The following is a 72,089-nucleotide window of genomic DNA, read 5'->3' on the forward strand; positions in this document are numbered from 1 at the left end:
GTTTTTATTATTTATTATTAATTATTTATTAAAATTATTTATTTTTATCACAGTTTTTTTTATCAGTTTTTTTTCCGGCCAAATTTTGCGGGGGGAGGGGAGAAAGCTCCCCCGCCTCACGCCTACCTCTCCTCCTGCAAATGGCCCGGCTGGATGAGGCAGGACTGGAAGGCAGAAGCAGCAGCAGCGGTGGGGGCAGAAGCCTTCCCTCGCTATCGCTGCTGCTTCTGCCCCTGCCGCCACTGCCCCCGCCGCCGCTTCTGCCCCCCACCGCTTCTTCCCTCGCCACCGCTGCTGCTTCTGCCCCGCTGCCGCTGCCCCCGCCACCGCTTCTGCCCCTGCCGCCACTTCTACCCCGCCGCTTCTTCCCCCTGCCGCCGCTTCTTCCCCAACCGCTGCTGCTTCTGCCCCGCCGCTGCTTCTGCCCTGCCGCCACCCCGCCGCTGCTTCTTCCCCTGCGCCGCTTCTTTCCCGCCACCGCTGCTGCTTCTGCCCCGTTGCTTCTGCCCCCGCCGGGGAAGAAGCGGCGGCAGGGCAGAAGTGGCAGCGAGGAAGCAGCGGTGGCAGAGCAGCAGTGACAGCGACGGCGGGGGCAGAAGCAGCAGCATTGGCGGGGGAAGAAGCGGGCGGCGGCAGAAGCAGCAGTGGTGGCGGGGAAGAAGTGGCGGGGGCAGTGGGGCTGAGAAGCGGCGACGGGGCAGAAGCAGCAGCGGTGGCGGGGGAAGAAGCGGCGGCGGGGGCAGCAGCGGCAACGACGGTGGGGGCAGAAGCGGCGGCAGGGGCAGAAGCAGCAGCGGTGGCGGGGGAAGAAGTGGCGGCGGGGGCAGAAGCGGCGGCGGTGCCGGCAGCGGCAACAGCAGGAGGTGGCGCTCTGACGGTGCCCACCTTTTTTTTTGCTGCTTTGCCTGGCGCTCGCCTCGCCCTGCCTCGTGCCTGCCTTTCCTCCTCCTCCTCGCTGGCTCTGGCACGAAGGTTGGGGTGGGCACTGGGCCGCATTACGAGGCGACCTGGGCCGCATGCGGCCCGTGGGCCGCGGGTTGGACAAGCCTGCCCTACACCATTTCTGACAGCAGTCCAATCTCTTCTTGAAAGCCTCCAAGGATGAAGCTCCCACAACTTCCGAAGGCAACTTCTGTTCCATTGAATTATAGAATATCAGAGTTGGAAGGTATCTTGGAGGTCATCTAGTCCAACCCCCGGCCCTAGCAGGAGACCCTACACCATTTCTGACCAATGGCAGTCCAGTCTCTTCTTGAAAGTCTCAAGGGATGCCTTTGGTCACTAAACGAACTGTTGTAAGTTGAGGCCTGCCTGTGGAAGCCACGTGTTAATGGTGCCAAAGACAACTGTCCATATATTATTTTTATCCTGTCTTATAAAGTAACTCTGTGTGTGTGTGTGTGTGTGTGTGCATATCTAACTTTCTATTTATTTAGATTTATTTTTATCTATTATAGGTAGTTCTCAACTTACAACAGTCATTTAGGGACCGTTGGAAGTTACAACGGCACTGACAAAAATGACTTATGACCGTTTTTCACATTTACGACCATTGAGGCATAATATTTATTTGTGACTCATATTAATGACAGTTGCAGTGCCCTGGGGTTACATGACCCCCCTTTTGCGACCTTGCGACAAGTGACACCTACCAACTTGTGGTAATATATCCATCATATTCTGCAAGTTCTTGTACAGCTTTGTAAGATCTGGGGGTATCACAAACGCTCCTCATGAGGGCAGTAGTGTCTTTATGATGAGAGTTTGATCCTGTTATGGTCTGCTAAGCTCAGAGACCAGGAATGTGCGTGGGAGTTCACAGTACCTAGCCGAGCCATTTCCATGAGACCTTTGGTGCCCTGCTTTCTCACGGGAACTTTATCACCTTCGCTGAGGCCTAGCTAGATAATGCTGCTGAGCTAATGTTGAAGTCATTGTTTTGATTTTGTATTTGCATTTTCTTAATAAATACTGCTACCCGAGGGCTCTCGGGGCTGGCAGTTGCTCAGACGTCTTCCCTGCGTCTCCCATATTTTTTCAATTGCCAGTCCACCACACCAACTTAAAAAATTTTGGGCTCAATTGTGGCCCTAAAGTCGAGAACTACCCATATTTGGCTGCGAGAAATGAAATAAAAAAATTATGTCTGCAACTTAAGGTATAATGTGGTGGTCTGGCACTTGAAATGAGACGCAGGGAACCGTCTGAGCAAATGCCAGCCCCGAGTAAACTCAGGTAGCAGTATTTATTTAGGAAAGAAAGAAATCAAAAGTACAGAATCAATAACAAATGACCTCAACCGAATGAGAATATGCAACTGTGGAAAGTCCCATGAGAATATCCAGGCACGAAAGGTCCCATGGGAATGGCTCGGCTGTGTACTGTGAACTTTTACCTATATTCCTGGTCCCTCTAAGCGCTTGCAGATCAAAACAGGACGAAACACCCATTGCAAAGGCAAATACTGCCCCCACCAGGAGCGTTTGCAGATCCCTAGATCTATGCAATAGCTGTACGAAGGATTTACAGAAAATGATGAATAAGATATATTACCACAGTATAACACTTGTCATCTCCCCATTAAGAATTCAGATTTTACTTCCGGTGTTTTGTGTTTTTACCCCTGCCTTCCCTTTTACTGAAAGAATACTATGATAAATAAATATAAATAAATGCATATGATAAAGAAATAAATATTTATAAATATTTATTTAGAGAATTTATTAGCCCACTCCAAGTGACTATGGGCGGCCCATAAAAAAGAAAAAGCCCAATATACAAAAAAAAAAAACCCACTCTCTGGTGACAACAATCAATCAAATAATAATCTTTCCAGGTATTTTCCCCACAACAACCCTGCAAGGCAGGCAGGGAAAACATGACCCACATGGAGCAAGATTTTTTTGGGTGGGGGGAGGAGGGGTGTGGGCAAGGGTGAGACTCCCTGCTCCTGTCTCAGGGTAACAAGGCTGTGACTTGTGGGAGCCACAGAGGATGGGCTTTGTAATATAAGAAAGCGCACGTTCATTAGCCAGTGCAACAGTACTACAAAAGTCATGTTTCAAGTATCACAAAGTCCATTCCTCTTGAGAGCCAGAGGATGGGCTTTGTAATACAAGAAAGCCCATGTTTGTTAGCTAGTGCAACAGTACTACAAAAACTATGGTTCAAGTATCACAAAGTCCATCCACTTGAGAGCCACAGCAGATGGGCTTTGTAATAGTTCAAGTGTTACAACGTCCAAGTATTACAAAGTCCATTCTCTTGAGCCAGAGGATGGGCTTTGTAATACTTCAAGTGTTACGATGTCCAAGTATGGTTTCAAGTATCAAAGTCCATTCCTCTTGAGAGTCACAGCAGATGGACTTTTGTAATACTGGAAACATGGTTTTTGTAATGCTGTTGCACTGGCTAGTTAACATGGGTTTTGTTGTGCTTTAAAGTCCATCCTCTGTGGCTCTCATGGCGAGGGCTAATAGCTGCACCCCAAAAGCCCTCGTTCCCTTCCCTGCCTTGGTTTCGGTTGGTGGGCAGGGAGGACCTGGACCCCCTGCTCCAACTCCCAGCACCCTAATGCACCACTTGAAGGCCCAGTGCCGGCCAGGGAGCATGGGTTTTGTAGTCCCAACCCCTTTCAGAGGCAGAGTTGGGCCTGGAACGTTGGCGTTGCCTCATGGGTCTGCCACCAACCTTCCTGCCTAAATAAACCTAAATTTTATTTTAGAAAGATTTATGGTTTTAGGGTAGGTCCGGCGGCTCCAGGGGTGGCACCGCTTCTGGGCTCCAAAAATCCCCGTCAGGGGCTCAATAAGGGGTCCCTCGCCATGCCATAGGCCTCTGCTGGGAAGCATGGGACTTGGAGTCCAGGCCACCAGCAGATACCGAGTCGGGTAAGGAAAGGTTGGCTTAAATTATAACGGATCGGGCGTTACGGAGCCCTGCCCGTTCAAAAGGAAAACTTATTTTTCATCTCAAAAATCCTATTTTTTTTCGCTTCGGGAGCGGCGTGGAATGGAGGCTGCCACCGTCGTTGCCGTGGCAACCATGGCGGCCGCAGCCCGGGCAAGATGGCCGCCGAAGCACGCGTGCTAGGGAAAAAAACTTTGGGCGTGCCGCTCTGGGCCGCTTGCCACGCACACTCGGTGGTACGGGAAACGGGTGGGAGGGGGAGAGAGATCGGCATTGCAAAGCCGAGGCACCCATGCGCCCTCGCGGCATCCTGGACGCTGGGTGGAGAGCGTTCGCCGAGGCCGCCAAACTCGAGGCGTGCGCGGCCTAGGAGCATGCGTGATCTCAAGCAAATGGCCGCGGGGAGGGAGTGAGGGAAGGAAGACGGCCGCTCCACGCGCTTGCGCGCTGCCTCAAGCACACACACACACCCCGTCCCCGTTGTGAAAGCAGGACGTTTCCTAGTTGGGATCCTTTAAAAAACAAAAAAACACATGCGCACTGACGATTGGTGGCCGGAGTTTCTTTTTCCCCACCCCGCGCATGCGCGGGGCTTGTGTCCTCGCCTTCGGCCCTCACCGCGCACGCTCAGAACCGGCCGGGCCCCTCTCGGGCGGGGCGTCGTCGCCAGTGCGGCGGCGGCGCGCGAGCGCGAAGAGAGGGCAAGAAGGTGTGTGTGGTGAAGGGGGGAGGCGGGAGAAGGCGGTTAGTGCGCGTGCGCACTACAGGCTGGGTTGCAGCAGGCAGCGGCGGCGGCGGTTGAGTTTGCGGGCGGGTGAGTCGCTGAGGTGGGGAGGAGGAAGGGGGTCACGTGAGGGGGCGAAGCGGGCCGGTGGTGGGGAGGGCGGGAAAAAGGGGTCGCCCGCGGGCTCGAGCACGCCCCCGAGGCGTCACCGCGTGGCGGCCGCCTCGGACCGGCAGGCAGGAGAAGGAGGAAGACCCGCCGCCGCCGCCTCGTGTGGTGCGGAGCAAGGCTGGGCCTGCTCTGAGGCGGCCGCCCCCTCGACTGAGTCACAGGGAGGGCGCCCCCTCGCGCCCTGAAGGAGGGGAAGAGGAGGAGGAGTCCCTCTACGTGTGCTGGCTGATGGGCCGTGTAGTCCCTCAGGGCCTCCGGGGAGGGGGTAAAAGGAGGGGAGTCGGTGCAGCCACCACACCTGAGAGAGGGGAGGGGGGAAGGAAGGGGAGGGGTTGCCCTCGGGGATCTTGGAGGGGAGGGGCGAACTCTGGTCTTAGTGTGGGGTCGCCTAAAGGAAGCCTGTCCTAGGTTGAACCCTTGGGGGTGCCTGGATTTGTGTGTGGGGAGGGTCTGGACTGGGGCGGTCTTTGGGAGAGAGGGAGTGGAGGGGAGCCTTGATCTTCCTGGGAGGGAGATCGCCTAAAGGAACCCTTTGGGGGCTGGGGTGCCTGGATTTGTGGTTGGGAGTCTTTGGGAGGGGAAGACCTGGTCTTCCTGGGAGGGGAGGGTCATCTAAAGGGAGAGTGTCCTGGCCTGAACTCTGGGGGGTGTACCTGGATTTGGGGTGAGGGGAGGGAGGGAGCCTTGGACTTCCTGGGGGGTCACCTAAAGGGAGCCTTTCCTGGGCTGAACTGTAGCAGGTGCCTGAATTTGAGGGGGTCCCTGGGCAGGGAGTTGGGAGGAGGGCCCTGATTGGAGGCACCCCCCTCCCCTCTAAAATTCATTGGGGAAAAGCGACTCTGCGGGCAAGGAAGGGAGCTGGGGGGGGGCTCAAAGCCAACCCCTCCGCCTCCCAGACTCAAATTATTGACTGAATACACACAGGCATTTTAAACCAGCTTCTTCCCCCCCATTTCCCCCCTCTTTTTGTGGTTTGGTTGTGGCTTGTGCAAACCCCAAAATAGGCAAATTCCGTGGCCGAGCTGGTTTGTGTGACCTCAGTCTTCTTTGGGGGGGAGAGAAAAAGCACATGATTGCCCTTTAAAGGGAAGGCCCACCAAGCCCCTCCCCTGATGAGGAATGCAAGTTTTTTTTTGGAGGGCTTTGCATATTTGGGAAGGTGGCTTTTCTTTTTCTTTTGCAACTTGGGGAATCAACCCACTGGGGGGGTGACTTTTGTGAGGGAAATGGGAATGCAGAGGGTGGATGGAAACGAAACAACTTGCAATGGCTTGACTGGACAGCAGCGGAAAAAGATGGAAGAAAGAAAGGCTGGTGAAAAGACACCCCAAAAAAGGGGCAACAGTTGGATTTGAGCTTTTTATCCCTGGATGATGGGTTTTCAATCGAGGGTGGATGAGCTTGGCTACTTTTAAGACCTGTGGGATTTCAACCCCTAGAATTCCCCAGCTGACATGGTCAGCTGGGAATTCTGGGAGTTAATATCGCAGGTCTTAAAAATAACCAATTTACCCACCTGGTTTTAAATGTTGAAATTAGGCTTGTCTGCCCCTCTCCCATGGGATTCCCCCTGGATGGGGGTTTGTTCTGCGTGCAGCCTTGGCAGAGTTCTCCTTTTTGATGCCAGTTACCTAGATTGCTACCTAGAGAAGGTGAGGGGTGTGATTGAGCAACCTGAAAAGGGGGGTAGGTATCAGCTTTTGCTTCCGTGGTAGCCCACTTTCGGGGTGGTGGGTTTGGGGTTTGCTTATGTTAGTGGCTTTCCTTCCTCCCGGATAGATGGCCTTGGGGCCATTTGAGGGGGGGGGGGGAAAGCAGAGACCTCATGCTGGATTTGAACTCAGAGCAGGCTTTTAGGCATGGGAGAATCTGTTCAGATGCCAGGAGTCTTGTGGAGGGGGGAACCCCTGTGCAAAAGCCACTCTTAAGGGAGACATTTATCACCCCCTAAGAATTGGGGACGTAGCAGCTTAGATGGAAAGCGGGGGGGGGTCCCTTCCTCCTAAAAGTAGCTGCTCCCTTCCTCCTCCTCACCCCCCAAAAGCCGGTCACGTGGTGTGTGGTGTGGAGCCTGTCTCTCCGCAGTGGCAGCTTAGCTGAATCATGCTTGGGGTTGGCAAGAGCCGAGGGGAGGCTCCATGCGGGCCGGAGGGGCTACCTGATTCTTTCTCCTTCCAGTAAAGTGGGTGCAAACTTCCTGCCTCCTTTGGCCAGCTCCCTCCTCCTCCCTTCCCCTTTGGCTCCTCATGTGGTAGTGGCAGCCGCCGCCGGGCCTCACTGGTGCCCCCAACTGCTGCCACCACCTGCACTGCTTATGGGCCTTTTGAGGAGCCACTGTAAGTCTGCAATGACGGTTAATCAATGACCCGGACAGGTTTGCAGTGGGAGAGGAGACTCCCAGTTGCTCTCTTGCAAGGAGGTGGGCAGGATAATGATCAGACTTGGTGGGGGGAGGCTCCTTGGCGTGGCAGGTGAGGGGTGTGTGGAAGAAGGAGCCAGCAGCAGCTATGTCTGTAGCCACCACCACCTCATGCTGTCTGGGGCTTTGTCTTAATGCTAGGCTGCCTCCCTGGGAAGGGAAGCGGGTTTTTCCAGCTCTGATGTATGTTGGGGAGGGCTTGGAGAGCCGCCCTGCCCTTTTTGTGTGCCCCTCTTGAGAGCAGCAGCCCACTCTGGAGGGCAAGCGGATCCTGGAGATCTGCCTTGGGAGGAAGAGTAGGTCAGAGAATATGCCTGGGGTTCAGTTCTTCCTTTCCAGGTCTGCTTTTATTCACCCCAAACACATGGGAAGATTGGGTTTGGGGTGCTGAGGAATGGGCGGGGGGGCTTCTACCATCGGTGTAATATATTTAGGCCTTTAAAGCCTTAAGGGAAGATTGTTTGCTCCACGAAGGAATTATTCGATTTGCATGTTGGCAAGGTGGATTGTTTTTTCTTTTTGGGGAATGAGTGAAATGAGCTCTTTGAGGCTTAAAGTCTCAGTCTTTGCTAAACCTAAGTTAGAAGTTTATTTTTAAAAACAAACAAACAAACATAGGCTGACTCCAAAAATGAGCTTTTTCTCAAATCTGGTTGGCTTCCTCCTCCTCTTCCCTTAAAACTGCACCTTTTGGAAGAATATTTTGACTGAAGTTGCTCCTTTGGATTCATTCTGGGCCTTGAAACGTATATGATCCCCGGGCCTTGGAAGCTGTAAAGAGCAGGAGATCCCAAAATAGAGCATGGAGGATCCATGCAGCAGAAGGTGTGGTCGAAGTCGCCTGGCTTGATCTTGGCTAAATCTTGGGCTCAGGTCGGCATGGGAAGCAAACTTCTGCAGGCTTATTGCTGTGTGAATGGAGAGGCTTGCAGGCCAGAGAAAGTTAGTAGACGGAATAAATGTTGAGAGAGAGATTCTCGTTTCATCCAGGTGGTAGTTGGCTCCAAGGTGCTTTTTCAAAAGGCAGCTGCACTACGGGTAGTCCTTGACCTTACAACAAGGTACATTTAGTGACCGGTCAAAAGTTTAAGAACAGCACCGAAAAAACATGTGACTTACGACTGTTTTTCACATATAACAGCCGTCGTGGCATCCCCGTGATCAGAATTCAAGCCGCTTGGCACAACTGACTTGTATTTTTGATGGGTGCAGTGTCCTGGGGGAGGGGTCACATGGTTCCTCTTTTGTGACCTTCCGAGAGGCAAAATCTATGCCGGACTCAATGACCATGTGACTAAACTTAACCACAGTGGCAAGAAAGGTAAAATTGGGGTGAAACCTAACAAATATTTCACTTAACAGAAAGGTGGTGCTCAGTTGTGCTTGAAGATTACCTGTACTTATGTGTATATGGATGTATAAAAATTGGGAGGAAGGTTGTAAAACGGGGCAAAATTCCCTTAAATGCCTCGCTTTTAACAAATTTGGGGCTCCATTATGGTCGTAAGTCAAGGACTACCTCTGTGGCTTTTTTAGCAGATGGGTTTTTTTTTTAAGTATATGCAGTAGTAATGAGATGGCCTGGAGGCCACTGTTGAAATCCTGAAAATGATCAGTAGTGCTGGAAAAAGAAAGTTTTTAGGAGAAGACATTAGTTTTTGGGCTCTGGTTTTGCTCGACTAAAAAGATATCAAATTAGCGGTTTGTCTTGGCCACTTCCTTTGGATGGGTTAAAAATGAGAGGCAGTGCTAAAAATTTACCTTGACTCAAATTTGGGCTCTGTTTTGTCTCTTGTTTCCATAGTTCCCATTCTAAAAGCATGCTGGGACGTCTGCTTAAGACAGAGGTCTCCAAACTTGGCAATTTTAAGACTTGTGGACTTCAGCTCCCCAGAATTGCTGGCTGGGGAATTCTGAGAGTTGAAGTCCACAAGTCCTAAAGTTGCCAAGTTTGGGGACCCTGGCTTAACTCAACAGGCTCTCCCTGCCCCTTACCCCAAATAGCCCAGCATCAGCTGTGTGGGCAGGATTTCAGATGTAACAAATCAACAGAATTGGAAGGGACCTTGCAGGTCATCTAGTCCAACCCCTCCCTGCTCAAGCAGGAGACCCTACACCATTTCTGACAGATGGCAGTCCAATCTCTTCTCAAAAGCCTCCATTAATCACGCTCACACAACTTCCGAAGGCAACTTCTGTTCCTTAGAACAGAGGTGTTCAACGTTTGGCCACTTTTAAGTCCTGTGAACTTCAACTCCCAGAATCTTCCAGCCATCAGTTCTGGGGAGTTGAAGCCCACATGACTTAAAAGTGGCAAAGGTTGGACATCTCTGTCTCAGAAGATACAAGAACTTGTATGCTTTGGATTGAAAGGGTTGTAAACCAAATAGGGCTGAGCTAGGAAGTAGGTTGGCTGGTACGTTGTGAGTCTCGTGTTTTTGGCAGTGCTTAAATTTGGAAAATTGATGAGAGATTTCAATGGCCCTTGGCACAAAGCCTTTTTAAAAGACATGTGGATGTAGAACATAGAATAATAGGACTGGAAGGAACTTTGGAGGTCCTCTAGTCCAGCCCAGGCCAAGGTAGGAGACCCTATAGTATCATTCTGGCCAAACAGCTGTCTATAGTCTTTTTCTTGAAAACTTCCATTGATTGGAGCCCCCACAATATCTGGAGGGAAGCTGTTCCACTGATTTAATTGCTAGGAAATTCCTCCTTCCTTCCAGGTTGCTTCTCTTCTTGATGAGTTTCTACCGGTTGCTTCCTGTTCTGTCTTCTAGTGCTTTAGAGAATAAATTGACCCCCACCCCCCGCTTCTTTGGAGCAGCACCTCAAATACTTCAATCAGAATAGAGCTGGAAGGGACCTTGGAGGTCTTCTAGTCCAACCCTTCAGCTCAGGCAGGAGAACCTATACAATCTCAGACAAGTGACTTCTTTTATTTAAAAAAAGATGTTTTTATTTTTATAACAAAAAAAAAATCTTTCTGTTCAGTGTGTCGGTTGGGTACATATATCTTGTGCGCATAGTAACATCATACATATTTATAATGGATAATTGAGTTACAGTAAGAAAGAATATGAAATATAATTTTGAAAGACAATGTTAATGACAATACAACAATTGATAAATGTGATATAAAATACTGATTAGAATGGCTATAAATGTAAATAAGTGACTCTTAAAAACCAAAAATCTTCCAGTGATGGGGCACCCACAACTTCTGGTGGCAAGTTGTTCCCCTGGTTAAATTGTTCTTGCTGTTAGGAAATTTCTCCTTAATTCCAGGTTGCTTCTCTCCTTGATTAATTTCTACCCATCCCTTTCTCGTCCTGCTTTGGGGAATAAGGTGGACCCCCTCCTCATTGTGGCAGCCCTCAAATACTTGAACACTGCTATCCTGTCCCTCCTTTGTCCTTCTCTTCTTAGTCTAAGATGCACCCCATTCCCTCAACCATTCATGATACAGTTAAACTTGCCAAGACCCTTTAATCCAGGGGTCTACAATCTTGGCAACTTTAAGACTGGTGGATTTCAACTCCCAGAATTCCCCATTCAACCATGCCTGGTTTGGTTTTGTTTTTCCCTCCTACTCCCCAGAGTGGAGAGATTGCAGAGGAAGAGATTACATAGAGAGTAAGCAGGCAGAGTTGAAGTCTTAGCGAAGCTGGCTAGGGGAATTCTGGGAGTCGAAGTCCACCAGTCTTAAAAGTTGCCAAGGCTGGAGACCCCCCTGTTTTAATCTGTCTCAATGCATCATCCTGTCTTCCCAGTTCTGGGAGCAACAGATGTGCTTGCCATGTGCCAACCAGCGGGTGTGGAAACTTTACGTGGGCGTGTAGAGGCCTTGAGCATTGCATTCTCCCTCTGGCAGGGTTTGTTTTCCGTCTTCCAAGCTTGACCAGCCAGCCAACGTGTGCTCACACCTTCTACCTACTTCCGTCTTAACCTTTCTGTCCTCCTCTTCCCCCCCCAGCGGTTTCTACAACACCTGATCCACCATGGCTGATGACCTGGACTTCGAGACCGGCGATGCCGGTGCCTCCGCCACCTTCCCCATGCAGTGCTCCGCCCTCCGGAAGAACGGCTTCGTGGTGCTCAAGGGACGTCCTTGCAAGATTGTGGAGATGTCCACTTCGAAGACGGGCAAGCACGGCCACGCCAAAGTAAGGGGCAGGGGTGTGTGTCTCTGTCATCTGTGGCAGGAGGGAAAGGAGGATATCTTGGGGAAACTCCCAGTGGCGTGTGGGTTTGCGTGCGCCCGACAGGTGTCGAGCGGGGTTTTCCCCTTGCTGCTTTGTGTGTGTGTGTATGTGTGTTGTGTAGGTCCCATTGTGCAGCTCGCCAGACGGAGGAGGAGAATGACCAGCATCCTGGGTCTCTGACCGTTTTTCCTTGCAGACGTTTCATGACCCTACTAGGGAACATCACTGCTAGAGGGGGAGAGGAGGACGACAACTGTGAGGTCCTTGGTGCTCTCTGAGCTGGGCTGGTTTTCTTGCAGACATCTCATGACCCAACTAGGGAACATCATCAGTGTTAGGAGGGAGTGGGGTTTGCAGAGAGGAGGAGAAAAAAGGAGGAGGATTGTCGGGTCCTTGGGGCTTTCTACACATTTCTTGTAGACATTTCATGACCCAAGTAGGTAACATCATCCATGATGATAGTGGAATTTGCAGACAAGAAGAGGAAGAATTATTACCTCCTTTATTCATTAAACATGAAACTCAGTCAACTGAACATTTTAAAATGTATCACAAATATTGACTGGCGCTAGTGGTTGATACGGGTTGCTGCCAGCATCCTAGCTATCAACCAAGTATCTTCTTAAAATTATTACTAAATAATTATTTTTTATTCATTAAAATGAAACTCAGTCAACTGACCATTTTAAAATGTATCACAAATATTCACTGGTGCTGTTGGTTGATACGGGTTGCTGCCAGGTATCAAGATTATTTATTTCCTTGGATCCTTCTATACATTTCCTGTAGACGTTTCATGACCCAACTAGGGAACATCATCATTGCTAGAACAGGAAGGGGGGTTAACCAGCATGGTTGATGTTCCCTAGCTGGGTCATGAAATGCCTGCAAGCAAACCACCAAGCTCAGTGAGACCACTAAGGAGCCCCTGCTCCCAGCAGTTCAACCCTGAGCTACAAATATTCCCTTGATGCCATTTTTCTGCTTGGCATAGGAGATGCCCCTCTGGTTTTTTTTTCTACCTGCCCACAATGTCCGATGCCACTTAGGAGGCCTGGATATTTCACACACACACACACACACACATACCCCGCAATCTTTGTCGGTCTTTTTGACTACAATTGTCGCTCCTTTCTGAGCCGAGCCTTCCTTCGCTTTACGGAGCTGGCTAGGAAGGCTCAGGTCAATGTGCAGTTAGCAAAAATACAAATTAAAATTGCTGTATTCTGCAAGGGAAATTAAAAAAATAAAATCTTCCCCAGCCCCCATTAAGTTCTGACAATGGGATGTTGGGTACAAGAGTTTGGTACCCCAGAATGGATCAGAATGGAGCCATTCAAAGTTACCTGTCTCTTCATTAATCTTCCTGGCCTGGATGATCCATGATAGTCCTGGGCAATTCTTTCCAAGTTACAGGGGGGGAAAGCGTGACTTACGACCGTTTGGTCACATTTAATGCCCGTCGCAGTGTCTCCACAGTCGGATCAATAATTCGGACGCTTGGCACAGCCGACTCGAATTTAGGACGGTTGCAGCATCCTGGGGTCGCGTGATCCTCTCTTGCGACCGTCTGACAAGCCAAGCCAATGGGGAAAGCAGGGTTCACTTAACAACCATGTGACTCATTTAACAACGGCAGGAATTCGTGTTAACTGTGGCAAGGAAAGGCATTGAAATGGGGCCAAATTCAACTCTCTTTGCACAGCCTCAGAAAGGTTGGGCTGAATATGTGGTTGTAAGGTGAGAACTACCTGTAATCCACTGAACAACTAATTGGGTAGGGGGGTTTCTTGTGACTACAATGGTCATTAACTGTGAAAAAACGGTCGTAAGTCAGTTTTGCTAGAGGCGGAGTCACTAAAGGAGTCGAGGATTATTCCAATAAAGAGTCTCTCCAGAGACCAGAAGCCAAATTTTAATTTCTTACCCCCAGAACACCCAAGCACGTCTGGCCCACCTTCAATGCTAGAGATATCCAGGTAGTCCTTGACTTATAACCGTTCGTTTAGCAACGGTTCAAAGTTAACGACGGCACTGAAAAAAGCAACTTGGGACCGCTTGTTCACACTTAACGACCGTTGCAGTGTTCCCCATGGGAAGATGATTTACCTTCAGGTGCTTGACCACTGGTTCGCCTTTAGGACGGTCGCAGTGTCCCAGCAACCTTCTGATGGAGAAAGCCAGATCGGCTTAATGACCGTGCTATTAATTTAGCAACTGCAGCGACTACCGTGTTTCTCAGAAAATAAGGCCGGGCCTTATTTTCTTTTGACCCCTGATTTAACAGCTAGGCTGTCTTTTCGGGGGTGACTTAATTTCTCCCCCACCCTCTCCTAGAGCGCCCTGTGGGCAGCCACGCCTCGCCACCAGCCGCTCCTAACGGCCGATCATGGAGCGTTGAGAGCTCCTTACCCCTGCCAAGCGCCTTTGCTGCAGACCTGGGTATGGTGCTGGGCGCAGACCAGGTCAGCGGGTGGGTAGCGGTGGCATGGATGTCGGCCTCGGTGGCGGTGGGGCACTTTGCATCGTGCCTGATGCTGTTGCTTTCCCTTCTGCCCGTGCGCTGCCGCGTTTGGAGTGCGGCAACGTTTCAGCTGCTTCTCGGGCGGGGAAGCCATAGCTTCCATGGTTCCCGCCGGTGCTGGCGCCTCTCTCACCAGTGCTGACTCCAACAACAGGAGCAGCGGTGAGACAGACCCCGCTGCCAATGAGAACCGCCTGCCCTCCCGCAGGGGCATCGATTTGATTGACGGCAGCTGTGTCGACAAGGTCCTGCAAGTTGGTGAGTCTTTCGGGGTTGGGTAGGTGGAAGTGGCGGAGGGAGGGTGATGCGATCATTTCTTCCCCCCCCCCATGCCTCGCTTTGCTTCCCACCCAAGAGCTTCAGGTCATGGTCTCGTCCCTTGTATGGTCGGGCGCTCTCCTCTTGCTCCAGCCACCCAAAACTCCCCTGTGGACCTTTCCCCCCTCTTTAAGATTTCTTTACTCTCATTCCCTCCATCAGTTCCCTAAGAATACAGACTAGCCGGGCAGCTTCCTCCCCACCCCTCCCAGTAGTTTTAAAAAGGGAACCATCTATCCACTTTGCCCTTCGAGCAGAGGCAAACCTTCCAATCCAAACAGAAGAGAAAGGGAATCATCCTACAGATCCTTAGCACCAAGCTTCCCAGAGGATTCTCCCAAAGGATCCACCCCAAAGGAGGATTCAGCCCCTTAAATGCACTCCCCTCCTTTGGGGGGAATCCTCTGATGAATCCTCCTTTGGGGTGAATCCTCTGAGGCGTGGCTGCCCGTGGGGTGCTCCTAATGGCAAGTTCCCCCCGCCCCCCCAATTTCACATGTTTTAAACTAGGCCTAAATTTGGGGGGAGGGGCTTAATTTCACCTTATGCCTAGAAATGCTGGGTCTTCCTATGGGGGGGCGTATTGTTGGAGAAACACAGTAGCTTAACAAAAACGGGTCAGGAAAGGGTGCAAAAACGGGACGCAAAACTTCCCTGAACAAATTCCTCGCTGAGCCAACATAAATGCTGAGCTCAGTTGGGGTCGTAAAGTCAAAGACTAGCTCTTATCAAAGAAAGCCAGAATGTATTAAGGCTGTTTAACAGCTCCAGTTGGACCCGTCACAATAATCATGCAGAATGAATATTGCTTTTGTTCCAACCCAACCCAGAAATCCCCCGTGCATTTTAAAAATTAAAAGCCCCATTTTTTAAAAACATACGCCAGGAGCCTTGAGAGTCCTTTCCACTTTATCCTGCCTGACATACAGACTATCCTGTTTCCCAGAAAATATGACCTACTGTGTAAGTAAGTCCTAGCTTGATTTATTACACGTGAGCCCAATATAAGCCCTACCCCCAAAATAAACCCTAATTAAGATTCCCGCCCACTCCAGAGTGGATGGGTAAAGATTAAGTTAGGGTGCGGATTGGGTATGTGTGGAGCTGCCCTACCACTTACCTTTGGACAGTTGTCGCCAGGCCTCGCACACCCCAACACCTGCCTTGCTGGCCCATTTCTTCTGCAGCTTGCAAGGCTGGCTAGGCTTTCCTGAAGGCCTCTGGAGCTGAGAACAAAGTTCTGGATTGGTCCGGAGTTATTGGTGGTTATCAGCTGCCGAGGCCTTCAGGAAAGCCTTGCTGGCTGCAGAAGAAGGACTTCTGGAAGGAGGCTGGGGGCAACGGACACAAGTGAGATTAGTCCATGGAGGACGTCCCCTGAAAACAAGACCTGGTGCCTTTTTTTGGTGGCCACAATATATACATACATACATACATGTGTGTGTGTGTGTGTGTGTCTTTAAAAGCACAACTATAATGACGTGGGAAAATACTCGAACAAAGCTGAATACCAGACATGTAAGTACCCGCGAAAACTTAAGAAAACGTGTGTGTGTGTATATGTATGTATGTATATATATATATGTATATGTTATATGTATTTATGTATGTCTAGGTGTGTTCGGGTCTTTTCCCGTGTAAGATTAAGAGTATCTTGGCGATGTTTCGGCAAGGTCCCACTCGCCATCCTCAGGCTGGGGGGGGGGGCGCTGGTGTGCTGGGCTGGTTGGCTGTGCTGCTGCCTCTTAATTGGTTGATGGAGTTGATGTTGGTATAATGGGCTAATCAGAAATGAACTCCACAAGAAAAGATTCCTACTAGACCAAACCAACAGAGATCTACTCACACTCCATCTCAAACTCAGCAACAAAATTCACTCAGCACTGTGGGACAAATCCAAACAACTAGCTTTCTGGAGAGCTGAAACAGAAACCTCCCACAAGACAGACACACACACCAAGAAACTCCACAGACTAGAGAAACGCCAGAAACCCAACCCTTCCCCACAACAACACATGAAACAAACAGTACACAACATATCAGACAGAACCCTCACCATAGCAGAAACCAATGTCTTTTCCAAAGGATTCAACTTTGCAGTTGCCCCCAAATGCATCCCCACTGAAAACATATGCGGAGTTGAAGCTAGCCTAACCAAAATCAGCCCAGATGCAGTGAACAAAATCAGACTTGAAGTCACCAACGTCCTCTGCTCCAGCAACCCACCCAGAAGCAACTTACACAGAGAAGAACAAAAAGCACTCACCAACCTGAGGAAAGACAGCAACATAGTCATTCTCCCAGCAGACAAAGGCAACACCACAGTCGTAATGAACACATCTGTCAGCCTTCAAGATCATCTACTACTGCTTTGCATCTTTCGGCTGCCATAAGTAACGGGGGAGGAGGGGGGACAAGTATGGGAAGCGAGCTGGAGGTGGTAAAACTTAGCATTGTATAAACTGAGGAGAGGGGAGAGTGCATTCTTGCTTAGGTTTCTATTTCTTGCTTAGCTTTCTTTTCTCTGCGCAGCTGCAAACCTTTATCAAAGTATGCCAAGGTCAGGACAGAAACTTCATCACCACCTGAAGATGTCCACATGATGATATTCACAACTTTTAATTGGAAGAACCATTTGAACTATTGGGGGTGGGAACATTTCCATCACTTTGTATATGTGATTTACGCGCCTGTTTCCTCAGATTCAGAATCTTGTTGCTACCACTTCATTTCCAGTAAAAGACATCTTTTCTCTAATTAAAAGAGTAAGTATTTATTTCTTGGATTTTGAATGGAGCACCAGCTGACAACATCGGACTACCACTGCAAACTATCCAACCTACTCCAAGACCCCGCTTACAAACCTCTAAATACCGACCCCACCACCTACCTAGAAAAAAACCACCAAATCCAAAATAAAAGTGTCTCCCATCAGTGAAGAGATCCAGCAGAGAAACATCCTCAGAGAAAAATCATCCAGATGCCCTAAGCTCTATGGCCTCCCCAAGATACACAAAGAAGGAATACCACTCAGACCCATAGTCAGCTCCATAGGCTCACCTCTACAGAATCTTGCCAGATTCCTCACCAAACAACTCCAGCCATACACAGAATCCATCACCTCACACGTACAAAACTCCTTCCACTTCATAGAAACAAACAAAACCTACAACCCAGCGACCTACTCGTGAGCTTTGATGTCGTATCCCTCTTCACCCAAGTACCCATCAAAGAAGCCTTGACAGCCATCCAAAACAAATACAACCCCCCTCAAACACATCCTAGATCTGACCAACCACTGCCTAACCAACACTTACTTCATCCACAGTGGACAAAGATACAAACAGATAGAAGGAGCACCCATGGGATCACCCCTCTCACCCATCATCGCTAACCTATACATGGAACACGTTGAAACCAACGCTCTAGACAAATCCGAACACAAACCCAAACTCTGGCTGAGATATGTAGATGACACTTTTGTAATTTGGCCACACGGGAAAGAAAAACTGGACAACTTCCTCACACATCTTAACAACCTACACCCCACAATACAATTCACCATGGAAACAAACCAACAACCAACTTCCCTTCCTCGATGTCCTAATTTACAAAAAACCCAATGCCTCCCTAGGACACACCATCTACCGGAAAAATAACACACACCAACTGCTACCTAAATGCACAATCCCATCACCACCCTGCACAGATCAACTCCATAGCCAAGACACTCATCTCCAGAACCAAACGCCTAGCTGACAAAGGCCACCTGAGAACAGAACAACACACCCTCACTTCTGTATTACTTTCCAACGGATTCCAAAGAAACACAATTACCAACCTAATCCAAAGAGAGATAACCCCCAAAAACCAAGACACAGAACAAGACAACGGTATCGCACTCCTCCCCTACATCAAAGGCACCACAGACAAAATCAGCAAAATTCTCCACAAACACAATATCAAGACAGCCTTCGGCACTGACCAAAAAATAGCCAACATCCTAAGAAATCCCAAAGACAGGAAGAAGGCGGAGCCTCCTTGCTGACAGACCGTAGATCGCAACTCTCTGCGGCTGTGGTCTGTGCTCTTTTGTTGGAGAGCCCCGGAGGGGCGGCGGGGTAAGGGGAAGCCGCAAGCCAGGTTGAGGAGAGCCACATCTCCCCTCTTGGGCTTGGTCTTTTTCCCCCGAAGACGACTGCAGCGGTGGTTTAAAATGGCCACCCCGAAGAGGAGGACTCAGCTGGATTAAGATTTGTGCAGGAGGGAAGAAAGGGGTGGATAACATCTGAACCGAGACAATTGGGCGATGCAACTAAACAAAAGGGGAAAGAAAGATATTAAGAAAGAGGGGGATATAAATTGGAATGAGTAAAGATATGGGGAAAGAGGGGAGGAGAAGCAGTAAGAAGCAGGCACATGAAATAAAGAAATACAAAAATAGTAAAATGTTGAAAAGAAATTGTTTTTTCAGAGAATGGTTGATGAATTAAAAGGGGATTCTGCAGGGTCACAAGGGGTAATAAGAATATTCTGCAATTAAAAATATTTAGAAAATAGGGTAACATAGATATTGATAACTCTTATTAAAAATTAAGGGGAAAATATGCTGCGGAATCTAAATGAAAAGATGTAATGATTATTATTGTAACTTCTTAAAAATAATGGTTTATTGGGAATCAAGATGAGGGAATAAAGGTATATTTTAACCACTGAGGTGTCACACTGAAAGCAGTAAAAGGGGGGAAACCTATACTTGTTTTTTTCTTTAGTGTTAAAATTTGTATTAATTTAGAATTTATAAAAAGAATGTGTAATGGAAAGGGAATATGACAGACTAAGCCAACTAAATAAGTCAATATAGACTATTAAAAGCAAGGAGAGACATTGGCAACCTATTATTATTATTATTAGGCAAACACATATTGTTTATATTTTCAAAATAAATATTAAAGGATTATATTTGAAATAATTGAAATGAAACAAAAAGATGTTGCGATTGAGATCAATGAAAGAGGCTAGAATTAATGTGTTTGTTTCTCTCCTTACTGAAAATTTGGAATGGAAAAGGTAATAATAGACTTAAGTATGCATATATGAATGTATAATTGTCATATTTGTATGTAAAGGTGATGACCCGGAAATATATTGTCCACTAAAGAGATTTTTGTTTTTATGTGAAAAGCAATAAAATTTGTTAAAAAAAAAAAAGAAATCCCAAAGACAAGATCCAGCTAGAAAACCAAGGAGTTTATGAAATACCATGCAACAATTGCCCAGCCACATACATTGGACAAACCAACAGGAGAATAAATGCACACATCACAGAACACAAAAACACAGTCAGAAAAGAAAAATATACTTCCTCCCACTTCCAGCACCTTAAAGCCACAGGACATGAAATTAATTTTGAAGGAACCAAATTAATATCCAACACTGAACACTCCAGCAAGAGAATAATCAGGGAAGCCATCGAAATAGAGAAACACCCCCATAACATGAATAAACGGGATGATACCTCCCGCCTACCAGACATCTGGAAACTAGCCCTCACCAACAAATGAGTCCCAGCCATGAAAACCAACACCAGACCCAAAACAACACGGGACGCCACTGCCAATCCCCCTCATCAGACCCAGGCCCAAACCCATCCTATAAACGAAGGACAGCCACCATCCAGAAACAAGACCACGGCTGCTTCGCCAGCTGTCGCACCCCCGACCCCAAAACCAAACAAGCTGACATACACCAAGAACACAGACCCAGACCCCAAACTCGAAGCCAGACCAAAACCCAGAAGGCTACATCACAGCCACCCGCTCAGGATATCACAGCAGAAAACTCAGGAAATTACACCACAAGAACTCAAGAAGTTGCAACACAGCAAACGACCCAGGAATTCATAGCACGAGACCAAGGATACCACAGCAATAAAACTCACAAGGTCACCACACAACCCATTACCCAAGCTGTAACAACACAGGAGGCTAATGGAAAAAAGATCACTACAAAACAAATGACCCAGGAGATTAAAGCACAAGATCCAGGATATCTCCACAACAAAACTCACAAGGCCATCACACAGCCCATTATACCAACATCAACTCCATCAACCAATCAAGAGGTTGGCATAGGCAACCAGCCCAGCACACCAGCCCCCCCAACCAGTATTTATAGAGAGACGGCAGCTCCGATCACACACTGCTTGCGCTGGCACAAAGCCAAAAGCACCAGCCTGAGGATGGCGAGTGGGATCTCGCCGAAACATCACCAAGATACTCTTAATCTTACACAGGAAAAGACCGGAACACACCTAGACCTACATACCTGTACACATGAAAATCTACGAAAACAAATGTATGTATATGTATGTGTGTGTGTGTGTGTGTGTGTGTGTGTATTTTATATATATATATATATATGAATATAAATATAAGTATAAATATAAATAAAAGACAGGGTCTTATTTTAGGGGAAACACAGTAATATATAAATACATAATTTGGGCATCTGGCCACACGCTGAAATTCCTTCTGCTGGTGATGCCTGGCTTCATCTGTTTGTTTTTGTGGAGTTTGGACATTTTAAGGTTTGGACAGAACCAAAATCTTCAATATCTATCCATCCATCCATCCATCTATCTATCTGTCGGAGTTGTGAGTGTACCACATGTGTGTTGCGAATGCTGCTGCTGCCAAAATGTTCCAGGAGGTTGAGGAATTATTTTTTACAAAGAGATAAGCAACCAGTCCAAAACTTGGAATATGCAGCGAGAATAAGCCTTCAAACAGCAATCTGCTGATTTGAACTCAGTTCTCTCTGTTTTAAGCCAGGCTTTCTTCTCCCCAGTGGACTACAGGCTGCTTGTCTGCCTCTTTGTGTCTGTCTGTCTGAGGACCTACACATACCCATTCTTCCAAGTCTCTTAAGATGGGGAGGGGGGGTGCTATAGAGCCCCTCCAGGGCTGAGTTGGGTGGTTAAGTTTAATAAATACTTTTTATTTATTCAATTTCTATAGCTGCCCAGCTCAATTACTCCAGGCAGCTTACAATTTTACAAATTAACAATGAAAATGCTGAAAACTTCCTAAAACATTTTTTTAAACCCCAGAAATTATTAATATTGCTCATTTTAGGGACCCCCCAAAAAAAAAATGCTGGTGCCACCAAAGCTGGGAAAATCAGCTTTGAACAAGAGGGCCAGCCTTTCAGAGCCCCCAAGAGCTACTTTGAATAACCCTTGGCTGCTTGGAAACGTTCCCTTCTTTTCAGAGATAATCTTTTATTGTTCTTTTAAGAAGTTTGAAATCCTTGGAGGAGAAGCAAGTGGGACTGGGGAAGCTGTCTGGACTCTCCGTCCCGTCCCCCCAGTCCTATTGTGGGGTGGTAGACAAGATGGCCCCAGACAAGTATTTCCCAACCTCATGAACTTTTAAGATGTGTCAACTGCTGAAATGCCTGAAATGTATATTCATTATGGAATTTATTTACTGACTTTTTATCTCCTATCCAAGGATTCTGGGGGCGGGGGGGCAGCTTATAATGCAAATACAATTTTTAAAAACCATTAAAATCATCCATTGTAAAATAACACACCATGAGAACGCAAGGTGTCAAAAGAAGGAAGCCGGATGCACGCAGGGAGGGCGGAGGTGGGATGAAGTTCCTAGGAATGGAGAGTGCCCCCGGGAGAGGGAAGCCCCGCCAACCCTTCAGGGTGGGGTGGAGAAGATTGGAGCAGGGCAGCAGAGATGGGGTGCCCTGTTGTTGGAAAGGGGCTCCCTTAAGCTGTTTTGCCAGGCAGGGCTGCTGCTTCCTCCTCCTCCTCTGCAAACCCCCCTCCCTTCTAGCACTGATGATGTTCCCTTGTTGGGTCATGAAACATCTGCAAGAAAACAACCAAGCACAGAGAGCAGCAAGGACCCAACAGTCCTTTTCCTCCTCTTCCTCCTCCTCCTCCTCCTCATCTCCAGAAACCCAGCTCCCTTCTCGCACTGATGATGATACCTAGTTGGGTCATGAAATGTCTATAAGAAATCAACCAAGTTCAGAAAGCAACAAGGACCCCTCAGTCCTGCACCGCCACCTATTCCTTCTCCTCAGTGCAAACTCCACCCTCTTATAGCACTGATGATGTTACCTAGGTGGGTCTGCAAGAAAACCACCAATTTCAGAGAAAATGAAGAACCCTGCAGTCCTCCCTCCTCTCCTTCTCTCCTCCCAATTCCCTTCTAGCACTGAAGAAGCTGCCTGGTTGGGTCATGAAACACCTGCAAGGAAAACAACCAAGCATGGAGGGCACCAAGGACCCCACAGCCCTTTTCTTCCTCTCCCCCCTCACATCATGCTAAGGCCGTTCTCTCCCTCCGCTGCACTCCTAGGTGCATCTTGTCGGCATAGACATCTTCACTGGGAAAAAATACGAAGATATCTGCCCTTCCACTCACAACATGGATGTGCCCAACATCAAGAGAAATGACTTCCAGGTAGGCCGTGTGTGTGTGTGTGTGCGCGCGCGCGTGCTTGTGGTCAGCAAGTGTCTGTTGGTTTGGTTATCAAATTTACAAAGCACGCCCGTTTCACGAACACGTCTCTGGCAGCGTAGTACAAGGGTCAAATTGTCTCCATTGTTGCATCGTCGTCGTGGGTTTGAGGCCACACTGCCCTTCCTTGGGGATGTCGTTTCTCCACAGATTGGAGAGCTGCTTATGATGTCTCCATTCTCATGGGGAAGGTAGCAGTTGGTCAGAATATCGGAATAACAGAATTGGAAGGGACCCTGGAGGTCGTCTTGTCCAACCCCCTGCTTAGGCAGGAAACCCTATATCATCTCAGACAAATAGCTGCCCAGTCTCTTCTTAACAACCTCCAGTGATGGAGCACCCACAACTTCTGGTGGCAAGGAGTTCCCCTGGTTAATTGTTCCCACTGGCAGGACATTTCTCTTTAATTCCAGGTTGCTTCTCTCCTTCCTTCGTTTCCATCCTTTGCTGCTTGTCCTGCCTTCGAATAGAATAGAAGAAGCGAAAAGAGAAAATAATAAGATTAGAATAAGAATAGAATAAGAATAGAGAATAGAAATAGAAGATAATAGAAAAGAGAATATAGAATAAGAAAAGAATTAGAAGAGAAAGTAGAATAGAATAAAAATAGAATAGAATAAACAGAGTTGGAAGGGACCTTGGAGGTCTTCTAGTTCCACTCCCTGGAGGTTTAGGCAGGAAACCCTATACCACTTCAGACAAATGGTTATCCAACATCTTAAAAAGTTCCAGTGTTGGAGCATTCACAACTTCTGGAGGGAAGCTGTTCCATGGATTAATTGTTCCTTCCCTCCTTGATTAGTTTCCACTCATTGCTTCCTGTCCTGCCTTGAGGTGCTTTGAAAAATAAGTTGACCCCCTCTTCTTTGGAGCAGCCCCTCAAATACTGGAAGGCTGCTCTCCTGTCTCCTCTGGTCCTTCTTCTCTTCCCTAGACTATCCAGGCCCAGTTCCTGCAACCGTTCATCATATGTTTTAGCCTCCGGTCTCCTCATCATCCTGGTTTCCCTGCACTCTTTCTAGAAAAAGACTGCAGAGAAGATTGGTCAGTCAAGCCAGACCACATTGGGAGGCTGTTGTAGGCCAGGCTAAAAAGCCAAACTCATCCATGCCTAATACCACCTTTCTTGTAAAGTTAACTGCAGAAGAATCTGGCACCCCTCCCTCCCTTTACTTCAATGCCAACTATGGAGGGGCCTGTCTGAGACGCTTTCTCAGATTACACCTGTAGCCCAGACTCAGGTCTTCCTGGCTACTTTTGAACCTGGCCAGGTTGGGGGCAGCTGGACCTTACAGGGCAGTGTTGCAGTGGCCAGGTGTTCCAGCAGAGAAGGGCCTCTCCTAGCCCTATCAGGTGATCCTGGGAGCCAGGTAGAAGCCATAGATTAGCTTTTTACACCATCAACCTTGGCAAGTTGACTTGGAACTCCCAGAAATTCCACAGCCAAGCAAATCTTTTTACCGATATTCAGCCTGATGGGAGAAGAAATATGTTTAGACTCCCTTCATTACGTATTTTTGATTGGGTAACTTCCTTAATAGACGGAGGGAATGTGGTCGACGTAATATATCTTGACTTCAACAAAGTGAAAAAAAAAACATGATGAATTAAAAAAACAGGTTAAATATAGACTAGATGGCATAAGAATTAAATCGGAAACTGGTACACTGGCGGGGGGGGGATTCTGGGAGTTGAAGTCCACCCATTTTAAGTTGCCAAAATTGAGAAAAGGGGTGTTTTAGATAACTGTACGACCTCCCCCCCTTGCTCCTGGCTGACAGGTGTGGCTGGTTCGAATCATGCCCAGGGGGGCGTTTTTCCCAAGAGAGAGGAGCCTTTGGAAGCTCCTTCGGGAAACCCCGGCGCAGGCGAGGTGACCTCTGTGCTCACCCTCCTCTTCCTCTTGCAGCTTATTGGGATCCAGGATGGCTACCTTTCTCTGCTCCAGGACAGCGGGGATGTCCGGGAGGATCTGCGTCTCCCTGAGGGAGACCTGGGCAAGGAGATCGAACAGAAATATGACAGCGGAGAAGAAATACTGGTAAGGGGCGGCCCTTCAGGCTGTGTTTGATTTGTTTCCTTTATTTAGTGTGTTTTGTTTTATTTACATATCTATCAGTCTATATCTATATACATACATCTATATATCTCTATCTTTATCAATATATATATGTATGTATGTATGCATATGTATATATGTTGTGGCTCGGAGGTTTGAGCCTTCTCTGTTAGAGGACGAAGACTTAGACAATGAGGAAGAGGAGGATTTGGCTTTGAGGTTTGAGCCTACTTTGTTAGTGGATGAAGACTTGGACAATGAAGAAGAGGAGGATTTGGCTCTGAGGTTTGAGCCTGCTTTGTTAGAGGATTTGGAGTTGCCTTCCTCCCCAGGACTTTCCTCTTCTGCAAGACCTTCCTCCCTGATTGTACCTCAGGTGTCGGCAGATAACCAGGAGAGCGTATCAGAGCCTCTGACTGAAGATCAAGCTGAGGAATGCTGGCTTGATGAGAGGCAACGGCGCAGGCAAAGTGTGAGCTGCAACGCAGAAAGAAAGGACGAATCAGAGACTGAGATGAGGGACTCACACGCCCCACAGGGAATAATAGTGGGTGTGTTCGCTCTGGGAACTTGTTCGGGACAACGTGTTACTTAGAGAAGCTTCAGAAGTATACTGTGTACGGTGACAGCTTGTGATTTATATTCCTGCTTTCTTGTCGGACTTGGCAGACAGCTTGTGTGAGACTGCCAAGAACTTTTATCAGCTCAAGGAATTTAACCCTGTAATTACTGGACTTGCTTGTTTGTATTCGGTTGGAAATTTGGACTTCTCACCTTGTTGGTACAGGTGAGACATAACATATATATATATATACACACACACACACTCTATGTCTATCTGTCCGTCTATATATCGATGTGTATATATATATATGCGAAATGCCCCTCACGCATCATCACAAAATCTCCACAACCGTAAAGCCGACAAACTTGGAAATTTGGCACCTATGTTCCTCACACAAGCAGAGGAGTTTCAATTTCACAGCAGCACCAAGCAGCTTTAGGACAGAACAGTTGAGCTAAACCATGTAGTGAAACATGGGGATCCAGCTTATATGTGTCAGGGTTAGGGTTAGCTATATAAAAATACACACACGCATGGGTAATCCCTGGCTTACAATAGTTTGTTTAGTGACCAAAGTTACAGCAGCACTGAAAGTCTTGACTTAAGACCATTGTGTTATGATGTGTACAGAATAACCCTTGAGTAACAAGGATATGCACATGGAAACATTTATGAGAGTAGTTATGAATAATTATTCAGCCACACACAGCTGCACTGAACTGAGTTAAAGTTTAAGAAATAGCACAGTCCAATAAATGGTCCAGGTCATATATGTTTTACAGTCCAAAGAATAACCAATTACAGTCTTCTTACCAGTTGCCTTTGTCATATCCAGTAAACAAAAATATCAAAGTATAAGCACAGCATAAATACAACAGTCTCAGAGTCAAACTGAGATAGCAACAGAATGTCAGAGAGAACAAAATGTCAGAGAGAGCAAGCCATGATCTCTAGCTCCCTCTTATGGCAATTGACAATACAATCAACCAATTGGAACATAGTACAAATCAATACAGTAACATTGTCTTAAAGCTACAAACATACATTGTTGGTATATACTGTATATTGCCAACCCAACTAATTGGTGGACAGATTCCTAACACATAGTTCACACTTAACGACTATAGCGGCGTCCCCATGGTGCTGCACATTCAGACGCTGGGAACCAACTTGCATTTATAACGGTTGCCTTGGTCACGTGAGATTTTCCCCCTTTTGCAGCCTTCCGACAAGCAGAGTCCACAAGGCAGCCGGACTCCCTTAGCGACCCCATGACTCAATGATGGCTGCGATGCCATTAAGAACGGTGGCCAGAAAGGCCATAAAATCGTCCCAGAAACTCTTCTTCCCAAGGTCTCCTCCCTTAGAAAACTGCCGATCAATAACCTTGGCAGCTGGAAGGCGGGTGGATTCCAACTCCCAGAATTCTCCCAGCCAGCCTCCAATGGGGAGAGGAGCTGGCAGCAGGCTGGGGGATTCCCATCCTCCTTCCCGCTGCCACGATTGAGCAGAAAGAGAAAATCCAGCCCTGGAAGATTTCTAACCCTCCAGGTCTCGGGGTGGGGTGGGGGTGTTAGGGAAGTCCTTGCTTTTTGGCGGGGGGCAGGAAGACCCCCCAGTTTTTCCTCCTTCCAACCTACTCTCTTCCTCCTCCCTCCCCTCCAGATCACCGTTCTGTCTGCAATGACTGAGGAAGCTGCTGTCGCCATCAAAGCCATGGCTAAATAAAGGAACCACAGGTGAGTCCAGGTACGGACGGGGAAGGGGTGGTGATGGCCTTTGGGGTCCTTTTTTTCCCCCTGGGGGCTTTTTAACACCCTTTCCCCCTCCCCTGCAGGCAACAGCCGCAGCCGCAACAAACTTGTAATGAACCAGAGAGGAATCGCAACCCACAAAAAGACTGTCAGATTGGGCTCCAAACCACTCAAAATCTTGGGTTTTTTTTCTTTGTCGTCTTCTCTTTCTCCTTCCCTTCCTTTGAAACGAAACAAACAACCCCCTTCCCTCCCCTCCCTTTGAATCCTCTCTGTTCCTCCCTTCTGAATTAAAAGAAAACCAAGCTTTTTATTTTGTGGTCTTTTAAAAAAAGGAAAAACGAACACATACCGAGGCAAGAGAAAATAAAATAAAAATCCCTCCCTTCCTTCCCCAATTCCCCCCTCCCAAGAGCTGGATGCTGATGTCATCCTCATCATATCCATCATTTTTTTCCCTTGTTTTGACCCCTTCCTCTGCCCTGCTTCGTTGCCCCCCATCCCTTCCTCCTCTTTCTCCGTGGTGCTTAGTCACACTACAACCATTTATTTTTGTGTGTGTGTGTGTTCCTGGCAAAGAGAAAATTTGCACTTAAAAAGACAAAAAAAGGAGAAATATTTAAATTGCTGGAAGGAAAGGAGAAGGAAGGAAAGGAAAGGAAAGGAAAGAAAAGATAAAACCATCGCGAGAGACTTTTTGGTTCTTCCTCTTTCTGTGTCCCCCCGCGTTGTCATTTTCATCCTCCTTTCAAGGAGAGAGGGCAGAATTAGGGGAGGGGGTGTCTGTGAAAGCTACCCCCTTTCTCATCCCTCTGCTCCCCCTCCCAGCTGAGCAAACGCCCCAGTGGGCTGCCACACCTTTCCTCCTCCAGCCCTCCATCAAAAGTCTTTGTTCCTCCATGAATGTTTCTCTTGAGGGTTGACAGCGGTATGTATGGGGGGCGGGTTTGGGGGCTGTTTTTATTTTTGTTGTCTCCCCCCCCCCCCTTCTCCACCTGTCTGCTGGGTGGTTGCAACAGGTTTTGGTCCCTTCTCTGTGCTGGGAGGTTAAGCACCGAAGTGGGGTGTTTTTTTTGGGGGGGGGGGAATTCCCACTCTGGTTGATGAGCTTGCTTAAATCCCCCCCCTCCTCCTCCTTGCTGGAGCCCCCTTTTGTCTGCAAGAATGGGACAGGAGGGGTGGGGGGCTGGAATGACAGGGACTTGCCCTCCCTCCAGCGGAGTATATAGGGGCAGGGTTACTCTGGTCCCTGTCAATCATGTTGGATTTCATTCCCTCTCCCTCTGAGACCCTCCCTCATTCTATGGGGTTAGCATCTCCCTCCTCCCCCTCGTCGCGCTGGGTAAACCACCCAAAAAGCTGTTTTCAGGTTAGGGAATCTTTGTTTGGGGGGGTGGGGATGGGAGGGAGAAAGTGGGGGGGGGGTGTAAACCATCTAGAAACCCCTTCCCTTCCTTTTGAACTGTCTCCTTCGTTCATATTTACTCTCCTTTGCTGTTCCCAGGTCAAGCTGTGGCCCCCCCACTTCTCCTCCCCTCCACCCTGTTAATCCAACCCATTTGTTAATGCACCTCAATAAAAAAAAAACCAAGTTTAATATGAAAAAGCTCTGGTTGTGTGTCATTGCGGGGTATGTGTGTGTTGTCTCTCTCACAAGCGGGGGAGAAGCCTTGCCCTGGCCAGGGGGAGGGTCTGCTCAAGAGACCCAAGGGTGGAGGAGGAGGGGGGGTGCCTCCTTCAGAAATGGGGTAAGTGGGAATTGCCAAGAGAGAAGGTCAAAGTAGCAGCTACGGGGGAGTCCTTGACTTAACGGCCACCATATATGTAGCTGTGAGCCGCCCCAGAGTTCCCTGACGGTAAGATGGAGGCAGCCGATAAATTCTATATAAATAAATTCTATAAACAACAGAGCCCCAAATCTACACTGGTAAGCAAGCCCGTTGTGAAGTGACTTTTGTCCCATTTACGACCTCTCCTGCCACAGTTGTTAACCGAATCATAGTTTTAAGTTAGTCACGCAGTCCTTAAGTGAAGCTGGCTCCCTCCCTCCCCCCATATGACTTTGCTAGTAGGAAAGTCGCAAGAGGGGAATCACACAAGCGTCGTAAATGCGAGTCACTTGCCAAACGTTTGAATTTTGATCCCGCGACTCGGGACGCTGCAGCTGTCACTAAGTGTGAAAAGGTTCATGAAGTCCCCTTTCGTTTTGGTCACTGCACAAATGGTCATAAGTCAAGAACTTGCTGGTATGGAGCATGGATAGCTTTCTATCCAGAACGCGACTTCAACATTGGTCTTTGCAATGTGTCCGAACGGATCCATGTTGGAAGAGCCACACAAAACCCATCACTGATGATGGAACATGGTGGCCCGGTTGCCGTTGGATGTCAATCACCAGGAGCCAGAACCACCAGTGGCCAAGGTTCTCCACCGGTGGCCAGTCTCTTCGGAGCACAACAGGCTTGGTCCTAGAGAGGCCCCATATCTTGGCATCTTCAGGAGGATCTACCTGTCCTGACAGGTGCATCATGGCACAACTTCTGGATAAATCCAACATCTTGCTTTGCTAAAGCAGGGTGGGCCCCCTCTGGACTTCAGCTCCCAGAATTCCCAAGGCGGCCATGTTTCAATTGTAAGGCATCCAGAAAGTATCCATAATATCAATCACTCCGAGACATTTTCTCTCCAATTGATTTATTTAGAAACAGATCTGGCATGTCAAAGGCAATTTCCCAAAGTGAAATTATTTTCGCGCATTACACAGAATCCACGTTCTCCCTTTTCTCCTCCCACTTCTATACTTCATAAATCACGAGAACCAATTAACTGCAACTGGAATTTCTTAATACGACATACAGAATAACCTTGAACTTTTCAACTCCTCCAACCCCCCTTCCATGAAATGTGACAGCTGAATTTTAAAGCTGACAGGTGTCCCCCCCTTGAAAACAACTCCTCCTAAAAGAACATTGTCCTTAACCCCCTCTCCCCCCTCCATGAGGACCCTTCGGTTTGTGGGGAAAATCCTCCTGGAATTGGTTAACCAATTGATCAGCATGAACATCCCAACTCTACCCAACTAGCATCTGAGAGCGGGTATCGTTTCCATAAGACCAAATATTGCAATCGGCCACGGTGTAATCTAGAATCAATAATTTTTGAATTTCGTAATGTGTTTCCCCTGTACCATTAATGGTTTAAGGGAGCGATTGTGGTGGTCTTATCATTGATGTAGTAGCTGGTTTTAGTAAACTACAATGGAATGCTGGATGAATTTTCCCCAATATTTGAGGAAGACTTAATTGGACAGTGACCTGATTGATTATCTTTGAAATTGGGAACAGACTCTAAGAATTTTGGACCCAGCTTCTTACTGGGCAGTTTCAAGATACTTGGTTGAAAAATATACTTTGTCCCCTACTTTAAAAGGCGGTTGAAAGGATCTATGTTTATCCACCTGTTTTTTATAATTTTTTGCAGCTTCAGTCAAAGCTTTTTTTGTATCTTCCCATCCTTTCTTCAATGAGTTCTTCCATTCTGTTAGGGACATGGATGAGGGAGGTTGTCTAGGTAACTCTGGCATCACGACAAAATCCATTCCAGTGTTGATTTGGAATGGAGTCAATCCCGTGCTGCTATGTACTGCATTATTGTAAGCAACCTCTGCAAAAGGTAATAGCTCAGCCCAATTTTCTTGTTGATAATTTACGTAGCATCTAATGTATTGTTCAATCATGGCGTTAGCTCTCTACGCTGCTCCGTTACAAGCAGGATGGAAAGCTGAGGATAACACTTGAGAGGAACCAATGGATTTCAGAAATTCCCTCCAAAATTTTGCGGTAAATTGTATCCCTCTGTCTGATATTATTCTATGAGGTACTCCATGTAGTCTAGATATGTTTCACAAACAGCTTTGCAAGTTTTTTCGCAGATGGAAGTCCTTTACAGGCTATAAAATGGGCCTTTTTAGAGAATAAGTCAATCATAGTCCAAATGATCGTATTCTCTTCACTCTTAGGTAATTCAACAATAAAGTCCATTGCGATCTCTTCCCAAGGTTGGGTTGGTTCAGCAACTTGTTGCAGGAGGCCAGGGGGTTTTCCAGTTCTGTGTTTCATTGTGGCACAAATTGAGCAACTTTTTACATAGTCCTCGACATCAGGTTTCATTTTTGTCCACCAGAACTGTCTTCTCAGTAAATGTAGGGTTTTTAGGAATCCAAAGTGGCCTCCCAGCCGGGAGTCGTGGCTTATGCTTTAGTACCAGTAGTCTTAGGGTTGTGGGTACATAAAGCTTAGTCCCTTTCCAAGCTAGTTCATCATTCATTGTCAACTCAGTTTGATGGTCCAGGAACCAAGGGTTGGTCAATAGGGCTGTTTTCAATTTTGTAGTCAGCTTATCTTCCAGGCGTTTGGGGTTGTGGTTAGTTTGGGCTCGAGTAGTCACTTGGCCTGCCGATTGAGCTTCTGAAATTAAGGCTTGTACTATTTCCTCTCGGTGGCTGTCAAACTGAGGTTTTCTGGACAGAGCGTCTGCCAGTACGTTTTTCCCTCCGGGGATATATTTAATGTTGAAATTGAATCGCTTGAAATATTGGGCCCAGTGGACTTGTTTGGGTGATAATCTCCTAGGGGTCTTTAGAGCCTCGAGGTTCTTATGATCAGTCCATACCTCAAAGGCCTCTGGTGCCCCTTCTAGAAAATGCCTCCAAGTCAACAAATCCCATCGTACGGCGAATGCTTCTTTCTCCCAGACCACCCACCTTCGCTCTGTGTCTGTCAGCTCTTTGGACACATAAGTGCAAGGCATCAGTCGGCCTTGAGAGTCTTTTTGCAGCAAAACAGCTGCCACTGCTACATCACATGCATCCGTTTGGACAATAAAAGGCTTGGTCGCATCTGGGTGCTGGAGGATGGGCTCAGCTGCAAAGAGGCGTTTTAAGGCCTCAAAAGCTTTCTGACAGTCCATAGTACAAGCCAGGGGTTGACTTGACTTTGGTTTGGTGGGCGACAGGCCCGTTTTTAATAGATCCGTCAACGGGAGGGCAACTTCAGGAAAGGACGGAATGAATTGTCTATAGAAGTTGGCAAACCCCAAGAAACTTTGAAGTTGTTTTCGGGTTCTGGGGGGTTGCCAGTCCAGCACCACTTTCACCTTTCCGGGGTCCATTTCAATCCCCAGGTTGTATATTCGGTAGCCTAAGTAGCCCAACAACTGTGGAATTCACATTTTGAGAGTTTCACATATAATTTGGCGGCTAGAAGTTTTTCTAGAACCTGACAGACCAATTGAACATGTTCTTCCATGGTTTCGCTGAAGATAAGGATGTCACCCAGGTACACGAGGACCCCCTGGTAAAGGTGTGGGTGTAGCACCTCATTGATGAGCTGCATAAACATGGCAGTAGCCCCCTGAAGTCCGAAAGGCATGACTTTGAATTGGAAGCTACCCAGAGGGCAGTTAAAAGCAGTTTTCCACTCATCTTCTTTGATGCGGACCCGGTAGTAAGCTTCCCTGAGATCTAGCTTGGTGAATATCTTGCCCTTCAACAGGTGGTCCAATAAGTCCTTCATAAGGGGGAGAGGGTACATGTTTTTGACGCATACGGCGTTCACACCTCAAGTCAACACACAATATCAACCCGCCATCATCTTGAACAACACGGGGGCAGCTAGTCTTGATTTGGCAGGCTCAATAAAACCTCGTTCTAAATTACTGTCGATGTATTTCCTTAATTCAGTCGTTTCTGCAGGCGTCATGGAATACAACTTTGGTTTTGGAAATTTCGCTCCGGGCTCTAATTCTATGGTGTAATCATTGGCTCAATGTGGAGGTAAGACATTACACTCTTCACTGAATGCTTCAGCCAAGTCTTTGTATAGGTCGGGTACCTGGGGGTTATCTGGGAGAAGATGGGATGCCATGGATGCTGGCTCAGGCTCTGGGTTCAAGTTGACCAGTGGCTTTGTAGTGGGTGGAAGACAGGGCAATGGGCCCGGTCCAATGAGGATTTTTCTGAATCCATCCTCCCATTTGATCGTCGGGGCCCATTTGTCTAGCCAAGCAAGTCCCAGTATGATTGATTCTGACATCTTGGGGGCCACTATGAAGCCTATGAGTTCACAATGGGGCCCTAATTCCATCTTGATCAATTCTGTGATTTGTATGGATGCCCCCCCCCCCCAAATAAGGTTCCATCCACTTGCTCAAATCTGATTGGGTGTTTTAGCGGGTTAGTCTTTATGCCCAATTGTTCAACGATGGGGAGTCTGATAAGGCATATAGAACACCCGGTATCAATGACAGCTTCTAACTCCCCGGCCTGTCCGGTTTTTGGTACCACTAACTTGACCTTGACTGTGAAAGGTATGATGGGATCACTCACCATTGGGTCGTTTTCGCAGGTCGGGTTCTCGGGGATGTGGTGTCGGTCTGGTAGTCCGTTGCTCCCATCTGCACAGAGGGGGCTTTCCCAGCTGAGTTTGGCAAACCCGCCCCTGCCTGGAGGACTTTCTTGATTCTTCTGACGTCTAACAGCTGGATTAGGCTTTGACTGCAGAGCTTGTAGTACAGGAGCAGGGGCCAGACAATCTGCTGCTCTATGGCTGGCTTGGCCACATCGGTAACATTTCAGTACCCTGGAACTAACATTATTTCCCAAAGTGAAATTATTTTTGCACATTAAACAAAATCCACCTTCTCTCCCTTCTCTCCTGCCACTTCTACACTACATAAATCACAAGAACCAATTAACTGCAACCAGAATTTCTTAATACGACATACAGAATAACCTTAAACTTATTAATTCCTCCACCCCGCCTTCCATGAAATGTGACAGCTGAATTTTCACGCAGACATCAATGACCTCTGGATTTCAACTCCCAGAATTCTTGAGCCAGCCATGTTTTAATGACCTCTGGATTTCAATTCCAAGAATTCCCTTGCCGGCCATGTTTCAATGACCTGTGGTCTCCAACTTCAAGAATTCCCGAGGCAGCCATGTTTTAATGACCTGTGGACTCCAACTCCCAGGATTCCTGAGGTGGTGATGTTTTAATGATCTATGGACTTCAAGTCCCAGAATTCCTTTCTAGGCCATATTTCAATAACCTCTGACTCCCAACTCCCAGAATTCCCATATCAGTCATGTTTCAATGACCTCTAGATTTCAACTCCCAAAATTCCTGAGATATGCATCATTTAATGACCTTTGAACTCCACCTCCCAGAATTCCCTTTCCGTCCATATTTCAATGACCTGTAGACTTCAACTCCCAGAATTCCTGAGACGGCAATGATTTAATGATCTTTGGACTCAAACTCCCAGGATTCCTGAGGCAGCCATGTTTTAATGACCTGTGGATTCCAACTCCCAGAATTCCCTTGCCCTCCATGTTTCAATGACCTGTGGACATCAACTCCCAGCATTCCCTTGCCGGCATGTTTCAATAACCTGTGGACTCCAACTCGCAGAATTCCCTTGCCCTCCATGTTTCAATGACCTGTGGACACCAACTCCCAGAATTACCTTGCCGGCCATGTTTCAATAAACTGTGGACTGCAATTCCCAGAATTCTTTGCCAGCCGTGTTTAAGTGACCTTTGGACTCCAACTCCCAGAATTCCTTTTCGGGCCATGTGTCAATATTGTGTGGACTCCAACTTTAAGAATTCCCTTTCCGGCCATGTTTCAATGACCTGTGGACTCCAACTCCCTGAATTCCTTTTCCGGGCATTGTTCAATGACCAGTGGACTCCAACTCCCAGAATTCCCTTGCCGGCCATGTTTCAATGAGCTGTGGACTCCAACTCCCAGAATTACCTTCCTGTCGACGTTTCAATAACCTTTGGACTCCACCTCCCAGAATTCCCTTGCTGGCAATGTTTCAATGACCCGTGGACTCCAATTCGCAGAATTCCCTTGACGACATGTTTCAATAAGCTGTGGACACCAACTCCCAGATTTCCCTTGCCGGCCATGTTTCAATAAACTGTGGACTCCAATTTCCAGAATTCCCTGGCGAACCATGTTTAAGTGACCTTTGGACTCCAAATCCCAGAATTCCCTTTCTGTCCAACTTTCATTGACCTTTGGATTCCAACTGCCAGTATTCCCTTCAGGGCCATGTTTCAATAAACTGTGGACTCCAACTCCCAGAATTCCCTTGCCGTCCATGTTTCAATAACCTTTGGTCTCCAACTCCCAGAATTCCCTTAACTGCCATGTTTCAATAAACTGTGGACTCCAATTCCCAGAATTCCCTGCTCAGCCATGTTTCAGTGACCTTTGGACTCCAACACCCAGAATTCCCTTGCTGTCCATGTTTCAATGACCTTTGGACTCCAACTCCGAGTATTCCCTTACCCATGTTTCAATGACCTTTGTTCTCAAACTCCCAGAATTCCCTTGCCGGCTATGTTTCAATGACCCCTGGACTCCAACTCCCAGAACTCCTTTTTCTGCCATGGTTCAATGAGCAGTGGGCTCCAACTCCCAAAACTCCCTTCCAGGCCATGTTTCAATGACCTTTGAATTCCAACTGTCAGAATTCCGTTGCTGGCCATGTTTCAGTGACCTTTGGACATCAAATCCCCTAACTCCCTTTCAGGCCATCTTTCAATAAACTTTAGAGGCCAACTCCCAGAATTCCCTTGCCGGCCATGTTTCAATGAGCCATGGACTTCAAATCCCAGAATTCCCCTGCCAGCCATGTTTCAATGAGCCATGGACTTCAACTCCCAGAATTCCCCTGCCGGCCATGTTTCAATGACCTGTGGACTTCAACTCCCAGAATTCCCTCTCGACCATGTTTCACTGACGTCTGGACTCCAACTCCCACAATTCCTTTTTCTGCCATGTTTCAATGACCGTTGGACTCAAACTCCCAGGATTCCTGAGGCAGCCATGTTTTAATGACCTGTGGATTCCAAGTCCCAGAATTCCCTTGCCGGCCATGTTTCAATGACCTGTGGACTACAACTCCCTAAATTCCCTTGCCGGCCATGTTTCAATGAGCTGTGGACTCCAACTTCCAGAATTACCTTCCTGTCGACGTTTCAATAACCTTTGGACTCCACCTCCCAGAATTCCCTTGCTGGCAATGTTTCAATGACCCGTGGACTCCAATTCGCGAGAATTCCCTTGCCGGCGTGTTTCAATAAGCTGTGGACACCAACTCCCAGATTTCCCTTGCCGGCCATGTTTCCATAAACTGTGGACTCCAATTTCCAGAATTCCCTGGCGAACCATGTTTAAGTGACCTTTGGACTCCAAATCCCAGAATTCCCTTTCTGTCCAACTTTCATTGACCTTCGGATTCCAACTCCCAGTATTCCCTTCAGGGCCATGTTTCAATAAACTGTGGACTCCAACTCCCAGAATTCCCTTGCCGTCCATGTTTCAATAACCTTTGGTCTCCAACTCCCAGAATTCCCTTAACCGCCATGTTTCAATAAACTGTGGACTCCAATTCCCAGAATTCCCTGCTCAGCCATGTTTCAGTGACCTTTGGACTCCAACTCCCAGAATTCCCTTGCTGTCCATGTTTCAATGACCTTTGCACTCCAACTCCGAGTATTCCCTTACCCATGTTTCAATGACCTGTGTACTCCAATTCGCAGAATTCCCTTGCCGGCATGTTTCAATAAGCTGTGGACACCAACTCCCAGATTTCCCTTGCCGGCCATGTTTCCATAAACTGTGGACTCCAATTTCCAGAATTCCCTGGCGAACCATGTTTAAGTGACCTTTGGACTCCAAATCCCAGAATTCCCTTTCTGTCCAACTTTCATTGACCTTTGGATTCCAACTCCCAGTATTCCCTTCAGGGCCATGTTTCAATAAACTGTGGACTCCAACTCCAAGAATTCCCTTGCCGGACATGTTTCAATAACCTTTGGACTCCAACTCCCAAAATTTCCTTGCCGACCATGTTTCAATGACTTGTGGACTTCTACAACCAGAATTCCCTCTTGGCCATGTTTCAATGATGTTTGGACTCCTACTCCCGTATTTCCTTTGCCAGCCATGTTTCAATGACCTGCGGACTCCAACTTCCAAAATTTCCTTGCCTGCCATGTTTCAATGACCTTTGTTCTCAAACTCCCAGAACTCCCTTGCCGGCCATGTTTTAATGACCTTTGGACTCCAACTTCCAGAATTCCGTTGCCAGCTATGCTTCAGTGACCTTTCGACTTCAACTCCCAGAATTCCTTTTCCGGCCATGGTTCAATTACCTGTGGACTCCAACTCCGAGAATGTCCTTGCCGGCCATGTTTCAATGACCTGTGCACTTCCACTCCCAGAATTCTCTCTCGGCCATGTTTCACTGACGTGTGGACTCCAACTCCCAGAATTCCTTTTTCTGCCATGTTTCAATGACCTGCGGACTCCAACTTCCAAAATTTCCTTGTCTGCCATGTTTCAATGACCTCTGGACTCCAACACCCAGAATTCCTTTTTCTGCCATGGTTCAATGATCAGGGGGCTCCAACTCCCAGAACTCCCTTCCAGGCTACGTTTCAATGACCTTTGAATTCCAATTCTCAGAATTCCGTTGCCGGCCATGTTTCAATGAGCCGTGGACTCCAACTCCCAGAATTCCCTCTCGACCATGTTTCACTGACGTCTGGACTCCACCTCCCAGAATTCCTTTGCCAGCCATGTTTCAATGACCTGCGAACTCCAACTTCCAAAATTTCCTTGCCTGCCATGTTTCAATGACCTTTGGACTCCAACTCCCAGAATTCCCTTGCCGGCCATGTTTCAATGAGCCGTGGACTCCAACTCCCAGAACTCCCTTGCTTGCCATATTTCAATGACCTTTGGACTCCAACTCCCAGAATTCCGTTGCCAGCCATGTTTCAGTGACCTTTGGAGTTCAACTCCCAGAATTCCATTTCCGGCCCGGGTTCAATGACTTGTGGACTCCAACTCCCAGAACTCCTTTTTCTGCCATGGTTCAATGAGCAGTGGGCTCCAACTCCCAAAACTCTCTTCCAGGCCATGTTTCAATGACCTTTGAATTCCAACTGTCAGAATTCCGTTGCTGGCCATGTTTCAGTGACCTTTGGACTTCAAATCCCATAACTCCCTTTCAGGCCATCTTTCAATGAACTTTAGAGGCCAACTCCCAGAATTCCCTTGCTGGCCATGTTTCAATGAGCCATGGACTTCAACTCCCAGAATTCCCCTGCCGGCCATGTTTCAATGAGCCGTGGACTTCAACTCCCAGAATTCCCCTGCCGGCCATGTTTCAATGACCTGTGGACTTCAACTCCCAGAATTCCCTCTCGACCATGTTTCACTGACGTCTGGACTCCAACTCCCAGAATTCCTTTGCCAGCCATGTTTCAATGACCTGTGGACTCAAACTCCCAAAATTTCCTTGCCGACCATGTTTCAATGACCTTTGGACTCCAACTCCCAAAATTTCCTTGCCGACCATGTTTCAATGACTTGTGGACTTCTACAACCAGAATTCCCTCTCGGCCATGTTTCAATGATGTTTGGACTCCTACTCCCGTATTTCCTTTGCCAGCCATGTTTCAATGACCTGCGGACTCCAACTTCCAAAATTTCCTTGCCTGCCATGTTTCAATGACCTTTGTTCTCAAACTCCCAGAATTCCCTTGCCGGCTATCTTTCAATGTCCTCTGGACTCCAACTTCCAGAATTCCGTTGCCAGCTATGCTTCAGTGACCTTTGGAGTTCAACTCCCAGAATTCCATTTCCGGCCATGTTTCAATGACCTGTGGAGTCCAACTCCCACAATTCCTTTTTCTGCCATCGTTCAATGACGTGTGGACTCCAACTCCCAGAACTCCCTTGCCGGCCATGTTTTAATGACCTTTGGACTCCAACTTCCAGAATTCCGTTGCCAGCTATGTTTCAATGACCTTTGAACTCCAACTCCCAGAATTCCGTTGCCAGCTATGTTTCAGTGACCTTTCGACTTCAACTCCCAAAATTTCCTTGCCGACCATGTTTCAATGACCTTTGGACTCCAACTCCCAGAATGTCCTTGCCGGCCATGTTTCAATGACCTGTGCACTTCCACTCTCAGAATTCTCTCTCGACCATGTTTCAATGACCTGCGGACTCCAACTTCCAAAATTTCCTTGTCTGCCATGTTTCAATGACCTTTGTTCTCAAACTCCCAGAATTCCCTTGCGGGCTATGGTTCAATGACCTCTGGACTCCAACTCCCAGAATTCCTTTTTCTGCCATGGTTCAATGAGCAGGGGGCTCCAACTCCCAGAACTCCCTTCCAGGCTATATTCCAATGACCTTTGAATTCCAATTCTCAGAATTCCCTTGCCGGCCATGTTTCAATGACCTGTGGACTCCAACACCCAGAATTCCGTTGCCGGCCATGTTTCAATGAGCCGTGGACTCCAACTCCCAGAATTCCCTCTCGACCATGTTTCACTGACGTCTGGACTCCAACTCCCATAATTCCTTTGCCAGCCATGTTTCAATGACCTGCGGACTCAAACTCCCAAAATTTCCTTGCCAACCATGTTTCAATGACCTTTGGACTCCAACTCCCAGAATTCCCTTGCCGGCCATGTTTCAATGAGCCGTGGACTCCAACTCCCAGAATTCCGTTGCCAGCCATGTTTCAGTGACTTTTGGAGTTCAACTCCCAGAATTCCATTTCCGGCCATGGTTCAATGACTTGTGGACTCCAAGTCCAAGAATTCCCTTGCCGGCTATGTTTCAATGAAATCTGGACTCCAACTCCCAGAACTCCTTTTTCTGCCATGGTTCAATGAGCAGTGGGCTCCAACTCCCAAAACTCTCTTCCAGGCCATGTTTCAATGACCTTTGAATTCCAACTGTCAGAATTCCGTTGCTGGCCATGTTTCAGTGACCTTTGGACTTCAAATCCCATAACTCCCTTTCAGGCCATCTTTCAATGAACTTTAGAGGCCAACTCCCAGAATTCCCTTGCCGGCCATGTTTCAATGAGCCATGGACTTCAACTCCCAGAATTCCCCTGCCGGCCAATGTTAGGGATACACCCTAGCAAGATCTGCAGGGCAGGCAGGCAGGCAGGCAAAATATGTGAGATATCGTTTTTTAGTAGCTTACACTCAGTAAAACAGAGGCACAGTGCTAATTAAATAGTTTTATTCCAGCAAGAGTTAAAGCATAGTCAAAAAAGTCCATATATCATTCACTTAGTTCAGTCCGTCCAGGGATTATTCAGTTGCAAATTCCAATGTCGAAAAAGAGAGGTCAGTACACTTACAAATATCAGTCCGGTGATATATCTCCTCACAGTAGAGAGATATGAAGAACTCAAAAACTCCTCTCTTCCTTCAGCAACTCTTCAGTAGGGGAAAGACGCAGCTAACAAACCATCAACGTAATCCAATCCAGTAATTGTCAGTAATTTCCAGCAAACCGTCAGGGAATCGTCAGCAATCAATCAGGTTGTCTTGCTCCCTCTTATGGTGGTTTCACACCACACCCAAAATTACATGCTTTGCAGTTTTAAAGTGACACACACTTAAACTAACAATCATAGCTTATATATATTATTTTACCCAAACTAGTTAGGTGACCTATGTTATACCTAACAGCCATGTTTCAATGAGCCGTGGACTTCAACTCCCAGAATTCCCCTGCCGGCCATGTTTCAATGACCTGTGGACTTCAACTCCCAGAATTCCCTCTCGACCATGTTTCACTGACGTCTGGACTCCAACTCCCAGAATTCCTTTGCCAGCCATGTTTCAATGACCTTTGGACTCCAACTCCCAAAATTTCCTTGCCGACCATGTTTCAATGACTTGTGGACTTCTACAACCAGAATTCCCTCTCGGCCATGTTTCAATGACGTTTGGACTCCTACTCCCGTATTTCCTTTGCCAGCCATGTTTCAATGACCTCATGGACTCCAACTTCCAAAATTTCCTTGCCTGCCATGTTTCAATGACCTTTGTTCTCAAACTCCCAGAATTCCCTTGCCGGCTATCTTTCAATGTCCTCTGGACTCCAACTCCCAGAATTCCATTGCCAGCCATGTTTCAATGACCTGTGGAGTCCAACTCCCACAATTCCTTTTTCTGCCATCGTTCAATGACGTGTGGACTCCAACTCCCAGAACTCCTTGTCGGCCATGTTTTAATGACCTTTGGACTCCAACTTCCAGAATTCCGTTGCCAGCTATGTTTCAATGACCTTTGAACTCCAACTCCCAGAATTCCGTTGCCAGCTATGTTTCAGTGACCTTTCGACTTCAACTCCCAAAATTTCCTTGCCGACCATGTTTCAATGACCTTTGGACTCAACTCCCAGAATTTCCTTGCCGCCATGTTTCAATGACCTGTGCACTTCCACTCTCAGAATTCTCTCTCGACCATGTTTCAATGACCTTGGACTCCAACTTCCAAAATTTCCTTGTCTGCCATGTTTCAATGACCTTTGTTCTCAAACTCCCAGAATTCCCTTGGCTATGGTTCAATGACCTCTGGACTCCAACTCCCAGAATTCCTTTTTCTGCCATGGTTCAATGAGCAGGGGCTCCAACTCCCAGAACTCCCTTCCAGGCTATATTTCAATGACCTTTGAATTCCAACTCTCAGAATTCCCTTGCGGCCATGTTTCAATGACCTGTGGACTCCAACACCCAGAATTCCGTTGCCGGCCATGTTTCAATGAGCCGTGGACTCCAACTCCCAGAATTCCCTCTCGACCATGTTTCACTGACGTCTGGACTCCAACTCCCATAATTCCTTTGCCAGCCATGTTTCAATGACCTGCGGACTCAAACTCCCAAAATTTCCTTGCCAACCATGTTTCAATGACCTTTGGACTCCAACTCCCAGAATTCCCTTGCCGGCCATGTTTCAATGAGCCGTGGACTCCAACTCCCAGAATTCCGTTGCCAGCCATGTTTCAGTGACCTTTGGAGTTCAACTCCCAGAATTCCATTTCCGGCCCGGGTTCAATGACTTGTGGACTCCAACTCCCAGAACTCCTTTTTCTGCCATGGTTCAATGAGCAGTGGGCTCCAACTCCCAAAACTCTCTTCCAGGCCATGTTTCAATGACCTTTGAATTCCAACTGTCAGAATTCCGTTGCTGGCCATGTTTCAGTGACCTTGGACTTCAAATCCCATAACTCCCTTTCAGGCCATCTTTCAATGAACTTTAGAGGCCAACTCCCAGAATTCCCTTGCCGGCCATGTTTCAATGAGCCATGGACTTCAAATCCCAGAATTCCCTGCCAGCCATGTTTCAATGAGCCATGGACTTCAACTCCCAGAATTCCTGCCGGCCAATGTTTCAGGATGACCTGTGCACTTCCACTCCAGACCCTCGCTCGGCCATGTTTCACTGACGTGTGGACCTTTACTCCCATAATTCCTTTTTCTGCCATGTTTCAATGACCTGTGGACTCCAACTTCCAAACATTGCTCACTTGTCTGCCATGTTTCAATGACCCCTGGACTCCAACACCCAGAATTCTTTCGCCATGGTTCAATGATCAGGGGGCTCCAACTCCCAGAACTCCCTTCAGGCTACTGCTTTCAATGACCTTTGAATTCTGGGACACCCTGTGAATTCCGTTGCCAGCCATGTTTCAATGAGCCGTGGACTCAACAACTTACCCAGAATTCGTTGCCGTCATGTTTCAATGAGCCGTGGACTCCAACTCCCAGAATTCCTTTCCTCTCGACCATGTTTCATCAGCGACCTGGACTCCACCTCCCAGAATTCCTTTGCCAGCCCATGTTTCAATGACCTGCGAACTCCAACTTCCAAAATTTCCTGCTCAGTGCCATGTTTCAGTCACCTTTGGACTTCAACTCCCAGAATTCCATTTCTCGCCATGGTTCAATGACTTGTGGACTCCAAGTCCCAAAATTCCTTGACGGCAATGTTTCAATGACCATGTGGACCCAAACTCCCACAATTCCTTTGCACAGGCAAGTTTCAATAATCCCTGGGGACTCCAACTTTCAAAATTTCCTTGCCTGCCATGTTTCAATGACCTTCCAGAACTCCAACTCCCAGAATTCCCTTGCCGGCCATGTTTCAATGACCTTTGAACCTCAACTCCCAGAATTCCTTCACCGGCCATGTTTCAATGACCTGTGGATTCCAACTCCCACAATTCCCTTGCAGGCTATGTTTCAGTGACCTTTGAACTCCAACTCCAAGAATTCCCTCTCGACCATGTTTCACTGACGTCTGGACTCCAACTCCCAGAATTCCTTTGCCAGCCATGTTTCAATGACCTTTGGACTCCAACTCCCAAAATTTCCTTGCCGACCATGTTTCAATGACTTGTGGACTTCTACAACCAGAATTCCCTCTCGGCCATGTTTCAATGACGTTTGGACTCCTACTCCCGTATTTCCTTTGCCAGCCATGTTTCAATGACCTGCGGACTCCAACTTCCAAAATTTCCTTGCCTGCCATGTTTCAATGACCTTTGTTCTCAAACTCCCAGAATTCCCTTGCCGGCTATCTTTCAATGTCCTCTGGACTCCAACTCCCAGAATTCCATTGCCAGCCATGTTTCAATGACCTGTGGAGTCCAACTCCCACAATTCCTTTTTCTGCCATCGTTCAATGACGTGTGGACTCCAACTCCCAGAACTCCCTTGTCGGCCATGTTTTAATGACCTTTGGACTCCAACTTCCAGAATTCCGTTGCCAGCTATGTTTCAATGACCTTTGAACTCCAACTCCCAGAATTCCGTTGCCAGCTATGTTTCAGTGACCTTTCGACTTCAACTCCCAAAATTTCCTTGCCGACCATGTTTCAATGACCTTTGGACTCCAACTCCCAGAATTTCCTTGCCGGCCATGTTTCAATGACCTGTTCACTTCCACTCTCAGAATTCTCTCTCGACCATGTTTCAATGACCTGCGGACTCCAACTTCCAAAATTTCCTTGTCTGCCATGTTTCAATGACCTTTGTTCTCAAACTCCCAGAATTCCCTTGCGGGCTATGGTTCAATGACCTCTGGACTCCAACTCCCAGAATTCCTTTTTGTGCCATGGTTTAATGAGCAGGGGCCTCCAACTCCCAGAACTCCCTTCCAGGCTATATTCCAATGACCTTTGAATTCCAACTCTCAGAATTCCCTTGCCGGCCATGTTTCAATGAGCCGTGGACTCCAACTCCCAGAATTCCCTCTCGACCATGTTTCACTGACGTCTGGACTCCAACTCCCATAATTCCTTTGCCAGCCATGTTTCAATGACCTGCGGACTCAAACTCCCAAAATTTCCTTGCCAACCATGTTTCAATGACCTTTGGACTCCAACTCCCAGAATTCCCTTGCCGGCCATGTTTCAATGAGCCGTGGACTCCAACTCCCAGAACTCCCTTGCTTGCCATATTTCAATGACCTTTGGACTCCAACTCCCAGAATTCCGTTGCCAGCCATGTTTCAGCGACCTTTGGAGTTCAACTCCCAGAATTCCATTTCCGGCCATGGTTCAATGACTTGTGGACTCCAAGTCCAAGAATTCCCTTGCCGGCTATGTTTCAATGAAATCTGGACTCCAACTCCCAGAACTCCTTTTTCTGCCATGGTTCAATGAGCAGTGGGCTCCAACTCCCAAAACTCTCTTCCAGGCCATGTTTCAATGACCTTTGAATTCCAACTGTCAGAATTCCGTTGCTGGCCATGTTTCAGTGACCTTTGGACTTCAAATCCCATAACTCCCTTTCAGGCCATCTTTCAATGAACTTTAGAGGCCAACTCCCAGAATTCCCTTGCCGGCCATGTTTCAATGAGCCATGGACTTCAACTCCCAGAATTCCCCTGCCGGCCATGAAGTTGAGAACTCCTGTTTTGTGGGTTGCTGTTATTTCTGGATAAACACCTGACATTTTTGTGAAATATTTCATTGCTTCTTTTTTAGTTCCTATTTTCCTTTGAAGTAGTCCAGACAAGAACTATGACAATGAAAATTAGCTCTATCTATATTGTAAAGTTACATTAATACAATTCTCAAAGTATTTTTCCCACCCTTCCACCTCCATCACAATGTGAGAATTGAGACTATTTTTTAAATTATGACTGTTCCGTCTATGACTTGTCCCCATCCTCCAAAGTTATTCCCACATATAATTACACCATCCCAACACATGTTGTCTGGATGTCTTTTCTCTGTGATTATTTACAAAGAAGAAACACAAGAGGCATAGAAGAGAATGCAATTCCCTCACCTGCCGCCCCTTTTTGGGCTCCGGGGCAGCTGTGGGGCTGAGCAGGTAGCCTTCAGCCAGGGCACAGCTCTCTGCCCTGCACTCCCTCAGCCAGCCCGCCAACTCTGGAAGTGGCAGCTGTAGGAGCACCAGCACTCAGCCTCAGAGCTGCAGGGGTCCTCGGGGCCACTTCCACCACCGAACTCTCTGCCACCACTCCTCACCTGAAGGGGACCCCAGGCCTTCATTCATTCTCCAGATTCATCACAGTCCCAATGGGAGAAACTCCCTCCAAGACCACCTTCAGTCATGGCAGCTTCCCCCACCCACTCGCTGTGCCCCTTTCCTGGTTTCAGGGGAGAGAATGGGGGCTCCACTCCCTCAAGGCTTCTGAGGTGGAGAAGAGCAACTGCAAATCACTCCCACCAAAATTTCCTGTGTCCTGCTGGCCTCCCAGATACTCAGTCAGAGAGTCCTGCTTGCTAGAAAGACAAAACCCTATAAGCCCCTTGGTTTATTGATTTTGGGGTGACGGCACGCATGCCCACAGAGAGGGTTCTGCGTGCCACTTCTGGCACGTGTGCCATAGGTTTGCCACAATTGATCTAGAGCAAAAAATTGTATGTTGGATCATCATGGATTATTTTTATGACAGCAATTGTAACATCAGTTCCCACATGCAAGAAATTCCTGTGCAGGAACTGTGTAACTTGAAGAAGTACATTCTATATATAGAATGATTTTTTTCAAGATACAAACTTTATCTGAAGATTGGCTAAAAAGAATTTGCATAATATCCTTCTTCTGCAACTGGAAACAGCTTTTAAAAAAAGTCTTTGAAGAAATGGCTGGAGAGAAATGGGTGATCTCAGTTCTGTTAAAGGCTTGTCTTGGTCCTACCAGTTCAAACATTCTGATAACATTGTATGTCTTAAACTAAAAGCATCCAATCATGCTAGCAACATCTTTGGTAAATTACCTTTGGGGGGCATTTATTTGCAATATTTGCAAACTTGGTCCTTTACTTATCTTTGCTATTATATAGTAGAAAAACAAGCACAGGAAGATGGTACGGGCCCATAATTTTTAGAAAGATAGTCCTTAAAAACATACTAGAACAATATTTCTATCCTTATTATGAATACAGATTCTGAAAGGCTTTTCTGCTTCTGGCAACATGGGGTTCATGGCACAACATGCACAAAAATAACTTTCCATTCTAAAAACATGGTGCAAAGAATTATTTTGTTACTGTTTCTCCATTTCTTCTTGAAGTGTGGTAGATTTGCTTTGTGACAGGTAATATGATTGACAAAAGTCAATATCAAATCAATATACTCCTCGAGTTTTGGATGATTGTGCTAGTGGTCTGATGTGAAATCCAATTATTTCTTGGTCCAGGTACCAATATGCAAGGGAGGATGGCCTTGACCTAGAGAGAAAAATCTGTTGCCAAGGCAACAAACAAATAAATATGGCTTAAGCTGATACAAAGATAGAGATTTATAAAAATCTCTAAGGCAGGTACCCCCCTAATTCAAATAAGAGAGAAGAGGGGAAGTACATTCAGATTTACAAGAAAAATAGTGTTAGGTCCATTTGGCATATGTTTCTTGATCTGTCCTACCTTGTAAAGTTGAGTATATTTCTATACTCAGGTTTCTCCTAAGATCTAGCCAAAAGACTTTCCAGGCATTAAAAACAGGTTACAACGGAAAAGGGAGTGAGTGATAGACATTACTCAAAATAATAACTACATATGATAATTCCTTTGTGTAATGGCAATATTAATTACAAAATTTAAAAGATTTTTGAGACTATTATGGCTTGTTCATGAGCGGAACTAGCCATAGAAAGTGACCATATCAGAATGAAGGAATATTTCTGATTCTGAAATTATCCAAACTGGAGTAACAATTACCTGAATAGAAATAATTTAATTCAAAAAAATTGCAGCTTTTTTTGAATTAAAGGGAAACTTTGAAAGAAATGAGAAACTCAACCACTTAAAAGGTTGGTTGAGTTACTTTAACCATCTTTTTTTAATTAATGTTTAATTCAATAAATTATTTGAATTACTTACAAGAATCTCAATGAAAATTCCTACCTTAAACTTACAATTTGATTGAGAAGAAAAGCAGCAGGGAGAATTTTTAACTGAAATCTTGAGAAGATTAAATCCTGTCATGTGTTTAATACATCTTATTTGGTCCTCAGTGTTTCCTGTATTTTACAATGTTCACTATAACATATCCCCTGGGAAATGCCTTTAGTCTTTGGATTGCTTTAGTACACTGGGCTACCTAGGAATATTTTTATATATATGATAGAATTTATCTAAATATGAAGTATTTGCTGTGACAGCTAAATGGAATCTTCATGCACAGATATCTAATGATGCAATGGTGAATGGGAATTACCTTAGAAGCTAGGAGAAAGAGCCATAAACTAAGCAACTGTCACATTAGAGACAGCTAAACCTCCAGAAGGAACTGGGAGGAAACAGCTTTCCATTGGGGATGGACCTCTACCTATGCAACTAGATTGCAGGATGCCTCATATCATCTCAGGGAGTTACTAGCCGAAGAATGAGTGTGCTTCACTCATTCTCAGTTTCCCCTGGAAATTTAGGAGGGGGAACTGAGGCTAAAGGTGAAGGTGATGGTATATGGCCGTGATGGCGAACCTATGGCACAGGTGGCATGCAGAGCCATTTGTGCCGGCATGCGAGCCACAGGCAAACTTACCTCATTGTGCACGCATGCACCTCACAGCTGATTTTCGGCCTGTTTGAGGCCTTTTTCAGCCTCCCAGAGGCCTGAGGAAAGCCTTTGCAGGATGAAAAATAGGCCCATTTCATTACTTCCTGTATTTCTGGAAATACCAGAAGTGATGAAACGGACCATTTTTTGGCCTGCAAAGGCTGCAGAAGTTTTCCTCAGGCCTCTGGGAGGCCAAAAAAGGCTTCAAATGGGCTGAAAATCAACTAGGAGGCCAGTGCAGATAAAGGGGTGGGGTGGGGATTGTGCATGCATGTGCAGGGGTCATGGGGGGCATGCACGTTACCTTCTGGGTGCTGGCACGCGAATGCGCATCCACTGAAAATAGTTCAAATACTGGGACTGATATTGTTTTTTTCTTTCTTTCTTTTTTTTTTATTAAAGGATTATTGCTATATTAGATATGGAATTTAATGAAATAAATATGGTCCCAAGTAACGGTGATCAAGTTTTTTCAATGGTCGCGTCATTGGAAAGTATCGAGTAGACAGCCAAACCCCGATCACCTACCACTAAAGGCAGAACAGTGCGACGATGTCAGTCTGCAAACTGTTTATAGTCTTCCTTGGCTCTCTCTAGTTGATCATGGACCATGTGGTGCACGGCTTTTAACTCCTGCAAGAATGTATCCACTGCCAGAACTGGGGAATCATACTGGGCTAAAGGGAAAAGTCGTGGATGAAACCCATAGTTAGCAAAGAAAGGGGACACATGGGTGGATGCATGTTGAGCATTGTTATAAGCGAATTCTGCCACTGGCAGCACTTCCACCCAATTGTCTTGTTGAGTATTGCTGAAACAGCGGAGGTACTGCTTCAAAATTTTCAAAAAAAATAAAAAAATAAAATAAATTGAATAATGAAATTACTAGGTATGTTGAAATAATATGGTGATTGGCACTAGAAGAAATATTGAAATATTGAATAATTAAGCAATGAAGGACTATAATTTAATGCAAATATGTGTATTAAGAGAAATGATTAATATTTTATCCATGTCTGTATTAAAATGTATGATGCATTGGTGCCACACTTTTTATGTATTGATGTGTATATGTAGATTACAATAAAAAAAACTTGACAAAAGAAAAAGAATGGCAGTTTCACACCAGGTATTTGACATTCTGCCTTCTTCAGAAAAAAGGAAAATCCACCTGTAAAGAAACAAAGAAAAATATAACAGTATGTTAATAAGGTTTGTTGGGGCTAGTGTGGTTGGGTGGTCATGTGACTGGGTGGGCGTGGCCAGGTGACTGGCAAACCAAATACAAGTGGTCTTCACTTAATGGCTGGTTGCTTAGCAAGTGTTCTAATTTATGATTGACCTACCCAGAGCTACTTGACTTGTTTTTGGAGTATTGACAGCCATACACACACACACACACACACACACACACACACACACACACACACACACAAACACTTATGACCAGTTACAACATCCACACAGTCATAGGACTGAGGTTTTCTATGTTTTTTGCCAGTTTTCAACATTCTGATTAAAAATACCCATTGGAGAAAATGGATTTTTTTAACAACCAGTGTTCACTTAACCACCATGGTGTTTGCCTAACCCAGGGTCTGCAACCTTAAACACTCAAAGAGCCATTTTCTTTTTAAAAGGTATCTCTCTCTTCTCTTTCTTTCTCCCCCTCTCATCTTTCTCTCATCTCTCTTTCTCCCCACTCTCTTTCTCATTTCTCTCATTTCTCTCTCTCTCATCTCTCTTTTTCTTTCTCTCCTCATCTCTTTTTTTCTCCCTCTTTCTCATCTCTCCCATTTATATCTCATCTTTTTCTTTCTTTCTCACCTCTTTCTTTTTCCCTCTCTCTCTCATCTCTCTTTCTCATCTCTTTCTCTCTCTCAACTCTCTCTGTCTCTTGTCTTTCTCTCCCTCTCTTCCTCTCTCTCTGTCCATAGGGAGGGGTGAAATGAACCTCTGAACTGGTGCTGGGTGGTGGGAATCTGAAGAGCCAGTAGTGAAGATCAGATGGCTGGCAGGGAGGTGGGGCAATCCCACAGTCTCTCCAAAAATAAAGCTTCTGGTGAGGAGGAAGAGAAGCATGGTGGGAGGAGGCTTGGCGAATGTCAGAGGGATGGCTTCATGGCTCCTGAGTGAGGTTGAGCCTCACTACTCACAACATCTTCCTGAAGCTCAGGAGGTTTCTTTCTGCAGCTGTGCTAACAGCATTCAACCTGGCTGCTTCTGTTCTCCTTCTCAACCTCATACACACAGAGCAAACATGCACACATTTCACAGTGCTGGAGGGACTCGCCCATGCACTGTCTTCTGGCACCGTGTGTGCACACTCTACCTGAGAAGGAGGAGAAGAGTTGCTGAACTTTTCTTCCTACCTTCCCTTTGCAGTGGAGCTGCTCGGAAGGCAGCTCCTGCAGCCTGGTTGTCCCTTTATGGTTCCCCCCCACCCCCACATCGAAGTACCTCTAGAAATAAGTAAAGGAATGAGGCAAGGATGCCAACTATTTACCATATACATTATTGGCAGAAGTATTGTTGATTCAGATAAGACAAAATCAGGATATTAAATGACTGACTATTAAAAAAGAGGAGTATAAACTCCAAGCCTTTGCCGATGATATGGTATTTATCATGAAGGATCTAAAAGAAACATGTTCTATACTAATAAGAGGAATAGAAGAATTTGGAATGGTGGCGGGGCTCAAAATTAATAAAGAAAAAAACCAAATAAAAACCAAAAATTGTACCAAAAGACAAAATGAAGAACTATCAAATGAATTAGGTGTGCAGATAGTCAAAAAAGTAAAATATCTTGGGATTTGGCTTATGGTGAAATGTTCGTCCATAAAAAAAGACAACTATGATAAATTAATACTTCAAATTCAAAAAGATCTAGATAACTGAGCTAAGATACAATTATCATTGCTGGGCAGAATAGTGACTGTAAAAATGAATGTTTTACCCAAATTATTATTTTTGTTCCAAACGGTGCCTGACAAGCTAGAAAGGAATTTTTTTGAGGATTTAAACAAAAAAATAGCGAAATCTATTTGGCAGAAGAAAAAAGCCTAGATAAAATATAAATTATTGCAAGATAGCAGAAGCAAGGGAGGATTTGACCTCCCAGACCTTGAACTATATTCAGGTGGCAATAGCTACATGGCTCAAAAATTGGATTAATTTGACAGATAAAATAATACTAACCATAGAGGGCTATGACCTGCAGCTTGCCTGGCCTGTGTTTCTTTGGGATGGGAAAAACCATACTTATTTCCAAAGACACTGGGTGAGAGACACTGTATTACCTGTTTGAAAGAAATTAAAAAAGAACCATTATGGGAAAATACCGTTATGGCTATTGACTATGGAAGCACTAATATACCCCAATACTGTAGACCTAAACAAAATGATAAAATACAAAGCGCTTCTAAATGAAAATGAGGAATTAAAAATGCAACATCCAAATAAAACTATAAGGAATTGAAATAGGATGGTGGCCTTACTTTCAGGTCCAAACACGTTATAAAAAAGATAAGGATCAATTTGGTTTCTGTACAACACTGCAAGAATTAGATGAAATATTACAAGGGGTTGAAAAAAAAGATTAGTAAAATATATAATTACCTATTGGATTACAGAATGGAAGAGGAAACTGTTAAAGAAAATATGATAACTTGGGCTAAAAATTTGGGCCACAGCATTGATTTGGAACAGTGGAAATGCATTTGGCAGGTAAATTATAAGCTAACATTGTTGGTCTCCTACAAAGAGAATTTATATAATATGTTCTATTGTTGGCACCTCCCCCGTAGCAAGAATAGCTAAAATGTCCCCAAATATGGCAGCCAAATGCTGGAGATATAACCATAGTCACGGAACATATTTTCACATGTGGTGGAGGTGTCCTCAAGCACAGAGATACTGGCATAAAATTAAATCCTGGTTAGAGGAGTTAACGGAACAGAGAATCAAACTCAAACCAGAAATCTTCCTGTTAGGCATGTTAGAGCTGAGTCTGAATAAAAAACACCAATATCTAATGCTCCACATTACAACTGCTGCTAGAATTTCCTCTGTCCAAAATTGCAAACAGGCTATGATCCCCTCAGAAATTGCAATAATTAATAAGATATACAAATACGCCGAGATGGACAGATTGACAAAGCTATTGAAAAATAAGGAAGAAGGAGAATACTATAAGATATGGGATATTTGGTACAAGTGAATAAAGAAAAGACACAAAGGAATCAAATTATATTATATGAGGAATCATAAAATATTAAGATTTATGTGTAAATAAAAGTATATATGTATAAAGTGCTTAAAATGGTGAAGAATGAAGAATTAAATATAGAGATGGATAATACAGTAATAGAGGATATTTACAAATGTAAACACTGCTATAGTAATGTTTCAAAATGTGGAAATTTGTTTTTAATTGTTGAAATGTTGAATAAACACATTTATTAAAAATAAAATAAAGAGGCACTGTTATGCTCCTCCTCAAGAAGTCATCATTGGACAATTGTTTTGGACAGCTTTTGTAAAGTCTGCCTCCTTCCCTTTTTAGGTAAGTTGAAAAGGTAGTGGTATTACAACTCCAAAGATCTTGGAGGAAACAGATTTTCTGGAGCCTTTTCAGTCAGGTTTTAAGTTTGGATATGGGACAGAAACAGCTCTGGTCATACTCATGGATGACATCTGCTTAGAGCAGGATAAATAGAGGTGGTATATCCAAGCTTGCTGTTGTTGACTCTTGGAGGTTTTTGATATTATCAACCATGAAATCCTTTGGGACTGATTAGGGATTTGGAGTGGGTGGCTCAGTTTTGTACTGGTTCACCTTCTTCCTCCGAGGTTAGTCCCAATTAATGTTGATAGGGATTGAAAGGTGCACTTGTGGCCCCTGCTTTGTGGGATGCTGCAAGGCTTGGTTCTCTTTCCATTCCTTTTTAACATCTATATGAAACTGTTGGGCAAAATCATTCATAATTACAAGATGAGGTATCATCAGTATGATAGTGATATTCAGTTGTATATTTCTATCCTAGGCAAAATGAATAATCTATGGGTGTTCTTTTGTGGTGCCTGGAAGCTGTGAATGCCTGGATGAGGAATAAGAGATTTCAGCTAATCTCTTGTTCCTCCACCTAGTAAGATGGAGTAATTGCATGTGGGCCCTCCTGTATCTGGTGATTTATCATCTTTGATCTTGGATAGGGTTGCAGTAGCTACTGTTTCTTCAACATAATTTCTATTGAGAGAAATGGAAATAATGCTGAATACATTTATTGTGTTGACTTATCCCATATGGAATTATCCCATTGTGAGTTGTCCCATGGCACATTGGCTGCAGCAAAATGGCCACAATGAGATGGTCATGCTGGGTTGGCTGCGACAGATGGCTGTGATAAGTTGGCCATGGCAAGTCTGCCACAGTGAGCTGGCTGAGACAAATTGTCCTATACCCACTTCCAGATTCAGTTCAAAGTGTGGATTATAACCATCAAAGCTCTACATTGTTGTATTCACAGACTGACTGTAGTCCTCAGTTCGGTCTGCACTTCTGGCGGGAGCCATGGACCGCTCCCATTGGTTGATGCCATTTGACAGCCGGCTATAAAAGGAGCTGTCAAACAGCATTAGCTGTTGCCATCAGCTGACTGCCTGTTAGCCCTGGCAACCGCGGCAACCCTCTCTGAATAAAGTTCCTTGTCTGTTAGCTCCGTGTCTGCCTCACTATTTACCGCTGCTCTACAACACTGGCGACGAGGGCAGGATACAAATAAGAGGCAGCCGGACAAGAACAGCTGAGCTCAGTCACTTCAAAAAGAGCCGAAGCCATTACGAGCTGACTGTCACAGCCGCAGACGCTCTTCGCGAGCGCGAAGTTTAAACCTCCCCAGCTGAGGAGACAGACGCCACCTGACTGACGCAGCCGCAGATACTCTTCGTGAAGCGCGAAGTTTAAACCTCCCCAGCTGAGGAGACAGACACCGCCGGCACAAGATGACTTTGAACCTTGCATTTCCACCTTTCAGGCCAACGGCCGAGACTTGGGAATCCTATAGAAATCACTTCGACTGTTTCCTGGACGCGATAGACCTCACTATGCCTCAGGTCATAGGAAGAAGTCCTATTTCTTAAGTTTTTGCGGAGCCGCGGTTTTTGACACCGCCACGGCATTGGTAGCTCTGTGTTCTGTCAGGGCTGTTCCATGGGAGGAGTTACAGGAGATCCTTTCCGGTCACTACTCCCCTAAGCCATCACAAATTGCTAGGAGACACGCTTTCAGGAGGCGAATTCAGGCTGAGGGGGAGTCTATTAGCAAATATATGGCAGCTTTATGGTCAGCTGCCTTACACTGTGGATTCAGGGACTACCTAGAGGATATGCTCCTGCACCAAATAGTCTGTGGGGTCAGGGACTTGAGGCTTCAAAGATGATTATTAGCCAAAAGGGACTTAACCCTAGCTGTAGCCATCGAAGAATCACAGGCTGCTGAGCTATCTGCGCTATCAGCAGCAGAAATCCAGGGGAACCCCATTAGACAAAGCAGCTCAGCAATCCATTTTGATAAGGTTTCCCTAGATGAGGTTTCTGAGGAATCAAACGATGTAAACCGCCTCAGACAACAGAAACCCCTACTAGAAGAATCAAGGCAAAAAACCAACTTAACCCCACGGCAGCAACCCATTTGCCTGAGCTGGAGGAAACCACCTCAGGACATTCTGCAAATTCAGGAATGCCATTTGCTTGAACTGTCAGAAAAAGGGTCACTTAGCTAGGGTCTGCCGAGCTGGGAAAACTTTTGCACAAAGACCTCAGACTACTCCCATTTTCCAAAGGCAAGTTGAGGACTGTTATACCTGTTACCACTCAGATCAGACAAACAAAGGCTCTAACAAAATAAGTATTTTTGTTTCCTTAGAAGGTAAGCCCTGCAAGATGGAAGTTGACACAGGCTCTGCACTATCCATCATTTCCTGGGAAACCCTAAAGAAACGACTTCCAAGGCTGTCAAAGAAGAAGCTCCTCGACTGCCACCTGACTCTGCGTGATTACCAAGGCAGGGCCATCCCAGTCCTCAGGAAAGGCAAGTTTTTTTATTCAATTTAAAAACTTTAAAGGCCACTTGCCTCTAGTTGTGGTAGATGGTGCCCTCCCTAGTTTGCTAGGATTAGACTGGTTCCCTGCTCTGGGTCTCAACGTAACAGGCATCCACACTGTTTCAACTACTGAAGTGGATACCATATTCAGAGACTATGCTGATGTATTCAGCGAAGGGTTGGGATGTTACTCAGGTACCCCTATTTCATTCAATGTAGATCCACAGGCAATACCCATCCATCTGAAACCTGGTAGGGTACCCTTTGCTATCCACCCCAAATTGGATATGGAGCTGGATAAATTACTCAAGCAAGGGGTATTGGAGCCAGTAGACTTTGCGAAGTGGGAGACCCCCATAGTCACCCCACTTAAGAAAGGCTGCAGCGTGAGAATCTGCGCTGATTACAAGACACCCCTGAATAGGTTTCTGCAAATCAGCGCCTATCCTGTCATCCAGCACCTTCTGCATTCTTTTGAGCCTGGGACTATTTTTGCAAAACTAGATATGTCATAGGCCTATCGATAGTTCCCTGTAGATGACCAAACTGCAGAACTACAGACCATAGTTACCCACAGGGGCACTTTTAAATGCAGACGCCTCCAGTTTGGCGTAAGTGTAGCCCCTGGGATTTTCCAATCTCTAATGGAGAGGCTTCTCCAAGGACTCCCAGGCGTAGTCCCCTATTTCGATGATATTTTAGTTTCAGCCATTGACAAACCACAACTAGTACAAAGAGTCAGAGCAGTCCTTAAATCATTTCAGGCAGCATGGCCTCAAACTTAAAAGAGACAAGTGTACCATTGCCACTAAGCAAGTGGACTTTTTAGGTTATAGAATTGAGGCCTCTGGTATACACCCAATTGAGTCCAAAGTCAGGGCTATCCACGAGGCACCCACACCTTCCAACAAGACTGATTTCCGGGCCTACTTAGGGCTTCTAAATTTCTACGCTGCATTCCTCCCACACAAAGCTTCCATCGCAGAACCTCTGCACAGACTTTTGGACAAGCAATCCCCCTGGCATTGGGGACCAAGGGAAGCCCATGCCTTCCAATCAGTCAAGTCCTTGCTCACTTCCAATGCAGTATTAATACAGTTCAATCAACAGCTACCTTTAGTCCTGGCTGCAGATGCTTCCCCCTTTGGCATAGGGGCTGTTCTGAGCCATAGGCTACCCAATGGCTCTGAGGCACCCATTGCCTTTTTCTCAAGAACCTTTTCTTCAGTCGAGCGCAACTACAGCCAAATTGACAAAGAGGCTTTGGCTGCAGTTGCTGCTGTCAAAAAATTTCATGAATTCCTCTATGGTCACCATTTTGAACTAATCACAGATCACAAGTCACTGTTAGGTCTTTTGTCTGGGGAAAAACAAACCCCTCAGGTTCTATCCCCAGGGATGACCAGATGGACTTTGTTCCTGGCTGCTTATTCATACACGCTGGTTCATCGATCTGGGAAGAACCTTTGCCACGCTGATGCCCTCAGTTGCTGCCCTCTGTCTGTTCCGGTTGAAGATCCTGCACCCATCCATGCTATTTTCGAGGTCAACGATCTCAACCTTCCCATCACTGCCCGTGACATTGCTGCTCACTCCTCAAGGGACAAGGTAATCGCCCAAGTTCTGGAATGAGTGGGAAGGGGGTGGCCAGCAATTGATTACGCCCCTGAATTCCTGCCCTTCAAGACTCGCCAGCAAGAACTGTCATCACTACAGGGTTGTTTACTGTGAGGGACAAGGGTTGTCATCCCTTCTAAGCTGCAGGGCCCGGTTTTGAAGGTCCTGCATGAAGGCCATCCGGGCATCGTCACGATGAAGGCCCTGGCCCGCAGTTACGTATGGTGGCCAGGCATGGATGCCCAGATCTCCAGCTGGGTAAGCGCTTACCAGCCATGCCAGGCTACCAGGCCAGCTCCACCCTCATCTACTCCTGCCAGGTGGGAAGACGCAGGAGCCCCTTGGTCCCAGCTGCACATTGATCTAGCCAGCCCTGTGCCCTGTGCACCTCCTGCGAGTTTGAGGTCTTTTTTCAGGCACACCCTCACAGCCCCTTTTCACCCTGCTAGTAATGGGATGATTGAAAGGGCAGTCAGGTCAGTAAAGGAGGCCCTGGAGAGGTTTGGCTCAATTGACTGGCACTCCAAACTTTCCAGGTACCTGTTGACCCAGCACACAACCCCCTGTGCCACTACCAACAAATCCCTTGCCGAGCTCCTTATGGGCAGATGCCTAAGAACCATCCTGGATAGGCTGCATCCCCATTACACCCCAGTCATCCCCTTGGGATCTGACAGCCAGGCCAGGGAGTTCACCCTGCATGACCTGGTCTACGCAAGACATTACTCAGGACACCCCTTATGGGTGCCAGGGCAAGTCATGGCAGTAACTGGGCCTAAGTCCTACAGGGTTCTACTGGACAATTGACCAGCTGAGAAGGCATTGGAGAATGGCTACCGACGACCCCCGCTACCCGGCAAGTGAGACGAACCACCCGACGCAGACCGAGACTCTTCCAGGGCACCGCGAGCGAAGGGACCTACCTGGACTGCCGCCAGAGTCACCTGACAACGAGGCTCCCTTGCTTTCAAGCAACGACGCAGCCTGGGAAGCAGAGGACTCCTACCCTGCTGCAGCTCCACACGAACTAAGGCGATCCAGCCGCCCACGCAGATACCTGGCCTACTTAAAAGACTACGCATGCTCCTGGCCAGGGGAAAGGAGTGTTGTATTCACAGACTGACTGTAGTCCTCAGTCCAGTCCGCACTTCTGGCGGGAGCCGCGGACTGCTCCCATTGGTTGATGCCGTTTGACAGTCAGCTATAAAAGGAGCTGTCAAACAGCATCAGCTGTTGCCTTCAGCTGACTGCCTGTTAGCCCCGGCACCCGCGACAACCCTTTATTCTCTGAATAAAGCTTCTTGTCTGTTAGCTCCATGTCTGCCTTAGTATTTACCGCCTCTCTACAACACTACATGATATGAGGCCAGGTTACTTATGGAACCACCTTTGTCCCATTATATCAGCCCATCACATCTGATCAGGTAGGGAAATCAGGTATGTTGTGGATGACATCAGTTAAACCCCTTCTCTGCCATTGCCCCTGCTCCATGGAACACTTCCATCCAGAGTGGACCCTCACTCTCCTAGCTTTTCAAAAAGATATGAAAACATAGCTCTGTGGCCTTGCTTGGGACCTAAAGAGGAGACCTCCACCATGATATTGACAAGCATCCTGAAAAACCTTTCTCCACTTTTTAATTAATTTTTAACATGGCTTTCCTCTTTTATATATTATATACAGCTTTTATGTTTCTAATATTTTATTATACACAGCTCAAGTCCATCTGTGAGGGAAATAGGCAGTTTAAAAATTTGATTAATTAATTCTGACATTTTGTCAATCCAGGCTTGTTTTAAAAAGATCAAGCTTCAGGTTGCCAGAAAGATTTTGCTTATCTGCGGATATTGGCTTTCTTTTTGTTAGATACATGTGCAAAAGGCCAAATGAAGTTTCCCCCATGTAGAGATACATGACTGTAATGTTTTCCATATTTTCTTGCTCTTCATTTGCTAGGATGAGACATAATTCCACAAATAATAAGGGCAACTAATAGAACTGCACTGTTCAAAATGTCTTGCATGAAATTGATTATATAAGCTTGCTTGTGTATTTGGAATTTTTTACCTGGGAATGTGAAAGTAAAAACCGTTCTTCCATCAACCCTGGGGATCCTATGGTAAACCTGCAAAGTGGATAAATGAGACTAAATTATATGGTTGTCTTCCCAATAGATCGGGTTTTTATGTATATATTGCTTTATATATTTTTTTATTGTTATTTATGTTTGATTGTTAAAAGTATTGTGATATGTTTTTAATTGTTATTCTGCTTCTAAGTTGCCTATCATTTTTTGTGGTTGTATAAATTTGCTAAATAAATCAAATGTTATTCGACACATCCTTACATATGTAATTAAGATTATGCAAACTCTTAAACTTTTAGAGTTATTTCATCTGTGTCCTAAGTGTAAAGGAAGGATGTGAACCCTGCCACCCAGATGGCAGAGGAAGCAGGCAAGCACTATTCCCCTTTCCACAAGGTGTTTCTCCAACAGTAGGCAGTTTAATCTGGGTACCAATGGATACTAAGTATGGCTATATACTTTCTGAATGATCTGCTAATACATATGAAATGCTATGAAAGCCAGCAGAGAATACATTAAGTAGGTTTTCTTACAAGAATTAAGGACTATTTCCTTTTTTAATTTCATTTCTTGTCCTGATGATTTTGCTATATTCCTCAGAAAGTGAAGCAACATAAAGCAGATACTTATTTTTTTTCATAGAAATGTCTCTAAATTTCCTTGTCTGTTCTAAAGTTGAATGTGACAAAATTAGGTCATTGTGGTCCAGTCTTTAATGAAGTTCTATTTTCCCAGGACTGAAAATCCATTAGAGGAAAAGTAAGTGGGAATATCTGAATACATTTGTGCAATACTAAGTATGTAAGTATCTAGGAATATAGAGAATTTATTGATTCCTAGGACATGAATATGAGCAAATCACTATTTTCAAACTTAGTACTTCATTAATAGGAATAGTATTCCAGGATTGTTCTGCATCAAACCCAGTCTGCAGAGAGGGGTAAAATAATGAATTTAGACAACTAGTGTTCAATTTTCCTGTTTAGTACAACCATTAAACCATATGCTTAACAATTATACTTAAAGCTACATTGGCCTGTATAAAATATCTTTGTTATTGTACAAGCCAAGTTTAAACATGAATCCTCGCTAACAACAGTAGAACTAGGGTGTATTCTAGCACTTATGTTCAGCATATATGTGAACAGAATGATGAAATTTAAGCAAGAATTTACCCTTCAGAATGTTCAGAGAAGCCATTTGCCATACATATATAGTATTCTGCAATGAATAGAGGAGTGGATAACTCTTCTTGTGAAATATTTCTGGACTTTCTCAACTGTGTTAATATCAGATATGTAATGTGGGTTCCAGACTGATGAGCTGTATTGAGTATTGGTCTAGCAAATGTTTTGTATGCTCTAGTTAGTAGTGTAATATTATCAGAGAAAAAGCTACGTAAGATCAGGTTAACAACTCTTAACACCTTTTTGGCTATGTAGTTACAGTGGGCTCTAGCAGTTAGGTCATTTGAGATGATTACTCCAAGATCCTTGACAGAGTTTGGATCATCAACAAGGTCTTGACTATTCAGCCTGTATTCTATTTTCTGATTTTTTTTGCCAAGCATAACTAGGTATAGATAGGACAAACATAGAGCATATATCTGATTCCAAGATTCCTAAATATTATTTTCCAAACATCAAGGGGTTGGACAGTATAAGCAACATTACAAATAATGTCCTTAGGGACTCAAGAACTGTCTAAAGTTTCACTATACCTGGAGAAGCTACTTTACACTGGTTATCTTCAAATGTTTCAGGTCTAAAACATGTATGGTTAACACCTCTTTATTTATAGGATTTGCAGAAGACTTAAGCTGCAATCAAAATCATTTGCAGAACATTTCCATGTTTCTTCCCCCCCAAGTTTTTATTTATTTATATAAAAACATTTTTGAATACAGTGTATTATCCAGGCATCCCATTTTACAAAAGAAAAGAGAGAAAAAAGAAGAAATAGTAACAAATATGTTAATAACAAAGTAGTAGTACAATAGAATGATTTAACCATATTTATAATTATGTTACCTTATTTGTAATCCTATTGGTTATATTAGCATACAATGTTCATGTTTAATTTATATATAGCAATACTCTTTCTTCATCTAATTTCTACCTCTCATCTGAATAAGAGTAGACTGTGGAATAGACTGATAAAATCTATTCCACATTAAATAATATTCTGTATCTCCTTTATCTTTTAGTTTCAACTAGCCGATAACCAGGCGTTGCCCAGGTATTTATTTATCCCAATCCTGTATTAGACAGGAAAATCCTGTAGTTGGGACTCACATTGTTGCACTGTCTGTCACGCAATCCTTCTATTCTTCCACAAGAGGGAGCCCTGTGAAGCCGTTACCATGGCAGAAGCCATTTTAAGGCACTCCCCAGGGGGGTGTTAAGGGTGCCTTACCCCCACCATATTTGTTTCCAGAGGGTAGGTCATCTGTGTACCAAGTTTGGTTGAAATTGTTCGAGGTGTTCCAGAGTTATGCTGGAACATACATAATAAATAAATAAATACAAAAGAAGAAAGAGAAAAGAAGAAGAAAGAAGACAGATGCCAATCTATCCATCTCTGCACAATCCAATAATTTCCAAATGATATTTTCATCTGATGGAGTGTTTTTATTTTTCCAATATTGTGCAAATACAATTCTTGCTGTGGTTGATACATGTAAAATTCAATATACAGTCCCTTTATCATAGCTTTCTGGTATTATGCATAACAAAAATATTTTTGGTTTCAAATTTATATGCTGCTTGATCATCTTTTCCAACCCTGTGTGTATTTTTGTCCAGTATTTTCTGGCTTTCATACATGTCCCCCACATATGATAATAAGTACCTGGGGTCTGGTTACACATCCAACATTTGGCAGACATATTGTTAAACATTTTTGCTAATCTTGCCAGTGGCAAGTGCCCCCGTAAAACATTCTATAGAGATTTTCCTTATATGCAGTAGCCATTGTCATTTCGTAGTTCCTGTCCCAAGGTTTTTGCCATTTATCTAGTTCTATAATATAACTAAAGTTTTTTGCCCATAATATCTTTGTTTCTTTAACTTGTTCATCTTCCATTTTAAAGCTTAATAAATTATATATTTTAATCAGTTTTTCATCTGTCCCTAATAATATCTAATCAAGTGTTGTTGGTTCTTTACAAACCCCGCCCCCCCATTTTCACATCTCTATTTAACAAATACACTCATCATGACTGCTTCGGATTACCCGAGCAAATGATTCAATACCTATAATCATCCAATGAGTTTCCATACCTCTGCAAATCACGCAGACCCAAACTGGATCTGTTTGAAAGAGTTGATACCATAGAAACACGAATAACTTCCCTTGACACCATAGTACAGGGGTGGGCAAACTACGGCCCGCGGGCCGCATCCGGCCCATTGGTCTGTCCAATCCGGCCCGCCCCTGAAAAAAAATCACTGGGCGTGGCGTATTGCCCTGCGGCGCGTGGCCCCCAAAGCTGCAAAACAGTGCGGAGCGCTCTCGGGGTAGGAAAGAAAAGAAGAACTTTGCAAAGGCCTTGGCTGGGAGTTCGAAATCACCTTCGAGTGCGACCTATCTGAAGGTGAGTCCCCGCCGATCCCCTTTTTTTTTCTGGGGCTTCCAGGCTTAAACTTTGCAAAGGCAAAGTTTGCAGGCAGGCGTCTTCCCGCCGAGGAACGGGAAGGGTTCCGCCTGGCAGGCGGGCGGGGCGGGCGGGCTGGTTGGAGGAGGCAACCCGGCAGCACTCTGGGCTTCCCCTCTGCCGTGCGGCTCGGGGCCAGGTGTGAGCACCTGCGAGTTGAAAGGAAGCCGAAAGTTGCTGGGAAGTTGCTTGGGTTTCCGGGGCTTCCAGGCTTAAACTTGGCACAGGCAAAGTTTGCAGGCAGGAGCGTCTTCCCACCGAGGCGGGAAGGGTTCCGCCCAGTGGGCGGGTGGGCTGCTTGGAGGAGGTGACCCGGCAGCGCTCCGGGCTTCCCCCTCTGCCGCACGGCTCGGGGCCAGGTGTGAGCGCCCGAGAGGATGCCCGAGCGCGGTTTGCTGTTTGTTGTCTCCTGGGACTCATGTTTGGAAAGCGTGGAAAGTAGTAGCAGGAGCAGCCGTGGTGTTATTTTTTCTCTTTATATAATATATATATATATTATATATATAATATATATATAATATATATATCTATATTATAAAGGGCCCATTATAAAATGCAGCAAATTATATATAAGAATATTATATTATATTATATTATATTATATTATATTATATTATATTATATTATATTAGTATGTATATATGTGTATGTGTGTGTGTGTGTATGTATGTATATATATATATATATATATATATATATATATATATATATATATATATATATATATATATATATATAATATTCTTATATATAATTTGCTGCATTTTATAATGGGCCCTTTATAATGGCCTTTTGTAAAATTGGTTTGGCCCTCGAACGCAGATCTGATTTTCCATGTGGCCCCCGACACAAATTAATTGCCCACCCGTGCCATAGTAGCATCCCTGGATGCTTTAAAAGAAAGATTATCCAACCTTGAAAAAAAAGACACAACACAAAAACCTGAACATCCAATAGCTGCAAACCACATCTCTACCCAACAACCACAACCTAATCCACAATCCAATCTACACACACAAAAAAAATTCAGACAAATAATGATACCCCAATCCTCATCAGAGAAGCTGCTGAGTGTGAATGGAAACGTCCAAATGCCATCTTATTTGGTCTAGAGGACATCAATGACAATGATGACATCACAACTGTACAAAACATCATTAGTGATTATCAAGCATCTCCCCTGATGAAATACTTGACATTTCCCGTATTGGCCGAGAGCTCAAAAACAGAGACAGCTCTGTGGGCCCACACTTCTGCAGGGTCATTTGCAAAAATGAATCAAGCAAACGTAAATTCATTTATACTATAAATTCACTTGCCAAAAACAACACCAACCATAAGAACCTCTGTTCTCACCCTGACCTAACGATAGATCAATGTACCTGCTCCCGTGTATTCCGCAAAGAACTCAAAAAACATCTAGACAATGGAGAGAAGGACCTGTACATTGACCACCATGCTGACTGTATCAAAAGTAAGTCACACAACCCGCAACTCAGCTTTAACCTTCAACCACAACCCTACCTCAACCACTCCACCATCACCCAAGACTAGGCACGCACGCCCCTAACTAACTCAATTCCAACTACAGTTGGCCTTAAATGCAAGCTACTCAATCAAGAAGCCTTGTGAATAAAATACCTGAATTTCTCTTCTTACTAAATAGGGCTAAATTCAACATCATATTTGTCTGTGAAACATGACTCAACGCATCTCTCCCTGATTCCATTACCACAATAACAGACTATCATGTTTACCGATCAGATCATGAAATTCATAGAGGAGGTGGCGTTGCTATCTTCTATAAAAAGTCCTTACATTTAAAAAGCATCCAAGTTACCCAGGAGCTTGGTCTTCCTGAGACCATCATCTGTGAACTATCCTTAAATATCACATTTCGATTCTTACTATGTTACAGAGCACCTGATTATGACATCAAACATGTAAACAAGCTAAATTCACTACTAACATGGGCAACATCCTGCCCACATACTTTTATCTTTCTTGGTGACTTCAATCTACCTCATATTAACTGGACCCTAAATGAATGTACAACTGAACTCATACATGCAACCTTCTACAATGCTATTACAAATCTGGGACTGGAACAACTAGTAACCAACTCATCATATTAAGAGCAACTGCATTCTCTTCGCTGCTGATGTAAAGCTGTTCAATACCACAGACAATACTGCTACCCTTCAAAAAGATCTTGACTATGTATCAAAATGTTCAAACAAATGGCAACTTCAAATCTCAACAAATAAATGCTCTGTCTTACATATTGGCAAAAAAGATCAGAAAATAAAATACAAGCTGAATAGTCAAGATCTTGTTGATGATCCAAGCTCTGTAAAGGACCTTGGAATACTCATCTCTAATGATCTAAGTGCTAGAGCCCACTGTAACTCCATAGCCAAAAAGGCATTAAGAGTTGTTAACCTAATCCTACATAGCTTTTTCTCTGGTAATATCACACTACTAACTAGAGTATACAAAACATTTGCTAGACCAATACTCAAATACAGTTCATCAGTCTAGAACCCACATTACGTATCTGATACTAGCACAGTTGAGAAAGTCCAGAAATATTTCACAAGAAGAGTTATCCACTCCTCTATTTGTTGTAGAATACCTTATGCCAACAGACTTGAAATTCTAGACCTAGAAAACTTAGAACTACGCCGCCTTTGGTCTGATCTAAGTATGGTATATAAAATCATACATTGCAATGTCCTACCTGTCAATGAATACTTCAGCTTCTACCATAACAACACAAGAGCACACAATAGATACACACTCAAGGTTAACCGCACCAAACTTGATGGCAGGAAATACAACTTCAGCAACAGAGTGGTCAATGTCTGGAATACTCTATCTGACTCTGTGGTTTCTTCCCCAAACCCCAAAAACTTTAATCTTAGACTGTCTACTATTGACCTCACCCCTTTCCTAAGAGGTCTGTAGGGGGAGTGTATAAGCTCACCAAAGTGCCTACCATTCCTGTTCTATTTCTTTTATTTTTCTTATATGTACCCATTTCATGTATTCATAACTATGTATATACTTATACCTATTATCTTGTAAGCAATTGACAAATCAAAATAAATAAATAAATAAAAATATTTCTCATATCTTGATTGTACTTGCAAGTGTGGCCACCAAGTTAAGTCCACCCCTTGATTTTGTACTTCCTATCTAGTTTTAAGTTTAAAATTCTCATTTAGAATACCTTCATAAAATACAATTTTTTTCCAAGCTAATAAGATTTGGATATATCAATGCTTCCATTGTAGAAAGCCAAGCTGGTATTTTCCTATAATTTTTCCATACCAAGATTCCTCACTTAATGCATTCCTCATATAATGTCTTTAAACAGTCTCCTTCCATACCATAGAAAAGTATGCTACCCTAATTGCAAATCATCCAGTGGTGGGATTTGAATAATTTAACAACCGGTTCTGTGCCCTAATGACTGGATGGGCATGGCTGGGTGGTCATATGACTGGGTGGGCATGGCCAATTTGATTGGTCTCACCCTTAGGAAATTTCTCCTTAGTCCAATTCACAATAAAATAGCACAATAAAATAGCACTGTTCCAATATTTATAATAGAACAGAGAACATTTAGAATAGAATAGAACAGAGTTGGAAAGGACCTTATATGTCTTCTAGTCCAACCCCCTGCTTGGGCAGGAAACCTTACACCACTTCAGACAAATGGTTATCCAAATTCTTCTTAAAAACTTCCAGTGTTGGAGCATTTACAACTTCTGGAGGCAAGTTGCACTGATTCATTGTTCTGTCAGAAAACCTGAGGGGCTCCTACAAAAATGAGGGAGTCAATCTATTTTCCAAGGCACCAAAAGTACAACAAGAAACAATGGATGGAAACTAACCAAAGAGAGAAGCAACCTAGGTCTAAGGAGAAATTTCCTAAGGGTGAGACCTATCAACCAATGAATAGCTTGTCTTCAGAAGTTGTGGGTGGTCCATCACTAGAGGTTTTCAAAAAGAGTGAAAAAAGTACACCCCAAAAGGACAGTACCAGAAACCACTAAAACAATGCAGAAAACTTAAAACAGCAATTCTCCTTTTTTTAAAAAGTCTATCCCAAAGTAAACGCAGCAGCTAAGAGGAAAACTAAGAGCAGCTGCTCATACTAATGGAAAGCCTGGGCATGCTGCCAAAAGCCATTAACCTTTCCAATTCTATTATTCTATGTTCTCTATGTTCTAAATTCGGTGCTTCACAGCAGAAGCAATACAGCTGGCTGGATCACACATGCATTAAATTCACAGCCTGTATGATCAAGCTGCATCATTGTCCCCTCCTGTATGTTTTCCCCCAGGAAAAAACAAGAAGTAGCTAACACTGCAGCAGCTATAAAAGGTCTTGGGGAACTCCAGGGAGTATCAGCTGATCACAGAAGTGTTACTTAATACTCCTTATAATGAAAATATTTGTAATCTTGTCCTTCATCCTGAAGAGAAGAGGTTAATCTCATTCCTAGATGGGTGATTGATGGATTTCTCCTGTCCTAATCCTGTCTGTTTCTGTTATTTATTGACTTGATTCAGCATGTGTCAGCTGCATTCCAGCTGCAACTGTTAAGTGGTTCTTCGCTGTCTGCCCGAAGCTATTAACTGGAGAGAGAGGGGAGGAGTGGGGAGAGGGAGAAAGAGAAGCTCTCTTGCACTTTATTTTTAGCCGGTTTTCCGAACTGCATAAGCAATTAACTAACAGCTCCGGTGAACTGGTGAGAATCAGCTGAATCCCATCACTGATCATGTCCCTCCAGTAGTGATAATCTTTTATGCTTCAAATTTATCCCCTCTTTTACCCGTGTAAGTACAGATGCCTGATAGTATAGCTGCCAATCTGGTAGCCCAAAACCCCCATTGCCTTTAGACTCCTGTAACATTTTCAATTTTATTCTTGCTTTCATCCCTTGCCAGATATACTTCAAAATTGTTTTATTTAATTCATCAAAATACTTTTTCTCTAGTTTTATTGGTATTGTTTGAAATAAGAAAAGTAACTTCTGTAATATATTTATTTTTATGATAGCTCTTCTCCCTATCATTGATAATTGTAAATTCTTCAATTTCTCCAAATCCAACTTAATTTGTTGCATTAATTTTATAGAGTTATCATCTTTAGTTGTTGTGCATCTTGCTGAGGTAGATACCTAAATATTTCACTTTCTTTATTATCCGAAGATCTATTTTCTCTGTCAGTTCCTTTCTCTGTTTATCTGTGAGGTATTTTTACTATTATTTTCTTTTTTTTCTTTGTTTATTTTCAATCTTGCAACTTCTCCATATTCCTCAATTTCCCCTATCAATCTAGGGGCCAATTTCTAACAGTTCTTCTAGTATAAAGACTAGATCATCTGCAAAAGCTTGTAATTTGTATTTTTCTTTTTTTATTTCCATCCCTTTTATTTCTGAATCCTGTTTAATATTTCTAGTTAAAACTTCCAGTGCTAATATAAATAATAGTGGGGATAATGGACATCTTTGTCTTGTGCCTTTTCTTATGTAAATTTTTTTTGTCACATCTCCATTCACTATCACTTTAGCTCTCTGGTTTGTGTAGATTGCCTTAATCATATTGATAATTTTTTTGCCAAAATCCATACATTTTAATTGTTGTATCATAAATTACCAATTTACATTGTCAAATGCTTTCTGAGCATCTAAAAAGATTAATGCTAGTTTCTTATCACAACGTACTTCATAGTACTCCAGTATATCTAAAATTATTCTCATATTGTTTCTAATTTGCCTTTTAGATAAAAACTCATTTTGGTCAGAATGTATCATTCAAAAATCTTTTTAATCTTTCAGCTATTATTGAAGCAAATATTTTATAATCTGGATTTAATAGGGATATTGGCCTATTGTTCCTTATGTTGTTATGCCTGAGTCTTTTGGGATTAAAGTGATATTAGCTTCTATCCATGTATGTGGTATCTTGGCTTCTAATAAAACTTCATTATATACCTCTAACATTGACAAGCTCAATATATCTTTTGTAGAACTTAATAAATTTCTACTGGTAGACCATCTGGACCTGGTGTTTTATAATTCTTTTGTCTTTTAATCACCTCTACTAATTCTGCCATTGTTATTCTTTCATTCAACATATTCTCCACTGTTTCCGGCACTTTGGGTACGTTAGCTTTTTCCAAGTATTGTGTTTTTCATGGTCATATAGTTTCTTATAGAACTCCTGAATTATATATTTTTTTCTTTTCCATTTGAAAGTGTAGTATACCTTCCTCATCCTACAATTTACTTTTCCATTTCTTCTCTTTCTCCTTCAATTTATAGACTAGCCACTTTCCAGGTTTATTAGCATTTTCAAAAAAAAGTTTTGCTTTTTATTTGTTATGCCAGTTCTTTTTCAATTATATTTAACTTGTGTTTAATCATCGCTATTCGGTTTTTTAGATTTACCTTTTGTGGTTCTTTTTTTGTAGCTCTACTTCAAGTCTTTTATATTCTTCTTCTAAAGTCTTTTGATATTGTTTCTTTTTCTTATTTTTCCTTATTATATAAGGTGTATATAAGAGCCTTAGTGGTGCAGCGGTTAGTGTGCTGTACTGCAGGCCACTTCTGCTGACTATTGGTTGCCTCCAATTTGGCAGTTCAAATCCCAACAGGCTCAAAGTTGACTCATCCTTCCATCCTTCCAAGGTGGATAAAATGAGGATCCAGATTGTTGGCAGCAATATGCTGACTCTGTAAAACCACTTAGAGAGGGCTGGCGAGCACTATAAAGCGGTATATAAGTCTAAGTGCTATTGCCATTGCTATAGCTAATCCCCTAATATAGGCTTTCACTGTGTCCCACACGTTTTGCAATGAGGTCCCCTCTTTCCTGTTCTCTTTTTTTTTAAAAATCCCGTTACTCTTTCCATCATCTGTATAAATTCTTTATCTTTTAGAATAAATTGATTTAAAGTCCATCTTACTCTTCTCTTTTGTCCCTTCCAGCTAATTTTAACTGGATTATGATCGGCCCATAAGTTTGTTTCTATTTCTATCTCTTGCACATTTACATTTAGTTCTGAGGTCATCCAAATCATATCTATTCTAGACCAAGATTGGTATGTGTTAGAATAAAATGTTATTGGTTTTTCCGTGAGTTCCTTTCTCTCCATGTATCTTGTATAGATAGTTCTTCTGTCATTTTAGAAAAAGTTCTAGGTAAAGTCTTTCTACTTTTTTCCCCTTATTTTACTACTTTTATAATCAAATTTTGTATCAACTATTGCATTAAAATTTCCTAAGAGACAAATATTTTCATATTCTGTTTCAAGTATCTTCTTATGAAATTTTTAATAAAATTATTCTTATCCATTATTTGGTGCATAGATAGCAACTAAGAATATCTGTTTTTGATTTAAGGTCACCTCCACCATCAAAATTATTCCTTCTTCATTTTTAAAAATTTGATTAGCACTTACTGTTTCTTTGATATATAACAATAAGACCAAGGAGCTTATAATGGACTATAGAAGGAACAGATCAGACATCCAGCCCTTGCTTATCAATGGAGACCGAGTGGAGCAAGTGGCCAGTTTTAAGTTTCTGGGTGTTACCATAAAAGAGGACCTGACCTGGGGTGCTTTTTTGTTGTGATAGCAAGGAGAATAATTTTCCCAATTTAGGGTACTCCAATAATTTAGTATGGTGTTTTTTTAATATGTACTTATTGTAGTGATATTATGTCTAATCTTAATCTTTGTAATTTTGTGAATATTTTTTTTTCTTTTCATAGAAAAATTTAGTCCATTTATATGAACTGATAGCATATTTATTTCTTCTTGTATTGCTTTACTTGTATACAGAACTTGTGCTCCTAGTTGCTCTTATTTCTCTGTGTTCCTTTGCTCTTGCTCCTTCTTTTTTCTCCACTCTGCTTTCATCTTGTTGTGTGCACTTTTCTTCAATCATTGGCACTTCTTGTACTTTATACATTGTTTCTCCCCTCACTTCTTGCTCCTCTTCCATGTTGACATGGCAATCATAAATTCCATTGCTTTGTCCAGTGAATCCAGTCTATGTCTTTTTTCCTGCCAAGTAACTAGTATTCCCTCTGGAATCAGCCATCTAAAGTTTACATTGTAGTTGTCGCACTCGGCTCGGGCCATGTGCAACACCTCCGGAGCTCACCGGTCCACTCACCAGCTGATTCAGGCTCTCTGTGTGTTGGTTATGTTACATCAGCAGGGCAATGCCTGAGTGACTGTGATGCAACTCCCCACTGATTAAAGAGAAACTGAGGCCCCAGGCTGCAAATGAAGATCATAAATACCTGGAGACCGATAGGATGGACAACCATGACACTGGTGGAAGGTGTAGGCAATTGGATGAGGATTTTGAGGTGCTTGTGTGGTGGTGTGCATGTGGTTGTGTGGGATGTGGGACAAACGGAATGCTGGCTTACAGGGCGAGACCGGATATTAGAAGCAGAGCAATTACTGAACTAGATAAATGGGGCTCTGAGCTGGCAAACACTCAGAGCTGACTTTAATCAAATGTTCTCGTTACTTCTTGTTGTCTCTACCTGCAAAGGAATAAAAATTCTTGCCAGCTTGCTTGGACTTATTTGTTGTTTATTGACTCATCAGACGTGCTGGCCACAGAGTAGCTGAGAGGAAAGTCAACTCTTCCTCACTTTCGTTTGTGAGTACACATTTGTGTGTATTCAGGTGGCTAAGGGACTTGATGCTGAGGGAGTGATGGATCCCATGGAGGAAGCAGTAGAAGCCGAGCCGGATAGTGATGGAGCCCCTGGCATGGGTTCACAATGGGTGGCTGTGGAGGATTTGCAGCTGGTGGTGAAGCCCAAGGTCCCAAGGAAGAGGAGGAGTGAGGCTGACCATTCAGGAGGAAGGTGCAATTGAGGACTTTCAGCCTGTGGTGAGGCCAAAGGTTCGGAAGGGAAGAAGGAAGAGATTGACTGTTAGGAAGAAGGGGCTGCAAAGGCCCCGCATTGAAAGCCCCCCTCATTGACATTGTGGCCACCTGGACAATTTGAGAGATGGAGGGAATGCAGAATCACAGAAGAGGATGAATGGAGTACGTTGACCACTAGTCTAGGCATTTTGGAGCTTCTAAGGTTGAAATATGGAGAGCTTAGTATACAGGAGTCTGAAGTCAGACCTTCTTGGGAGGCTCAACAGGGAGGAAGGCAAACTGTTGATATCTCATTTTTCAACCCAGCTTTCCAAGGCAGCCAGAATCATCTCTCTGAGAGAAAAGCAGTGGGGGAGGATCCAGGGACTCTCAATTCCTCTCTGGCTCAAGTTGTGGGGCTGTCAGGTAATAGAGCTCGAGGCTCTAGGTCTTTGAGCTCTAGTGCAGAGTGGGGAGAGGCACCCGCAGGGTTTTGTAGGTGGGACCCCAATTGTGGGGCCCAGTCACCAGCTGGGTAGTGGCCTCAGCATATGGTGTGGGGCCTGCCACCATTGCAGG

At 44.9% G+C, this 72,089-nt stretch overlaps 1 protein-coding gene across 1 annotated transcript; it reads left to right on the plus strand.

Annotated features, from left to right (window-relative positions):
- The first annotated feature begins 4,589 nt into the window (after positions 1-4,589).
- On the plus strand, positions 4,590-28,797 carry LOC113452540 (eukaryotic translation initiation factor 5A-1). The gene is made up of 6 exons (XM_087918360.1): positions 4,590-4,723; positions 11,200-11,389; positions 22,652-22,756; positions 24,723-24,854; positions 27,103-27,176; positions 27,275-28,797. The coding sequence occupies exons 2-5, from the start codon at positions 11,225-11,227 to the stop codon at positions 27,163-27,165; spliced, it is 465 nt and encodes a 154-aa protein (XP_087774486.1). The 5' UTR covers positions 4,590-4,723; positions 11,200-11,224; the 3' UTR covers positions 27,166-27,176; positions 27,275-28,797.
- Positions 28,798-72,089: the final 43,292 nt, after the last annotated feature.

Source organism: Pseudonaja textilis, chromosome Z (assembly GCF_049901715.1).
Source record: "Pseudonaja textilis isolate UNSWEBS1 chromosome Z, rPseTex1.2, whole genome shotgun sequence".
Lineage (NCBI taxonomy): Eukaryota > Metazoa > Chordata > Lepidosauria > Squamata > Elapidae > Pseudonaja > Pseudonaja textilis.

Bases quoted from the DNA above. Each gene is read 5' to 3' on its own strand.
- LOC113452540 (XM_087918360.1), top strand. From the start codon at position 11,225: ATGGCTGATGACCTGGACTTCGAGACCGGCGATGCCGGTGCCTCCGCC. The intron at 22,757-24,722 runs GTAGGCCGTGTG...TTCCTCTTGCAG, and splicing joins TCAAGAGAAATGACTTCCAG to CTTATTGGGATCCAGGATGG. The intron at 24,855-27,102 runs GTAAGGGGCGGC...CCTCCCCTCCAG, and splicing joins ACAGCGGAGAAGAAATACTG to ATCACCGTTCTGTCTGCAAT.